The sequence below is a fragment of the Carica papaya genome, chromosome 9 (assembly GCF_054855325.1).
Source record: "Carica papaya isolate Zhongbai chromosome 9, ASM5485532v1, whole genome shotgun sequence".
Classification (NCBI taxonomy): domain Eukaryota; kingdom Viridiplantae; phylum Streptophyta; class Magnoliopsida; order Brassicales; family Caricaceae; genus Carica; species Carica papaya.
The window spans coordinates 32,276,353-32,337,610 of record NC_142317.1 but is presented as its reverse complement, the minus strand read 5'-3'; the positions used below and the strand labels follow the sequence as shown (position 1 = coordinate 32,337,610).

Genomic DNA, 61,258 nt, shown 5'->3' with positions numbered 1-61,258 from the left:
AGAGCTTGTGAAGAGTATTAACGATCCTTAAATACTTGTAAGAGATTTTAATGGTATCGCATCGATTGATCATTAGGTTAAGGGCTCCCAACTTATCAAACATGTTCTTAAATATTCAACTCTGAAATTAACGAGTGTGATTTAATTGATTAGGATTTTAATGGTTCTTGTTTTATTTAGACATAAAGGACTGTTAAAGTTAGACTTATAAAGCCTATTCAATACCCGAAGTCATATATATTTTTCTGATGATAAGATTAAACTAGTTATATGTTACTAAAATAATAGTCTCATTATGGTAATTCTTAGTTCTAAAACCCTAGACTAATGTAAGGCAAACCATTTAGATCTAGAGTGGTTTGAGAAGCCTACCTAAGATTTAAAAGATTTGTCTCATATGTTTAGGAAAACAATGATGAGATAGGAGTAGCTATGTTATGGAATTGAAACATTATTGTGAATATAAGTAAACCTACATCCAGAAATGTATTGATAATATTCAAAAAGTGGTACAATATAAGGAGTCAAATTACCTAAAGAATCTAAAATTCAGGCTTAACAAATATTCTTATTCAAGAAAAGATGTTTTGGTCTCAAAAAGTACACTTTAAGTGTAATACCTGAGCCCAAAATTTAGCTGGAGATCAATTTTGACATTCTAAAATATATTTTAAAAAAAATATTTTTAAATTAATTTATTTTAATTTTTATTGAATTTATAAAAAAATAAGTTAGGGATGAAATCGAAAATAATTTTGAAAAAAATGAATAAAAATTTGGGTTCGGCGAGTATTTTTAAAAGAAAAATTAGAAACTGAGGGCTAGAGTGCAAATAGAAAAAATTGTACCACATAGGACCACTCAGTCAGTAACCTTGACAAACCAGATCACGCCGCGTGGCAAAGCACGCTGATGTCAGTATCATGTGGGATGTCACACGGGCAATCTGCATGCCCCACGATCGAATAGCCCAGCATCGATCGCGCACGCGTGGACGATCCGGATTTGTTTTTCCTTTAAATACGATCGGACGGTCAAGATCAAATCGTGATGGACGACTTTTATTCATTTTCTCCTTAAATGCGATCGAACAATCAAGATCAAATCACGATGGACGGTTTAGATTTATTTCCTCCTTAGGCACGATTGGACATACGAGATCGATCGCGATTGACGGTTTAGATCAAATCGGGATGGGTATAAATATCTCGCATCACACGAGAATCCAAACCCTAGCCGCCAACCCCTGCCAGAGAAGAAAAACTAGACACCGAATAAGGACGCCAACCGCTGATTGTCGCCACACCAAAGCCACCGCTGATCGCCGAAAGAGGTAAAAAGTTTCCTTACCCGCTCGAAATTTGATTCCAAGCACCCCTATGGCCAAATCAGAGCAAAATGAATTGCGAATGAGCCAAAAACTGCAGGCAAAGCTCAGCGGAGCCGCCGCAGCCAAAGTCCCAAAACCCTTCCAATGAACCCTTTCCTGATTTTCGTTTCACGTAATTTTTTCATTAATGTGTTCACCGTCATTTTCTGTGCAGGTTAGCCAAAGAAAGAACCTCAGCCGCGAACGATAACTGGCAGAGCCACCGCACCCGGAGGTCCCCCGCCAGTGAGTTCGATTTTCTGTGGTTTTCCAGCCAACTGGGGCCCCTAACATGTTTTTCTGCAGGGATACGACTAAAATCACCCAAGAATCGGTTAAAATGAACTAGGCCGAGCCGAACCACCGCTGTGGGCGATGGAGTCGATGTCGAAGCACAGCGTCGCCAGCATGCCAGAACCCCAAAATTTGTTAAAAATGAGTTTTGGAACCGATTTTAGATTTCTAGGGCATTTTTAGGTACATGACAAGTGTTTTGGATTATGCATAGATAATTTAGAAAACTTAGTACTCATTAGGAAGCGTAGTAGGCAACGCAACATCCTGGAACATCGATCCAGATAAAGATCCCTCACCATTTTCTCTGTTATGACAAATTGAGGCTTAACAATTAATAATTATGCATTTTTATGAAAAATTAGAGAACCCTAATTACAGGTCACTAGTGGGTTGGAACTGGTTAGTTCACGGTCATTTCGATTTTTTATTTATTTTCTTGTATTGCCTATATTTGTTTACTATTATATTGTGCGTAAGTGAATTGATGATTTTTATAGTCTTTTAGGTTATTTGGTTATTTGTTTCCCCAGTATTATTTGTCGGTATTCCAGCCATTGATTATTTAGTCGTATTAAACTATATTGTTGTTTAAGTGAGCTGTGAATATAAAATGAGATATGGTTATTGTGTGATTGATTGTTATACTGATGAAAACTTGTATGAAAAAGACTTACTGGGTATCCAAAAAAATGCGAACAGGCCCGATACATAGAAAATCCTACCGTGAACATTACCTCAGTCGGATGGGGCTGAAAAATCCATTACCAGTAAGGTTTGGGAGATATGATTCATTCTCATACCAGACGAGGTATCGAGTTGGTGGAATGTTTGATGTCCATTATTAGACGGAGTATGAGGACGATCGGTTAATTATTTAGTTGGATATTTGGTTCAAGAGTATGAGGACATTTTTATAGACCTCCAGGGTTACCGGTAAGCAGGTAAAAATATAAAATGATCGTTTCTTGTTATCTCATATGTGATAATAAAAAGTCTATGAATATGAGTTTTTATATATTATTTTTGAAAAGATTTGTTATAACAATATGGAATAAATGACTTTCTTTATAGTAAATAAATTTACATTAAATTAAAGGTTTCATTAGTTATTTTTCTGATTTTTATCAATTTTTAGTTTTTTGTATCTGTGATTAGTGTGATATTCTTACTGAGCCACTGTAACTCACACTTTCATTAACTATTTCAAAGCAGAGAACTAAGATCTAGATCCTGATCAACAAAAGGGTTGTGAATAGTTCACCACCCGAACTCCCTTTAAGTACTAGTGAAGGTAGTTTTATGACATTTATTTATTCATTTTGCTTTAATTACCATTTGTTTTTTAGAAGGGATATTCTCGTAACTCTATTGGGCATTCTAAATTATTATGTAAGAAATGTAAATCCTAACTCTATTATTTTATTTCCGTATTTAATTTATGACTTTATTTTCATTTAAGTTCCAAACCTTTACAATTAGTATCAGAGTCACATTCCTCAGAAATATTCCTTACACAAAGACATAAGAAACACCAAAAAATGAAATATCATTCAACTATTTTTTGTGAAATGTAGGTACATAAAGATGAAGAGAGGAAGACCCCCACTAAACCGAGTAGCCCAGGAGAGTTTGCTTCGAAAGGATGTTGACAAATTATTTGAGATGCTGGAGAGACTCATCACTGCCCATTAGGCCCGAGAGGAAAGGAGGGAGCTACCTGACCCTCCCCCACTGCCACAGTTTGGGCCATTCTTGTAGCGAGAGGATCCAAAACCACCCCAGTACAACCCTGCTCCTTCACAATACCATCTGGCACCACCTCAGTATAGTATGGTGTCCTCACCGCATCACCCAATACCACTACAGTATAATCCGGTGCCTCCACTGTATTATTCAGTACCACCACAGGGTCATCTGATCCCTCCCAAGCACAATCCAGTCCCTCTTTCACGGGACTTAGTTCCACCCATCATGGACCAAGACTACATTAAAATGTACAAAAGACTAAACTCATCTATATTTGTAGGGGTATCCTCCTTTGAAGAAGCCGAGTACTGGTTAGCTGAGAAGGCTTTCAAGACTCTTGGGGTGGTTCTCGAAAAGAAAGTTGTACTTGTCACCTATATGCTTGTGGTAGAGGCAAATCGCTGGTGGTGGTCGGTAGCTCAAACAGACCACCCTGCTTATTTCAGTCACTTGGGAATAATTTCTGATGGCCTTCAATGCAGAGTACCTCTAAGAGCACCTATGACATCTGAAAGAAATGGAGTTTGCACACCTAGTCTAGGGTGATATGACTATGTCAGAGTATGTCTGAAAGTTTCTAGAGTTGGGCCGGTATTCTCCTGAGAGCATGATGGATGAAAGTAGAAAGATAAATAAGTTCGAGATTAGACAATAACTATATGTGTTCGAGCTCAGTACTTATTCAATTGTTCTGGCCAAGGCACAACTAGTGGATAGGAATCTTTGCCATTTTTTCTCAAGCAGTGGGGAACCCCAGACCCCCAGTTTCACACCACAGACCAATACCTACTACACCGGTTTAGCAGAACAAGAGACCTAGCCCAGTGATTTAGGCTCCTCCCCAGGCTCCAATAACAGACGCAGTAGAACTTGCCAGCACTATGGTAAGAATTATGGGGATTGACTTTGCTATCGCCTCAACAATACTTATTGCATATGTAGGAGTACTCAGCATTATGCGAAAGAGTGCCCCCGGAATCATAACCAGACCAGACCTCCTATTTAGGGCAGAGTTTACAACCTTACTCAGTAGGATGCTGAAGCCAACCTAAATGTAATACATGGTACGTACACTATTTATAATCATCTTGCACATGTTTTGATTGATACTGGTGCCTCACATTCATTTGTCTCACATGCTTTCACAGCAAACTTAAATGTATTACTTGAAAGATTTGATTCTATGTTATTTGTATTTACTCTTAGAAGTAGGACACTATTAGGGGAGGTTATATATAATGCTTGTGTCATAGATATAGCAGATAAAAAAATTGAGTGTGGACCTAATAGAGATTGACACGAAAAATTTTGATGTAATCCTATAAATGAACTGGCTAGCGGCGTATCACGCCACCATAGATTATTTTCACAATAAATTTGTATTTAACCCTCATAATGAATAGTCATCTATAAATTAATAAAAATTTTAAACATTATTCTCTCATAAAAATTTTCCTATTATAAAGTACTTTAACTCGGTTGTTTTCTCTAACTAGGAAAACCTAAAAAAAAAAATTTGCATTCAAGAAATTTCGGTAGTCCGAGACTTTTTGGATGTGTTTCTTGATGAACTACCTGAACTGTCAATGGACAGAGAAGTTGAATTCACCATAGATCTTCAGTCAGACACCCAGCCTATCTCGGTTGCCCTTATCGCATAAGCCGTCTTGAGATGAAAGAGCTGAGGAAACATATCAATAAATTGCAGGATAGTGGGTTCATTCAATATAATATGTCCCATTGAGGTTCTGGAGTCACATTTGTAAGGAAGTGAAATGGGACATTAAGGTTATGTATTGACTACAAGAGATTGAACAGGGTCACAATCAAGAACAAGTGCCCCCTCTCCAAGATCGATGACCTTTTTGATCAGTTGTAAGGTGTCGAGATCTTCTCTAAAATAGATATGCGTTCAAGTTACCATCAGGTAAAGATAAAGGCAGAAGACATTCCCAAAACAGCTTTCTGAACCAGGTACAGATACTATAAGTTCATGGTCATGCCATTTAGACTAACCAACACACTAGTCATCTTTATGGACTTGATGAACAAGGTTTTCAGACAATTCCTATATTAGTTCGTCATTGTATTTATCGATGATATCATAATCTATTCAAAAAGTGGAGAGCAACACGTTTACTATCTGACTCAGGTTTTGCAAGTTCTTAGAGAAAAGAAGTTATATGTAAAGTTGAGTAAATGTGAGTTCTATCTCGAGTAGACTACCTTCCTATGGCACATCATATCAAAGGATGAAGTGTTAGTGAACTTCGAAAAAGTTGAGGCAGTGCTTGATTGAGAGAAATTGACCTCGGTCAAGGAGATTCATAGCTTTCTAGGAACGACAGGTTATTATCGCAGGTTTATAGAAGGATTTTCTAGTCTAACTGCTCCTTTAACCCGACTCACAAAGAAAAACGTTAAGTTTTAGTAGAACGAAAATTGTGAAAGGAGCTTTTCAGAACTAAAGAAGTGGTTGACTACTGCACCTGTGTTGGCCTTGCCGAGTTGGACAGATGGATATATAGTTTATAGTGATACCTCCTACATGGGATTGGGTTGTGTTTTGATGCAGTATAAGAAGATTAAAGCCTATAAGTCTAGACAATTGAAGAGTCATGAGAAAAATTATCCCACCAACGACTTAGAACTTGTCACTATTATTCACGTCTTGAAAACTTGGTGCCACTATTTGTATAGAGATATTTTTCATATCTATACAGACCATAAGAACTTGAAATACATATTCACTCAAAAGGATCTCAACATGCGTCAAAGGCGTTGGATAAAACTCCTCAAGGACTACCATTATAATATTTTATATCACCTAGGTAAAGACAATTTGGTAGTCGACGCACTCAACAGAAAAAGTACAAGTATGTTATCTCACCTAATGGTTTCAGAATGTAGGGTAATAGGGGCCGCACAACAGATACAACTTCAGGATTTGAAGAGAGTTACATGTTTGGCCCACCTGACTGTTCAACTTGAGTTGATCCAAAGAATAAAGAAAGCCCAATCCACCGATTCCACCCTAGCAGCTCTTAGGAAGGATCCAGAACAGGGATTAAATTTAAAATTTCGAGTTTCTGCCGATGGGTTGCTCAGATTTCAGGACAGATTATGTGTTACAGGTGACAATAAACTAAAAAGAGACATCATGACAGAGGCTAGGTTGACATGAACACTTAAAATACAACTTTTCTTATGAAGCTAGGTTGACACCTCACGACTGATAGGGAGACATTGCTCATGTTCTTAAAGTTAATACTTCTTAAACATTGACATCTTAGATATGAGTGATTCTTATTGTTGGGGGATCCCTCACTTGGAGAAACTTAAGTAAACATATTTAGTTCATTAAGTTTGGAATTCATTAGAAAGTTGGTAATGGTCATAATATTAGGTTCTAAAAGATACTTTGGTAGATGATCAACCTTTAATGTGCCTCGTCTAATGCCTAAACCATAATGAAGATCTCGAGTACATTTTAGATTTCTCTTTTCCCTTATGGATTATGAAAGTGAAGAAAAACATTTTCACATGTACTTCCGCATCGGGTGTGCTTAGAGATGTCTTGTATGCAAATCACAAAGAGAGACTGGATCTTAATAAGTTAAAGTAGATCCGTAACAGATGATGGTAAGTTTACAGAAAAAAGATGCTTACAATTATATTAGAGATATAGATACCATCAAACCTCATAACTGTTAAAAATTCATTTGGGCTCTCTCATTTCTTGAGAAGGTGGGGCAATTCATGTAGCTCTTGATGTTTGGAGCCTCTTTATTAATAGAAAAAAAAAACACCACCACCTCACTCATAATGATTGATGTTATTAGTGTTGCATAAGTTATCGGAGTGTCCTATATGTCACCAAAGAAGGTCTAATGTCTAAACATGTATAGAATGATCCGATTGTCCATAGATTTAGTAATTATAATTCTTTTTTTTTCATTTTTTTTTACGGATAGATTAAATAAAACATATATATTGAGATAAATTTTCATGTTATTGCGAGTTGGAAAACAGTCTGTTCAACTATAGAGTCTCTTATAATAAAGAACAAATCCATTCACAATGATGATGAAAGCTTCACTACCCCATCAGCCCCTACCATCATTAACTTTGTAGCTGAATTGTGGAATCTCAATGAAGGAGCACTTGAAAATAAGGAGTTAATGGGTGATAAATAGGGGGAAACATCTAGTCAATTTTAGATGGTTCAAGTTAAAAAGAATTTTAAATTGACTAACTAAAGTCATGTAATGGAGCAAACCGATTGACCAATGTTGCAAAATCAAAATCAAACAAAAAAAAAAATTGAATTTTGTATGAGCTTTTTCCTCAGATGCCTTAAAATCAAATTTTACACACTAATAGTAACAATATAATAATACAATATAAACATATTTGTAATATTTATTTTATATAAATTAACTTAATGTGTTAATTTATATATATACAGACATGTATAATATATAATATCTTATGTATAAAATATGTTAGTGGGTAGTGTCTCACGGCTCCATCATAGAAACACCACCCTTATATCTATATATAATATATTTACATATATGTATATGATATGAATATAAAACATACTCACATTACATATATATTATAACTATATAAAAAAATATAATAAATTACAAAAAGATTAGTTTTAGTCGATTTTATTAGGAGACTGTAAGTGAACTGATTAAGAAATTGTTATTTGGTTCTTAACTGGTTTAACTTGCTATTAAATTTTTTTTATTTTGTTCTTATCATTTCAATACTAATGGTTTAATCGGTTTTGAGTGATAATAAGAACCCAATAAATTATTTAGACGGCCCACCAACACATTGGTTCATGCTCAATAATTAAGTGTTAGTTTATGTCAACCCTAATAATGCTACTGCTAGATATCTCATTCGTTATCGCAATACTAATTCGATGGCTGAATTACATGCCATCTTGGTCCAAATGGGCAATCACTGCTGAAACACTGGTGCTTTATAGAGGCTTAGATTAGCCTTAAAGAAATTAATTAGGAAGCTGATACTTAGAAGTAGGCTCCTTCCTTTCTCAATTCCTCCATCAGGGAGATAGGTTTAGCCCATCTACCATAGATCTTGAGCTTCATATTAGTTAGTTCATTGCATGTAATCGGTATGACATTATTTTTTATATTTTACAGAGAGTTAACATGTAGGTTGATTGTCTTGCATGTTGGGCAAATCTATAATGAACCCCAAAAATTTAAAAGGAATAGATAATAACTTAAGTGCGAAGGTGAAATAAAAGGGTTAAGGTTTACATTCCTTATACAATAACTTAAGAGTACTAAACAGCATTACGAAATTCTCCATTTTGAAAGAAATACACGAAATTAAGAAATAAACGGAAAAGAAAAAATATTTAGCATCTACTCGCAATCTTCTTACAGATCGGGCTCTAGAACCTGGTCATCTTGATCTGAAATGATTAAATAAATGATGAACTATACTAGCCCAGTAAGAATATCACAATATATCACCCACATAAAAGTAAATGTTGGTATAAAATCAAAAATCACTAATAGAGTATTAAATTTAGTAAATTCATTTATCAATCATAAAATTATTTTTCGTTCACTTGCCGTAGTGGGATTTATGAAAATAATCTGTAAGAAAAATAATATCAAACAGACCAATATTTCATGCATAATCGGTCATCATAGTACATATTATAAATTCATATCCATTATCAATAAACCAAATAATAACTACCACTCTTTTCACCAGCCTACTGGTATCCATGGAGGTTCATAGGGATGCCCCCGCTACATGTGAACCATTTTATTTATCATTCTCAATTAAGTGTCGTCCCCATACCCCGTCCGGTATGAGCGCAATTTATCAAACCTCAATACCCCGTCCGATATAAGGGTGAAGTGGACCGTTCTCATACTCCATCCAGTATGAGCGCCAAATTATCAAGTCTCCATACCCCGTCCGGTATGAGACAACGTTCACGGTAGGGTTCCCTATGTACTCGGTCCGTCCACCATCTCGCAGGATATCCAACAAGACTGTTTTTTTATCTAATCATTTAATCACACAATATCTTTACCTTTTAAACTTCATTTTTTTTCGATTCGGCAGTAAACACGTAAAATAAATTATGCATGCGTTTAAGCCATAAAATAAATAAATAAGATATCATCATGCAGATAAATTGTAAAAATAATCAATAACAACAGTAGATAATTTTCGATTCTACCTTCATTAGCAACCTATAATTAATTATGCATGTTTACTAAAATCGCACAAAATACCACATTATTATTTATTTAAACTTTAGTTCTATGATAGAAAATAGGGTGAAGGATCCTTACTTGATTTGGTGTCTGAAATGCTAAACTGTTTACTGCGCCTACGGGTGGACCCTAGGTTCCTTGAATTTTTCTTCGGAACCTGAAACGCTCTAATAGTGCCTACAAATATTCCAAATAAACCTAAAATCAATCCTAGGGCCCACTCGGCCAATTTTAAAAATTCGGCACGACGGCTCTGCCGTGCTCCAGCGACAGGCGACGACGGTTTATCTTAGGTAGGCCATTTTCAGTCGAATTTGACCGATTTTGCATCGATCCCTGCGAAAAAATACGTTAAAGGGCATCGGTTGGCCGAAAAAATATGAAAAACCGAAACTCATAGGCGGCGGGGTTCTCCAGTGTGGCAGCTCCTCCAACTCACGTTGCGGTTGGATGTTTTGCTTCGGTCAACCTGTAAAGAAAAAAACGGTGATCACAGCGGTAGAAAAATTACGCGAAACGAGAATCAGAAAGGGCCTCATCGGAGGCATTTTGTGAAATTTTCTGCGGCGTTGTTGCCAGACTTTGCCGGTATTTTTTGGCCAACTGGCCGGTCTTTTCGTTCCAATTTGGCCATGAGAGCTTAAAATTGAATTTCGTGCAAAAAAAAGTTTTTACCTTTTTTGGTAGTTAGAAAGGGTTCCGGTGCGGCGACAGGTGGTGACAGTCTCTCCCTGGCGGCTGGGTCGTCTTCTCTGGCGAGGGGTTCTGGCAGCTAAGGTTAGGATTTGGTGTAGATGGGGGTTATTTATATCCATCCGCTTTTGATCTGGGCTGTCTATCGCGTTTGATCTGGACCGTCCGATCGCGATTAAATAGGGAGTGAATCTGGACCGTTCATCGCGATCCAATTTGAACCGTCCATCGCGATTCACTCTGGGCCGTTTGATCGCGTTTGAATCTGGTCGTTCGATCGCGTTTGGGAGGGAGCACATCTAGGATGTCCGTGCGAACAGGAACAGATCTCAGTCGTTCGATCGCGGACATGCATATCGCCCATGTGGCCCCCCGCGTGGCCTCCCGCGTCAGCATCTCTGCCATTTGGCGCGTCCTGGTTAGTCAGGACTGCTGACCGGACGTCTAACGTGGCGAAACTTTTTAAAATTACGTTTTAACCTATGTTTTTCTATTTTTCTTTCAAAAATACCATCATAACCCAAATTTTCACCTATTTTCTCCAAAATTATTTTCAATTAAATTCTCCATCAATTGTATTTTATTTTTTACTCTAAATTAAATTAAATAAAATACAATAAAATAAAATAAATTAATAAAAATTATATTTATTAATTATTTAATTAAAATAAAAAATTTGTGGGTGTTACAAAATCACATTCACGAGAGCTATATTAGATTTGACCAATTCCCTAAAGCTCTTATCTTCTACCTCTATTTGGATTATCTCTTATCCATAAGTTGTGTCAGGTTTGAGTCATGTTAATTTTATATCTTATGTAATGCTTATTTTTTTCTCTTACAGTTGAAAAAAAAGTAGTCTCATAAAATTTTAAAAAATTACGTGTTTAGTTTATTGACTTATTTAATTTAACTAATCATTTATCGTATTCTCAAAATATTTTAAAAATTTATAAGCTAAAACAAAGATAAAACAAACAATTTCTAAAAAAAATAATCAAGCGGTAACTAATTTATTTGATTATTATATGACATAAGTTTGAAACTTATTATAACAAAATTTCTTATAATAATTTTGTGTTCAAATTATAAGATCTAAAATAAATAAAAATAGATATACGTTGTAAATGATATATGGGTTGGCCGAATCTTCCAAGGCATCTCCACTTGGATTGACACTACTTAGGCTTAGTTGAACAAGTATTAGTCTCTTTTTTTTTTTGGTTTCCCATTTGTAGAAAAGAAAAAGCATTATAATGGATATATATCACATGACTTGTGTGTATTAAAATCAACTTTTTTTTTTTCAAAATTTTGAAAAAAATAATAAATGATGTAATCATTTGGATCAAGTCTATATTTACATGATTAATTTATTAAAATATGTTATAATATCAAACTAATAACTTTGCTTTAAAATAATAAGCTTCATAGATTATGTAACCTTTAAATTAATCACGACCAACCATTTCAAATTCTTTTTATAATTTAAATATTCATGCCTCGTATTTTTTTTTCCCTTTTCTTTTCTTCCTGATTTGCAGAACTAAAATATAGAATTAGTGTTAACAGTTAATCATAAAAAAATAATTTATTGAGTTAAAATTATAAATTAATAATAATAGAATAAAAAATATTAATATAATAAAAAAAAATTATTTTACTAAATGAGATAAAATTATCATACGATAATTATTATTAGGTACAAATTTAATAAAATTAAAAATAAAATTTTAATTATATTATATTATTTGGTTGGCTACTACAAATTATTATAAATTTCTTAAAAAATTTTGGTTTGATTGTAAATGACAAATTAAGGTTGGAATTGATGAATAATTTAATAATTATTAATCAATTTATTTTAAGGTATTCTTTTTTTTAAAAAAATTATTTTATTATAAGTTCGAGAAAATATAAAACTCAAGTTGAAAGTTCAAGTTCGAAGTATATCATCATAGGATTTATTATATATCTAGTAGCCTCGGCTTTTGCCCTGAAAAGATAAAACGGCGTCGTTACATCCAACTCCTTAAACGGTTACGTAATCACCTTCATTGCTTGACGCAATAAACCGCTAACTTTTATTTATTTATTTTTTAAATAGGCCACCAATTTGAATCCGGATAGACCGCAGACTCTTCACCGTAGGTTTTTCTAGTTGCGACAATCGACGGTCCGGATTTAACAATGTCAATGCCGCCGACACAGAGAATCACGCGCTCAGAACCAAATGAGTGGAATCGCCGTCACCTCACCTGTAAAGTCAAATGTCAAAACATAAAAGAAAAAAACACAGAGCTCAACCAGCCTGTATCGTGTACCGTTAACACCCCGGTACATTTTAGCCAACAACCTCTTAGTATGCGCTGTGTCGCCTTTCCGACACGCGGGCCAGACGCGTGACGCCCACATATTTCTTACTCTTTCACAAATTGTCGTCGCCAACCTCTGAACCTTCACCAACGTTTCTTCTCTTTTCAAACATACCTTCAAAAATCTCTCTCTCTGGATCTTTATATCAGAATCTTAAACTTAGAGGATTTGATACTTAAACTTCGTGATCATATAGATCCTTGCAATAGTTGCATTTGCATTTTATATTACAAAACCCTGCTTAAGTTCCTCAATAAACGGGGTTCAATTGAGGTTTAAGCATTCTTTGATTCCTTTCCGTGTCTAATAATCTTCATTCTCGATTTCTTGTTCGCCGGAGAATAGGAATAGAGAAAATTAACTTCTCAACAGTTTTGTACAGGAGAAAGAATATGTCCATTGTTTGTTGTTTGTAGTTATCAGCTTTGCGGTTAATCAGCTGTAGTTTCTTCAAGTTTTCCACCACTAAAATCGAAAAAATCGGAGTCTTCTTCATTAGGTCGTAACTTTTGGCACGTTTATATTTGAAATGGAAGCAAAAGTGCCGGCGAGGTTTACGCTCGGTAGGCAATCGTCGTTGGCACCGCAGCGTCAGCTGGAGGAGTCCGAGTTGGAGGACGGTGAGGGAATGGATCAAGGGGTGAGATTAATGTATTTGGCCAATGAGGCTGACCTAGAGGGAATCAAGGAACTCCTCGATTCTGGCGTTGATGTTAACTTTCGCGACATAGATAACCGGACGGCGCTCCACGTGGCCGCCTGTCAGGGCTCGAAGAAGGTGGTTCAGCTACTCATTGAAGGAGGGGCCGACGTTGATCCCAAAGATCGCTGGGGCAGCACTGTAATAACCTTTGCTCTCTGTTTATCTGGTTTTCTTTCCATATTGTTGTTTGGACAGTTTTTGGGTGCTTAGTTAACATGTTGAAAGTATAACGATATGCAAAATCCACGTGCAAATCCATTTTCTGGTACCTTGATTTTTGGGATAAGATCTCTATGTTTTGATAAGGGAACGAAAAAGAAATATTACGAACTTAAAATCTTTAATCTTTAGTTGATTAGGTTAATTGCTGGAAGAGGAGTGGAATTTTTTCAAATTCATAAAGATATTTGCTTGGATAGTAATATAAGTGGGAAGTAAAAGAGATGTTGCAGATATATGAATAATGATATTAACTTGAAAGCAGCAATAGGAGATGCAGAGAAAGGCCTTAGAAGAAGGAAGCGAATGGGAAGTTCTATTGCTTATTGTCTGGAAAAATAATACTACTGTTTATTTTCTCATCTTCTTGTTAGTGGTAGACTTTTAAAGCATTCATGGAGTTATGTTGTATAACTATCTAATGTCACCTAAACAGCCGCTTGCAGATGCTATACATTATAAAAACCATGAAGCAATCAAGTTCTTGGAGAAACATGGCGCGAAACCTCTGGTATGATTTAAATTTGGGTTTTATTTCATTATTTGAGTTTGTTGTTTCTATTGAATAATACGGTTGCTTCTGACATTGTCTTCTTTTTTTGCCTTTTTGTTAATGTCCTTCCCATATTATCTTACCTCTTAGGTGGCTCCAATGCATGTCAACCATGCTCGTGAAGTCCCAGAATATGAAATTGATCCTGGTGAACTTGATTTCACTAATAGTGTGGAAATAACTAAGGTAAAATGTTACTTCTTTCCCTCTATTTTGCTGCCTCACTAGAAAAATCCTTAAATTCAACCATCAATTATTAAATGTGTACAGAATATTTAAGTACATATACGAATAAAAATATGTCTAGACCACTGTGTCTATTATTTTTTCTTTGCTGGTAGTGTTTCTGATACCTCATGGAAGTCTTGAAATTTTATTAATGTCTCATCTGATCCAAACCTGATGGTTTTACATTCTGCTTATCTGCATAAAAAGCTGTTAGGAATAGTAAACTATCTTCAGTTAGTTGAGTGATTAAGTGGAAGAGAAGCTCGATAAGACCAATCTGTCATTGTCTGAACATTTGTTTCGACATGTTTTACTTCATTTGTTAAGCTGCCTGCAAACAATCTGAATCAAGTTTGCTTTTGTTTTCCTTTCCTGTTACTGACATTGAACTTAAAGAAGAAAGATTTTCCATTTATCTTAAGTTGCTATATGGTGCATGGCAGTAGAATTTTTTTATACTACATCTGCATTTCCCCATTTATTGTCATTTTTTATTTCTGAGTCAGCTGAATGAAATGTGCACCAGGGAACCTTCCGTATAGCATTGTGGCGGGGAATACAAGTTGCCATTAAAAAGCTTGGAGAGGAAGTAGTTTCTGATGATGATAAAGTGTAGGTTACTTAAGAACCATGCAGTTTTGGGCATATTATACGTTCACAATACTTCATCATCCTTACAAGTGAATGTCCTGTACAGGAGGGCATTCAGAGATGAGCTTGCCTTGCTTCAGAGGATTCGACATCCAAATGTTGTGCAATTTCTTGGTGCTGTAACACAAAGTAGTCCTATGATGATAGTGATGGAATACTTACCAAAGGTTTGCATATGACTTTGTTTAATAATCTGTAGTACTATTTGCATCCTTTTGCTACTTAATGCATTTATAAAATTTTTGTCCCCACTTTCCTGCCTTTCTTTCCTCAACAGAAGAGAAAATTCTGTTTATCTTGGATATTTTCTCTTTAATGCATGTATTATAATTCGTTGGATTGGACAATGGTGCATTTGATCTAGGAGTGATTCATCACCCAAAAACTAACCTTACATGGACAGGATTTCCCTTGAGACAAAGTAGCTTGAACATCTGCCTAGTTACAATTATCTGGATCATTAGGCATGCCACTAGACAATCTCATCATTTTGATCAATTGTAAGGAAATAGGAGTTTGATGTAGCACAATGGGATAGTGTTTAGGGAAACATAAGAAAATTCAATCCAAAAAATAATAGGGCTTGGCAACAACCACAATCACAATGTTGTTAGGCACTCTATCAATGAGTGAATCTCAATATAATTTAGGTTATCAGCTAATAACTATAATACTATAGTTATGTCAACATGCATATAAGATGTCTAAGAAGCTAATATGGTTAGAATACGTAAAGAAGAAAACAACATTGTAAGATTTCCAGTAACCAAATAAGAAATAAAATCCTAATAAGATATATAACTTTATACTAGAAGAAATTTAGTAACTATTATGTAGAGTTCTTGCTTCGTTCTTCTCCTCTCCAAAAAGAAACTGATTCTAACGAGGAATCATGTATATATTCTTCAACTAAATCCATTATGTTTATGAAGTCTTAAAGTAGATACATCATATGACCATTTCCTCTCTGTAGGAATTGTTGAAACCCTCATTAGTAGATGTTACGTATCCTTTGGCCAAAATATCTCCAATAGTGCCTATTGGCAACAATGGAAATGTGGTAGCCTCAAGAACTTGAACATTTGTAAAAACTTATGGGCTAACTATGTTATTGATTAGAATTTTGTAATGTTTAATGGGGTAATTTAGTACTTTTTGGGCCATCAGCATCAATTCTAGAGTTTTTAAGCTCTCCATTATGAAGTTGGGGCCCAACAACTCTCTAAAAATGTTGTTGCTAAAACTTATTAGTAATCTGACTTATAAGCTCCTGAGTGTTTACCAATACAAATAAATTTAAAACACCTTTGGTGAGCTTGTAAGCTCAGACTGATAAAGAAATAAGCTAATTCAAAGACCCTCAAAGCTTCTTTAAGTACTTAATCGATTCCAAAGAAATAAGCCATAGGAAACCTTTTTTTTATAATAAATTATAGCTCTATCCTTTCTGCTTGAGAAGGAAATATATGTTTATATTGTCCTTCTTGTTACAGGGTGACCTACGTGAATTCCTAAAAAGGAAAGGAGCACTAAAAACACTGACTGCTGTGAGATTAGCACTTGATATTGCACGGTATGGAAATTCTTTAAATATTTTGTTGTCATTTATCTAATTTTTTTCTTAATAGAGTTTTTTAGCTTAGAGATAGATATCTTGAGGGGTAATATCCACAACTCAAAAGTTGCACAATTGTATATGAGTTGAGTGACTACTGAAATAATAAATCTAGCCATTAATTTGTATTAGCCAGCTTATAAAGACTATTGGGAATGGGCAGAGAAGCACCAAAGTCAAGGGGATTATTTAATAGCTGCAACTGCTGTCCTATAGTAGGTTTTCTCTGAGCTGGTAGTTAAGGCAGAAAATGAGAGAACCAATGTGCTGTAAAAAGATTGTTTTCTGCTTTGATTGATATACAACACAACAAGATCTTTCAGTTTCATTAGCTTGGCTATAAAGTTAACCTGAATGATTATTTATTCTAGCAGCAAACATGAAAAAAATTAACATTTACCTTGTAACTCTGCAGGGGAATGAGTTATTTGCATGAGATTAAACCAGTGCCGATAGTACACCGTGATCTTGAGCCTTCGTAAGATTTCTTATATGAATTTGTTTTGTCCAACATGGTTATAGACATCTAGGAAATGGCTTCTATTTTTCACCAAGTTGGTGGCTGTCTTTTTAGTTTCCTGAAATTGTGAGCTCTTTCATTTTATTGACATGTATAAATGACAGAAATATACTGAGGGACGATTCAGGACATCTCAAAGTTGCAGACTTTGGAGTTAGCAAGCTGATGACGGTTAAAGAAGACAGGCCTCTAACTTGTCAAGACACTTCTTGTGAGTGTTGCTGCTTATTAATATTATAATTTCATAATCCTTGTTTTGTTCAATAGTTGTCGAAACATTTTCTTCATCCAATATGTGATCATTTTCTTGCATGTATTCACTAATTATTGTTCTGAAATGCTAGTTGAAGGATTCACAGATTGTAAATGTCTTGTTTGTAATTGGCAGGTAGATATGTTGCTCCGGAAGTTCTTGGAAATGAAGAATATGATACAAAAGTTGATGTATTTTCATTTGCTTTAATCCTGCAAGAGGTACATGCTTCTTATTTTCTCCTATTGACATGGAACATCAAATTCTCATGAATGAAACCCAATATCCTTGGATACCGTATGCTATCTAGCATGATAACTTCTTAATTGTCATGGTATGTCTCTGTATGAACGTTAGCTATCTTACTTTAGAGCTAGAGAGGAAAAGGCATATGGGGAGAGGAACAAACATCAAACATATATAGCTAACTAGCATTTAGAGAGAAAGAAATATGGCAAGGTAATATATATGTCTATATATTTCAGGGTGGGGGGGGGAACTCACGTATCCTCCAGGAAATGATATATAGGGAAGACACTAAATTGCCATTTGAGAGAACATGAGTTAAATCCAGTGAAGGTGCACCTGCCATTTGACAGAACACGACTTAAATCCAATAAAGGCGCACTTAAAGAGTTCTGGTTCTTGGGGACACATCTATCTTCATTCTCTGTGTAATGACCAAATTCATAAATTTCTGACTATAATTTCACCTATTCGTTCTTTTAGTGTCTATTGTTCTGCATCTAATGATTGGCATTTGCCCTTTACTTTTTCCTTATAATTGACCGAAAGATAATAAATTTGCTTTTCTCGTCCATTTCCATGAATTACACTCAATATAATGTGATTCAAAGGTGATTTGTATTTTCCTGTATTTATAGATGATTGAAGGATGCCCACCATTTTTAGCAAAGCAAGATACTGAAGTTCCTGATTTATATGCTGCCAGTGGGCGTCCTCCTTTTAAAGCTCCAGCTAAGTGCTATGCACATGGACTTAAAGAGTAAGACTGACAATTTTCTCTAAAGCACATTGCCTTTTGGATTTATTCTTTGATAAGTACCTTAAAATGGTGACTTCATTGCTTTAGCTTTATTAGAAGTACTACTTTTGCCATACTTTGATCGCTTCGTTATCTCTAACCTTAATCTACTGTACAATAGATCTGTTGGCAATTGTTTGTGCTTCACTTTGTTATGGTGTCGTGTCATCTTAGACAGATGCATACACCTTTTGGCACATGCTTTTATTCAGTTTGTGATGGAAAAATTTTGTCCAGATCATCTCATAAGAGTTGCTGATTCTCCTTTCAGGTTGATTGAAGAGTGTTGGCATGAGAAACCAGCTAAGCGACCAACATTCAGGCAGATAATAACAAGACTTGAACACATCCATAACACTATCAGTCATAAGAGACGATGGAAGGTACTTTCCCATCCCCTTGCTCTGTGTGCAAGCATGCACACATTAATGTTTTGTTTGCATGTTCCAAGCATTGGGCGGATCGCATGTATGCTTTGTTTTCTCTTCAGCATATATGATTTCAATAAATAGAAATATGATACCAGCATCTCATTATTTTGAGTCACTTTTATTATTTAACTAAAGAAATCTGGGGATGCTTTAACTGTTTTTAGGGAATTGAGAATCAGTTTCTTCTTTATGTTTCCATGTATCGTTTTCAAGATGCACAACTTGAGAATTGAATAGAGTGTGTAGTTTCCTGTGCCTTGGTTAATTCCCATGCAATGAATACATGGCTGGTAGCCTTGCTAAATTGTCAGATTTATATCTTTGGATTCTCTAATCAATGATTTTAGTGTAGGTTCTGATTGAAAAATAATATTGTAGGTGCTTTGATTGAGGAGAAATCTTTTGTGGTTTCGCTTTGTACCAAATCATTTTGAGTTGTATTTTTTTTAGGGTTGAGACAGCAGCAGTTACTTGAAGTGATTATCTTAGTTAATGAGATTGTTGATCACTTGGATGGTGTTCTCTCTGGTTGTGTTGTAACATTACAGGTTAGGCCGTTGAAGTGCTTTCAGAATCTGGAGGCAATGCTAAAGAAAGATCATTCGAGCAGCAGTCATAGCAGCTCATCTCTATCTACAGACGGCATATGAGTAATATTAATAGTTTGAGTGTGAAAATCAGTAGGATATTTTGTATTCTGTTAATTCTGTAACAATTTCTAGCTTTAATTTTTAAAAGGTACATCACCTCAAGGTGGACTATCCCATGTATATCTTGTATAAATACACATCATTTTGGAACCAATACTTGATGAAGTTTTTCTGGAAATTTACACGGTATCACGCTTACATCAAGATATGCTCCACAACCGATACCAACGTTCTTGCTTTCCTTATCTCTTATCTGCTCAAAAAGTTTGTCATTCCTTTGATGTTTCTAACATTTCTTCACCATAAAACAGGATCCAAAGTCTTTGTTAAATCGTAACAACCAAAGTTCCCGAAAAGGCCAAGAACGTGAAAAAAAATTGCCAAAACAAAACAATTATCGTGATCGTAGATAGTCCAGGATTGTTTGGTTTAGCACCTACTGCAAATCTGGTTATTGCTTCTCTACAACACCAGTTCTACCTTTAGCTTCATTACACAGCAACAAGGGGAATGTCTTTTCTTGTTCTATAGCTTTTTGGTCTTATCCTTTTGCGGACAATGTCCAATGATTCTTATATTGCTTTCAATCTTAGTGAATATTAACGATCATTTGATGCTTTCATTCTTAATGAACAACTAAAATATTTTTGGCTTTTTGAGTTTAGTGCTATATCTTACATGATTGCATAGTTAAGTATTCTCATGGTTCTCGAAAAGTTATACTTGCAGATGGTTCACTCCATCCCATATCTTACATTGGTTTTACTTATGTTTATTTTTTTTAATAACTCTAATGAGTAATGTTCTCGTTGTACATAAGATCAAAACAATTTTATCCGAAATAATAATTATTCTATGAAGTTCACATTGTTTGATTATTGTGTTAAAAATCTAACATGGTGATGCGAAACCTCAAGACCCATGTTTGAACCTTAGAACTTTTTAATCAGTTTACAACAGAATTTAGATCACAATTAAAAAAAATTAAATTTGTTCAATCACTCAAATGGTAGAAGTTAAATAAAACCCAAAAAAGATAAATGATGTCATTTGAACCTAATCCAAACAAGTACAAAAAATAATTGAAATAAGAAATCAAAATTGAAATACAAGTGATAACAATTGTAGTCTAAATCAACACTTTGTGCATAAAGTGGAAAAAAAGCCAAAATACCGTTCACTCAATTCTAAAATATTTGATTACCACTCATGATGTCTACAAAGATTAGTTTCTTTGATATTTATAGTCAAAAAAATTAATGATAAGTTACAACACAATAACTACAATTATAACTTTCACAATAACTACTCTAATTATAGACATGTAATTATTATGTAACTTCTTGTAACTTCAATCTTTTTAACCAACATCATTAATTGTTTGTGACACCATATAACTATGAGCTCATTCTTGTAATAGCACTAAGACAAGACTTAATTCCAAATGAGTTACATTTGACTATATGAGCTTAATTAATTCAAATTAAAATAACACAATCTAAAATATTTAAAACAATTCAACTAATCCAACTCATATACAAAGCTTATTCACCCATTACCAATAAAACTCAAAAAGCCCAAATTATCCCAAATCATTTAAACTCAATTAAAATTACGAATTTAGGCTGTTCAAAAAGCTCATATTTAAACTTTTCACAATTGGTCAACCCATCATACACATGTTTTTGAGTGAAAATTTGGAGCAACTCTTTAAACTTCTTTACATTTGATTTTGTTACAGGTCCGTTGAAACTTTCCAAGTTTGAAATTTTATTTGCGTTCACGTCATTTGAAATTTGCTCCAAATCACCTTTTGATGCTCTTTGAGTATTTTGAATGTTTTTAACCTTATTTGCATTATGGACTCCATTATTTCAATGCGATTGCATGGGTGATCCATACTTCTTCCTTCATAATTTTACTACCTTGCCATTTTCTACCAAAACTTGTGTTAACTCAACTTATTTTGTAATTCTACTATACTAGACTTATAATATCAGCGGTTCAATATTGCAATATCTCTAAACTAGTAATTGTTGATAATAACACATTCTTTTCGATCTATCTTATTAGTCAGTTTTTTCTTATTTCAATTATAATCTAAGAAAAAATATTAGACAAACTTTTCTTATTATTCATGATAAAAGATATTTATATAAATGGAAAGCGTTGGTATAAGTATCTTCTATCAACGAAAATTTTATATTCTTAAATATTCTCTTTTTTTCATTGTTTAAAAAAAAGTTAAAAGCGTGCAAGAGATCAAAAATAATACTCCATTGATTTATTGATATTGAATAAAGCATATTTAACAAAAATATTTAATTTAAATATTAGATAAATAATATTCTACCGTTATCTATATAAGTATCTTCTTTGTTTCTTTACAAAATTGAATTTAAAATCTTATTTACTGGATAAAGCATAAGAAGCAGTAATAACATTGTAGGATAAATTTGCCATCAGCCGGTTCATAGCCTCAGTTGGGTGAAAAGAGTCCCAAAACACATACTCTTCTCTGTTTGAGCATGGAATTTGCCAAGGAATGCATTGTCCAATTTCTGACACTTCGCAACATCCTTTCGCAAATACCGTGAAACCTGATCAAATTCATAATAAAAAATCTTTTCAATTTGAATGTTATGATAGTTAATAACGGATAATTACTTCATATATTTATAAAACGAGTACTCATACCATCAATAGGCGGATCAGGATTGAGAAAAGAAAACTTAGCATCAACAAGATCTCTGTTAAGTTGATCTACGAGTAATTTAAGTCTCTTGTTGAAAAGCTCAGCTGCACTGTTCATTTCATCGACACAAAAAGATCCCTTGGTATCATGGGTAGCGAGCGAAAAAGGAATACAACCTATTTTTCCCAAAGCAAACACAGCCACCTTTCTTGCCCCATAGTTATATAATCTCTGCAATGAAAACCAATTAGACGTTAGGTAATTACTTCACTGACCCACATAGGATAGAATCGGAGGATAAACAAACGAGGTGATTCATTTTATTGAATTAGATATTTTTACAGAATGAAATTTCAATAGGACATTACATTACTTGTGCTCTAGAAAACTTTTATATGCATAAGTTTATAATGAATATAAGTACTCACCCTTAACTGTTGAGAGTATTGATCGACCAGGATGGTTGCATATTGGTCAGGGGTAAAGTGATAACTGGTGGAATAAAGCTTGGGCATGAAGTAGTTGTTGAGGTAGTCATTGTTTCCCATTCCCACTGAATATAAGCACTTGTTTAGATACATGGCTGGACTTAAATTTTGGTTCTTTAGAAGCTCAGTAATCCCATCCACTATGATTTTGTGGTTTTCTAGTTGCCTGTCCAAATCTATATTTGTACCCTACAAAAATAAATATATATAAATCAATAAATCGTAAGTTTCTCGAATAAGAGATTAGTGAGAATAAACCTTAACAATATGATTATAAAGAAATAAACCACATATATAATAACAATCAATATTTTATAAACGATGATTACTAATAAAAAACGATAAAAAAAAATAGTAAATAAATTATTAAAATAATAATAAATTATTATCAAAATACGATAATAAATCATAAAATTATTATTATAAATGATCACGTCGAATGAAATACCTATAGTTTCAAATAAAAAGAGATATCTTAAAATTAATACCAAATGTTTGCCGGTTTCTTCAAGAATTCCGGCTGAACCAGATGCATAGTTAACGCCCGTGAGAATATCTACCGAAGTGTTAAAAGTTGCTGCGAAAGCTGGAATATGGTGTTTGAAACCCAGAAGTTCAGCTGAAAAATCAATTAGGAAGAGATTAATTTTCATTTATCCTGCTCAACGATGATAAGTATATAATAAGGATCCAAATATTCTATTTTGTATTTTTTCTTCTTTCTTTCCAAGTAGAAATTCCAAAAAAAATAATGGCAGAAACCAGTTGCTCCATATGAGAAATATTGCTTAATAATTAGATTCCAAAATTTCAAATATCTGTTTAATTAAAATTTTCTCAAAAATTTAATTAATTTAATTAAAAATTAAAAATTCATTAATTATATGTACAGAGGAACAAGACATAACAGATATAAAACGAGTAAATCATAAAATTTATATCTGCCTCATACCTATTAAAAATTTATAACTTTTTGCCAATATTTGTCTCTACTCCATTTATTATGAATTTTTACCCATTGAATTCGAGCAAGTTAGAGAACTACTTACCCTAATGCCCGTATCTAATATTAATTCTTGTCACAAAAAAAATCGTATCGATTAAAATGATTAAAATATAATAAAAATAAAACCTAAAAAGAACAAAACTTGTCTTAAATAATTTACTAATGTAAGAGAATTTAATAAAATATTCTCTTTATTTTTTACTATTTTTAGATATAAAGTAATAGAACTATTCTTTTGTTATTTACTAAAAAATATATGTATTTAACGTTTTTTTCGTATTTTATAAAAGAATTCATATGTTTATCGCATTAAACGGTATAGTTTGAACGTTTAGTATAACTATTTATATCGAAAAACTTGTAAATGTGTAATAATTAAGAATTAAAAGAAAAAAGAAAGTCTCTAAAGGCACTAAGTTGGTCAAATATGGGACAAGAAAATAAAAATAAAAAGATTCATGTAAATCGAAGTAAAGAATATATATCTATTAGTAAAAGGGATTAAAGAGAAAAAACCAATAATATCGACGATAGTTCGACCGTTAGTGAATCTTCCGATATGACCATCAGAATAATCAATGCCATAAGGAAAGTAATCAACTTTAGCTTTTGTCTCTAAGTTGTTGTTGTTGCCATTATCTGCTAACGAATCTCCGAATATGAAATAACACAAAAGCTGCGCGTCTTGGGCATTATCTAGAATCGATTTACACTCTATATGAATATTGAACAAGCACACCATCACCACCATACCCACCCACATCTTCATCTCCATCTTCAAACAAAAAGAAGAAAATAGGGAGAAAGGAGAAGAAGATGCAGGAAGAGAATAGTGGCGAAGGGCTTTTATTCTGGTATTGCTAATAAAAATTGTTACTTTCAGACGTGTGTGTATGCGTTGTGCGTACATATATATATATACACACACACACAGGCCAAGACCGAATGAATAGAAACCAATCATAAGTACCTAAAAATAAAACAATACGTTAAGTGTACAACTAAGTTGCAAATCATGATATTGACCTATGCCCAACTTTACATGTTCTCCATGTGTACATATAAATATATAGTTATATTTAACTTTCTGTAACTTAGCATGGAGAGACTTTAATAAACTTTTTGCTTTATTATTTCTATTTCTAAATCTTTCTCTCTATTGTAGTTTTTTTTTTTTTTTTTTTGTTGGAGAGTGAAGGCATGCATATTTCAAATAGCTTTCTATTTGCAAATATATATATACACACACACACATATATATATATATATTAAATTTTAAATAGATAATTTGGTATACTAATCATAAGATTATACACCATAAAATGTACTTTATAATAACATTGCACTGTAATATCTAAAGGGGAGATAAGATATAATACTTTCATATAATTCAAGAATGAAAGCGAATACAGCATTTTATATGATAAAATTTAAAATAAAGACAATTTTTTTTTTTATTGTAAATTCTAAGGTGAACATAATATATTCAAATATCTACATTTATATAAAGAGATTTAAGATCAAACAAAATATCTTCCCTGTGACTTAAAGCAAATATAATGTTTTTGAATGTTTGAATTTTAAGTTGAATATAATGCTTTATAATAATCGAATTTAAAGTTAAACACAATATCTTTATATGATAGAATTTAATACGAACGTAACACTCTATTGTGATATAATTTAAGGTGAACACATTTAATAATTTTTCTTAACCATTTTTTGGTTTTATGTGTCTTAATATTTTATTTTCTAATGAATTTTATGTAATAATCTTAATTAATTTTAATATATTTAAAATTAATGTATGAATATAATTTTTAACTTTTTGAATTTTTATTTAATGTAAAAATGAAGAAAAATAAGTAGAGAATAAGATTAAAAATAATTTTTTTTTTTAAAAAAGTGAAAATTTGGGTTCTGGAAGTGTTTTCGAAAGAAAAATAAAAAATTGAGGATCAAAACGTAATTTAAGAAAAATATGCCAAGTAGGACGCCCAGTCAGCAGCATCGACGAATCGCAGTGCGTCGCGTGGCAAGGCACGCTGGCGCGGTGCCATGCCAAAGGTCATACTGGCAATCTGCATGACTGCGATCAGACGGTTTGGATTTGTTCCAGTGCGTGTGGATGGTCTGGATCCATTCTCCCTTTAAACGTAATCGTACGGTCCAGATCAAATCGCGATGAACGGTTCAGATTCACTTCTTATTTAAACGTGATCGGACGGTTCAGATCAAATCGCGATGAACAGTTTAGATTCACTTTCTATTTAAATGCAATCTGACAGTGCAGATCAAACACGATGAACGACCCAGATTAAAAAAAGACGGATATAAATACCATACTTTACACCAAACCCTAACCCTAGCTACCAGACCCCTTCGCCAGAGAAGAAGAACCAATCGTCGGGAAGGGAGCCGACCACCGACTGCCAAAAGAGGTAAAAAATTTTCTATTTATTCGAAATTCGATTTGGAACACCCCTATGACCAAATCAGAGCAAAAGGACCAACAGATGAGCTAAAAACTACGGGTAAAGCCCGACGGCGGCGGCACCGCGAGAAAAAACAAAAAACACCTTCGTGAGGCCTTCTCGATTCCCGTTATGTGCAATTTTTCACAATTGTAATCATCATTCTTTTTTTTACAGGTTGACTGAAGTGAAACACCCAACCGCAAAGGTGAGCTGGCGGAGCCACCGCACCAGAAACTCCGTTGTCAGTAAGCCTATATTTTTTTACTTTATTCGGCCAACTGATATCTCTTAACATGTTTTCTCGCAATGAGGAGTACAAAATGGGCCAAAATTGGCTGAAACTGGCAAAAAACGGCTAGACTGAGGCAAATTGCCGCCATGCTGGAATCTCAAAATTGGCCGAAAAGGGTTTCTAACATCTATTTTGGGTTCTTGGAGTATTTTTAAATACTTAGAGCGTGTTTTAATCCCTTAAAAGAAAATTAAGGGAACCTGAGAACCGCCAGTAGACACAGCCAAAAGTTTAGCATTCGAACACCAATTCGAGTAAGAATCCATCACTTTATTCCCTGTTATGGAATTGAAGTCTAATTATAAATAATACAGTATTTTACGTGATTTAAAAATATCGATAATTAAAGGTTACTAATGGAGTATGAACCGGTTATTTATTACTATTTGTCATGTTTTAATTGATTGATTAGTTTTACAGTTTCAAATGTATGATAATTTACTAGAATTGGTATGATGATCCGTTTGTGTTCTTTGATGCATATATTGTTTGTTTTGCATGGTTCACAGTTAAATTGAAAAATTAAATGTAAACGGAAAATTGCTTGATTAACTGAATGGATGAATGATAGCCTTATTGGATATTTTGGGAGATGGTAGATGAATCGGATACATAGGAAACCCAACCGTGAACGTTTCCTCATATCAGACGGGGTATCAAGGATTTGTATTTTGGCGCTCATACCGGACGGGGTATGGGAACGACCCATTTCACCCTCATACCGGATGGAGTATTGAGAGATGACATCTTTTGGTACTCATACCGGATGGGGTATGGGGACGGTCCGTTTGTTGAAAAAATTGAATAAAAGTTCACGCGTTGTAGGGACATCCCTATAGACCCCCATGGATAAAAGTAGGCTGATAAAAGAGAAAACTATTGTTTCGACTGATTAAATATGATATTATGATATTGTTTATGTTATTGTCTTTATATGTCGGTTTTGTAAATCCTGCTACGGTAAGTATGCGGTAAATAATTTTACTCATGATAAACGAATTTACTTAAATTGAGAGCTCCATTATTTATTTTTATGATTTTCACAAACTTTTATTTCTATGTCGGTGAGTAGTGTGATATTCTTATTAAACTAGTGTAACTCACTCTTTCATTAACTATTTCAGATCAAGATGACTAAGATCCAAAGCCTGATCCACAAGAGGGTTGTAGGTAGGACGTTCAGTTTGTTTACTTTTCATTTATTTCTTTAACTATTAGTTGTTCTTTTAGAAGAGTCATTCCCGTAATCCTATTGGATATCCTGAATTATTGTGTGAGGAATGTAAACTTTAACGCTATTATTTTGCTTCTGTACTTAATTTATAATTTACTTCTTTTGAAGTTTCAGGGTCATTACATTTTATCCTTGATTTTTTTTTAGTAAGTTTCATTTACAAGTGTTTAACCAAAATCTCTTTTTTTTTTTGGTAGACTATAATTTTAAGAAATTAGTTTTAATTTTTTCATTAGTTTCTATTTTCTTTTTTTTTCTTTTTATTACCATTCTTACCTAAGTATTTAACTTTATGCCTGTTGAATCTTTTATTATTTTTAAATACTAAAATTTGATAGCTATAAATGTAAAGTATTTAAGTATAAAACGTACAAGATAAAAAGTTATAACCTACATATATATATATATGTGTATATAAACTAATCAATTAAATGTAATTTGTATGAATTATCTTGTATATTAAACCAAGTACAAGCGCGTGCATTTAGCATTCATTATAGGTACATAAAAGTTAAAATAACAATAAGAAATAAAAAATAAATAAATTTTTTTATCAATTTGATATTTGCTTAAAAGTGCTAAAATTGATAGTTGTAAATATAAAGTATCTAGGAATAAAACGGTATAAGATAAGAAGTTATAATTTATATATTTGTCTATATAAACTAATCAATTAAATGTGACGTGTATGAATTACCTTATGTTTTAAACCAAATATAATTGCGTGCATCTAGTATTTATTATGGTACAGAAAAGTTAAGACAACAATAAAAAATAAAAAATAAAAAAAAAATTTCTATCAATTTGATATTTGCTTAGAAGTGCTAGAAGGCATGTTTCTATTTCCATTTATAGTTAAATTAGCATAGTTTACTAAACAAAATGATCAAAAGAAAATATTGAAACATATTATCTCTATATAAATTGATCAACTAAAAGCAGTTTACATGAATGATCTTTTGTCTTAAATCAAGTACGAGAGTATGCATCTAGCATTTATTATGAGATACAATTAACATATTACAGAGATGTTAAGGCAATAATAACAAATAAAACTTAAACGAAAAACTTCTATCAATTTGATATTTGCTTAGAAGTGCTAGAGGGCATGTTTCTACTTCCATTTATAGTTAAATTAGCATAGTTTACTAAACAAAATGATCAAAAGAAAACATTGAAACATATTATCTTTATATAAACTGATTAACTAAAAGCAGTTTACATGAATGATCTTTTGTCTTAAATCAAGTACGAGAGTATGCATTTAGCACTCATTATGAGATACAATTAACATATTACAGAGATGTTAAGACAACAGTAACAAATAAAACTTAAACGAGAAACTTGTTATAAATTTGATATTTGCTTAGAAGCGTTAGATGGCATATTTTTACTTCCATATATAGTTAAATTAGCATAGTTTACTAAACAAAATGATCAAAAGAAAACATTGAAACATATTATCTCTATATAAACTGATCAACTAAAAGCAGTTTACATGAATTATCTTTTGTCTTAAATCAAGTACCAGAGTATGCATCTAGCATTCATTATGAGATACAATTAACATATTACAGAGACGTTAAGACAACAATAACAAATAAAATTAAACGAAAAACTTCTATCAATTTGATATTTACTTAGAAGTGCTAGAGGACATGTTTCTACTTCCATTTATAGTTAAACTAGCATAGTTTACTAAACAAAATGATCAAAAGAAAACATTGAAATATATTATCTCTATATAAACTGATCAACTAAAAGCAGTTTACATGAATGATCTTTTGTCTTAAATAAAGTACGAGAGTATGCATCTAGCATTCATTATGAGATACAATTAACATATTACAGAGACGTTAAGACAACAATAACAAATAAAATTAAACGAAAAACTTCTATCAATTTGATATTTGCTTAGAAGTGCTAGAGGACATGTTTCTACTTCCATTTATAGTTAAACTAGCATAGTTTACTAAACAAAATGATCAAAAAAAAATATTGAAATATATTATCTCTATATAAATTAATCAACTAAAAGTAGTTTATATGAATGATCTTTTGTCTTAAATCAAGTACGAGAGTATGCATCTGACATTCATTATGAGATACAATTAACATATTACAGAGATGTTAAGGCAATAATAACAAATAAAACTTAAACGAAAAACTTCTATCAATTTGATATTTGCTTAGAAGTGCTAGAGGGCATGTTTCTACTTCCATTTATAGTTAAATTAGCATAGTTTACTAAACAAAATGATCAAAAGAAAACATTGAAATATATTATCTCTATATAAACTGATCAACTAAAAGCAGTTTACATGAATGATCTTTTGTCTTAAATAAAATACGAGAGTATGCATCTAGCATTCATTATGAGATACAATTAACATATTACAGAGACGTTAAGACAACAATAACAAATAAAATTAAACGAAAAACTTCTATCAATTTGATATTTGCTTAGAAGTGCTAGAGGACATGTTTCTACTTCCATTTATAGTTAAACTAGCATAGTTTACTAAACAAAATGATCAAAAGAAAATATTGAAATATATTATCTCTATATAAATTAATCAACTAAAAGCAGTTTATATGAATGATCTTTTATCTTAAATCAAGTACGAGAGTATGCATCTGACATTCATTATGAGATACAATTAACATATTACAGAGATGTTAAAGCAATAATAACAAATAAAACTTAAACGAAAAACTTCTATCAATTTGATATTTGCTTAGAAGTGCTAGAGGGCATGCTTTTACTTTCATTTATAGTTAAATTAACATAGTTTATTAAACAAAATAATTTTAAAAAAATACTAAAACATATTATTTCTATATAAACTGATCAACTAAAAGTAGCTTACATAAATTATCTTTTGTTGTACGAGAGCATGCATTTAGCATTCATTATAAGATATAACTAACATATTACAGAAGCGTTAAGACAACAGTAACAGATAAAATTTGAACGAAAAACTTTTTATAAATTTGATATTTGCTTAAAAGTGCTAGAGAGCATGCATCTATTTCCATTTATAGTTAAACCATTATAGTTTGCTATATAAAATGATTAAAAGTAACTTGTATAGGTTATCTTGTGTATTAAAAAATCAAGTACAAGCATGTCCACTTAAGCATTTATTTTGGGTTACAATTAAATTATTACAGATAAATTAAGACAATAATAACAAATGAACAAGCTCCGACTGATTTGAAATTGTTGAGTGAAGACAATTAATTAATTCATGAATAGGGTATTTGCTTTCTTGTAGACACGTAGTCTGTCATTTATTACTGTTATTATTACTATATTTATTGTTATATAAAGTAAATTTAAAATTATCACTTGTCATTTTTTTTATATTTTTAAATAATTTTATATATAATATAATATATATTAATTTTTATATTATTTATATATAATCATAAAAGTTCTTCTAAAATTATAATATGCACCCTATATAACAATCAAATCTAGTTATTATTACTATAGTTATTGTTATATAAAGTCAAAGAGATATGGCTCAAGTTTAAATAATAAATTCAATAATATTGATATTATAACATCTGAATTATATATTTTTATTTTAAAATCTATATTTTGTAAATTTTGAAATACCACTAGCTAGAAATACGAAAATACTTCACAAATATTTCAATTTATTTAAAAATTTATATGCACTTACTCTTATAATTAATAGACATCCAAATGAAATGAAATTTCACGATTACCTCTCAAATATATTACTATGACATGAACAAAACTATATAGCATAACAAAAACACTCATGACACACTATATGTAATACAACAAGAATACTTTTGATACACAAAATTGATATATCCTAAAGTTGGGCGAGCCTACGAATATCAAAGGGATAAGCATCCGAAGCAGATTGTGCGCTGTATGATCTCCTCCCGATGACAATATTTGCAGCCTCAGTTGGGTGAAAAGCATCCCAAAACACGTATTCTCTTCTGTTCTGGCATGGTGGTTGCCCCGGTAGACAAGTAATTTGTCCGTTGTTTCTCCCAACTCCACAACATCCTGCATTTGTCACTCGAAATCCTAACATTGAACAAAACGAATTTAGTTTAATTATTTGTAATATCTCGCATTCTAGAGTTGTACAATATAAAATATCGGTCGAAATTATAGAAAAATAAACTTAAATTACCGTAAGCTGAAGGATTATTGATTAGGTCCTGTGAGATGCCATAAGCATTGATGTAAACGGCTTTTGCATCATTGAAATTGTTATTGAATTCATTAACCAGAGATCTCAGTTTGTTGTTGAAAATTTGGTTTGCTGAGTTGATTCTTTGCACACATGTTCTTCCATCAGGGCTATTTTGAGCCAACTCGTTTGGGCTGCAACCTATTGCTCCCACTCCAATTAACGCCAACTTTCTAGCTCCGTCGTTGTACAAATTCTGTTCCATCACTAAAGAAATTTAATTGTCGCAAAATATTTTTTTTACTCAAAAACGTAATAAACTAATTAAAACTAAACTCAACTTAGTAATCATAATCTAAATTAGCTATATATATGAACACCGAAACATTTAGAATTTGGGTAAGATTTAGGCTTATTGAGGTTTGGAATGTAAGAGTGATTATATTGATAATCACTAGAAATTTTCTACAGTGATCCTAAGATTCATCTCTTTGTTGAAGTGAACATAATTTCACTATGTTTTTATGTCTGAGTTTTTCTTTTTTTTAATTTTCTAACTATTCAATCAATTTACTTATACCTGTCTACTCGAAAAAAAAATTATTTATACCCGTATAATACCGAATAAGGACTAATTTAACTCAAAATTTTGAGTTAAAAAAATAAAAGGACCTGAATTTGCTGGCTGTATCTTTGGATAAGATCATCAGCATACTGTTCTGGGGTGAATTGATTGCCAGTGTTGTAGAAAGTAGGCATGAAATAGTTATTGAGATAATCATTGCTGCCTAGTCCAATCGAGTAAATGCATTTGCTTAAATAATTTGCTGCTGAATTCTCATCTCCAAGCAACTGCACCACTTGTGATACTGTTCTTCTGTAATTATTTACTTGCCCTGCAAATGGAATCCTATCTCCCTGCAAACCAAACATTAATCAATTACTTTCTCCCATCTATATATGTTTTTGTGTACATATAATAATCTGTATCTGATCCGATGACTAGTTCTAGTCACGCCGTATAGATGATCCAAGTTTGAATCATATCTTCAGAATTTATCTTAAAATAAAAAAGTACATATATATATATATATGAAGATTTGATTTACCAGTTGTCTTCCTGTTTCCTCTCTAATTCCAGCAGCTGCTGATGCATAGTTTACTCCTCTAAGTATGTCTTGACCTCTTGCAGCGGAAAATGGAGGAATGTAATCATCAAACCCTAGAAGTTCAGCTTTAACAACAAAAGATTAAACCCATGTTAGATTTATTAACAAGAAAAAGTTTTTTTGTCCTAATAATGAAGTTAATAAAAATGTAAACCCTTTAGAATTGTGCAAACCATATTCTAAAATAAAGTTTCACAAATACATACAAATATATTGATGGGCATAATTTGAATTATCTACTGTAATTAATGTATATGCATGACTTCAACATTTTGTTTTGGAAAGAAGAATCATAAAAATGGATGTGATCCAACTAACCAATAACATCAACAGTTGTTCTCCCATTAGAAAATCTTCCTGTCGGTCCATCAGGAAAATCGATACCATAAGGCGGATAATCAGCTCGAGCAAGAGATCCAAGTTCGTTATTGTTACCATTATCGACCAATGAGTCACCGAATATGAAGTAACAAGGTACTTGCGGCTCTCCTCTTACTCTTTCGAGATTTTGAAACTTCAAAATTATTGTCATTACCATCACCATTGTATACAATAGTTGCCCCATTGCTACTGTCGGTAAGCAAGACTTGAAACTAAAAGAAAAGAATTAAAGCAAATGGGAATGAATGAGGAGAAGTTCTGAAGAGTAGGAGTATATATACACACATATATATATATGCATATGTATATAAGCAGACAAGGAAAAGAAGACATTGTTTATTAAGCTTTTACAGTTGAGAAGGGTTAGTTAGATGCATTAATTTCACGCGGACATAATGTGAGAGAGAGACTTTGCGCCACAGCCCGCCCGACTGCCTTATTTTCTTTCTTCTATAATTGAAATATATATATATATATACATATACTGGTGATTTGGGTTGACTTATACTTTATTTTTGTTTTAAAATATATATTTACTTGAATAACAATTATTAATTATTTAGTTCCATATGTTTATATATATATATATATAAGTAATAAAGAAAAACATATAAAGAAGCTTTAAAATTATAATTTTTGTTTTTTTCATGAACCCTAAAAAAAGTGAAGAAAAAAATTGAAACCCACAAATTCATTTCATCCATTCATGTCACTGTTACTTATTAAAGTAAGGAAAGATGAAATTATATCATCCAAGCTGTATATATATGTTTGGTTGTAATCATTTTAAAATTGCATGGCTTACTTGAAATCGTATATATAAATATATGTGAACTTGTGAAATTAAAAATTGGAATTTTTATTAATTAGTTGTGCAGATTGGGACATTGCTAATTTGAAGCTGTGGTGGCATTTAGCTATATATATATATATAATATATATATGAGCTGAAGATTTAAGAGTAGTTGTGTTAATTAATAATATGATTTTTTTAAAAAAATTTGGTTTCTGATTTCTCCATTGCTGCAATTTAAGTGTTTAATATACCTCTGTGTGTGTGTGTATATATATATTAAGGAGAGATAAAATTATTGACAAGGAAACAAACCCTTCAAAGGAAAACATTTTTACTGAAAATCAAGAGAAAGAAAGATTGTAAGAAAGAAAGCCATTGATGAATATGAGGAGGAGGAATATAAATAAAAAAAATCTTTTAAAAAAACCAGAAAGAAATTTGTTAAAGTCAAATCACTAATTCATATATAATATTAAATACTTAATAATTGAGTACTTAATGCTCTTACTATTTCTTACTTTATCTTTTTGTCTATATATATATATATATGTGTGTGTGTGTGTTTGTATTGTATTTGATCTCAAATCAAAGAGGAAAAAAATAAAATTTTTAAAAATTCATAGAGTTTTTTTATGGTAGTTGTGCGACTCCCAAGTGTAAATAGTCTACTCCTTTCATTTCTTATTAATTAGTTATTGAAAAACTTGTACTTATAAATAGAATTATTATATCGATGTGCTAGTTTGATATCAATTAGAATAAGCTCCGACAATTATCTTATGTAACGATTCTAAAATTTTTATATCTCTAATAGCCTTAACGTACTTCATTATTTAGAAAAGAATGGTGATAAACTTAAAGTCTTGTTGAAAGATGGATGATGTGTGAATCTAGCTTATACCTTATGCTTAATAAATTACGGTCTTCTCATTTCTTAATTGTTGCCACAATAAAATAAGAAATTCAACTATCTATTATAGAAAATGTCATTACTTATAATGTAAAGAGTTTGTTAAAAAAATAATTGATACCAACCGATATTGCAAATGAATATTTTTTGAAAAACATATTGATGACCATTGAGAAAAGATCCAAATCTTTAAACAATTATGTAAAAGAATTCAAATCATTGTGATAATCTTACAACCATCGTGAACTAGTTACGGATCTTAATAAATTTTTTTAAGAATGATGTTATGACTTTTAAAGTATTTAAAATCTATGATCGTACAAAACTTATCATTCATGATCAGTTTATATGTCTCACAATAAAAAATGTTCGATCCTACAAGATTAGTCATGTTAAACTTCGATTTATATGAATATCTAAGTAAAAAAAATAAGTGGTTGATCATTTGAATAGTTTAAATAATCATTTTCTAATCACTCATATGGTACCTAATCATTTAAAATCTTGAATTTTTATAACTATATCAAGATATATTAAATTTTACATAAATAGAGATATTCGCTATATAGTTACAATTGCATACTTTGTTATAATAACAGTAACAAAAAACGTTTGGTCAAAATTTATTTTTATAATCATCTGTATTGTAGTTGTTATTGATTTTTATAACGATGGACATTATGGTTGTTGTTTCTTAAATGCATCACATGAGAATTTTTGTTTTCTTTTAGCGGAACCCATTAAAGACGAGAGTTTATTAGGGTATAATACGATCTTCAAGATAAAAATACTTTTACCTTTTCGAGAAGTTAATTAATTTCATTTTATATTTCTTAAATAAGTCTCCAAGTATAGAAAATACACTTAATTTGCATCAAGAGGAGCGCCTAAGTATGGAATGGGAAGACTCTTAGTCTTGTACCTATATGTTATAAGTAATTCATTAACTTTTGCAAATTCACCAACTCCAATCCAAGAGCTCTTTTGAAAATTTGATATTCCATATATAGGCCAATTCTTTGTAAGTAGTTTTTAAAAATATTTGTATATATAAACCAAATAAAAGGACTTGCTTTTTTGGGTTGACAAAGAGAGTTAAGACCAATTCTTAAAGCATTAAATACAAGAGAGCTCGTCGGTCATTTGCCACAACATCATAAAGATTATATAAGAATGCTTATTGATAAACTATATACATATATATATATATATATAAAAGATGATTTAATGGCAAATAAATTTAGCATAAAGCTACTTATAGCTTCAATATATATATATATATATATATATATAGAGTCAAGAGTTGGGCAATGCATGACCCATTAAGCAAATTACCAATGTATACAATGTGGTCCTATAAAACCTTTCCATATTCATTATACATTACCTTTATCTGCTGATATAATTTAGTGCAGTACAGCAAGTGTGTTGACAAGGTTAAATTTGATTTGGGATGTTGACAAAAATCAAGGATCTGAAAATTGAAGTAAACCCATTTGAAACTATAAATCAACACAACTACCAAAAAGATTGAAATGTTATTTCTTCATATTAATTAAAATTTATTAAGGTAGGTGACAAAATTTAATGAGAGAGAGAGAGAGAGAGAGAGAGAGAGAGAGACAAAGTCATAGCAAGTAACATGGGTGAGTATAATGATCCTTAGCGTGGTTGAGACTATATACATATATATATATATATATGTGTGTGTGTGTAATGTGTGTGTGTAATGTGTGTATGTAATGTGTGTAATTAATTGTTCACACATCTAACACGTTCTTGCCGGCAAGTCACCAATTGATTTCGCTACTCTTTTGAAATATGACATTTTCCACAACAAGAATTGTCGGTTTTAAATCGGATTATACGTTGTTGTATGTACGTCTTTATTAAAATTTTAATTATATTATTATTTATGTACAAGTGATACATTCGTATTAATATGATTAATTCAAGCAATTAATGTAATATTTTTCAAAAATTTCGAAAAGAACAATTATTCTTTTCCAAATGAGATCTTATCGGAGGGTTAGTAAGATCTTAATATTATTATAAGAAATATCAAATTTAGCAAGAGATTTATAGTTGAATATACGAAGAATGAGCGAAAACAAGAAGAATGATAGAGAAAAAATAAAGAGAGAGAGAATAATTATCGAAGATTGAAAAAAATAAAATAAAATTAAGGAATTTTTCATTAATGGGAGTAAAAGAGTATTTATGTAGAGAGGAAAAAAAAAAGTAACTTATAATTAATTATACAACTAACCCCACATTTACAGCTAATTACACAACTAATTACATTGAATTCACAATTAATCATAAACTAACTAAATTTTGGAATTTGTATACAATTTATTTACAAACTAATAATTATTTTGACTAGAAAATGATAAAAAAATCCCATTTAAAATAATAAAACTTTGATTTTTATGTGGAATTTCATATAAAATTAGTACAATAAATCTTAATTTTTTTGAAAATTTCAAAATGTAGAATTTCCGTATTAAGCTAATTTCTATCATATTTTAATTATATTTTTTCTTTATACTAATTGAAATAAATAAATATAAATTTATAAATAAATTTTAAACTTGTGTAGCACATAACCTTAATCTTTGTAGATAATCTGAATTTTGCCTTATTTGTGTTATGATTAATTTAATTAATACAAAATAAATTGTATCAGTGATTAATCTATTTATATAAAATGCAGATTTGATCTTTTTTTTTAAATTATTTATAATTTAAAAATAATAATTTATTCATCTTTAGCATTTAATAATATTTTTTAAAAAATATTTTTCTCTTCTTTCTCCCCCTGCTCGTGCGTACGAGGCAAGAAGAAATTTAGAAATCTTTCTAAACGACGTCGTTTTTGAGGAGACTAATTAACAGTGCCGAATGGGCTGGATTTAAAGGGGAGAGAAGAAGAGAAGATGGACCGGATCGGGCTGTTTTTTATTTTCTTTCGGGTCAATTGAAAATGAGTGGTGGCTTAAGGTTTCTTGGATTTAAATTAGATTTTTCTAAAATATAGGGTTTGGGTATTTTTGGGTTTTAGATTTTGAACTTAAAAAAGGGTCTAATTTTTTAAAAGAAATGGGAGTTTAATATAGGCTTGGGGCTAAAATGAGAAAATTGAAGGGTTTGGGTAAAGGACGAAATAAGTCACCAAAATCATAATAGTAGTAATTCGAAGTTATTATAGCATCTACTTCAAAGAAAATTCTTGTCTTCCATGCATTATCCTAAATATGATGAATGAGACAAAATTGAATAGTGTTGTGCTTCTTCCATATGGATCCATGATATAATCAATTAGTATGAAAATTACGAAATCTTAAAAGCTTGTGGGACCTATCCAGTTATCATCACTATGATCAAAATTTTATGCAAAAACACTTCCCCTTGAGCCAAAAGCCTTACAACCCTTAACTTTCAAAGTTGATTCAGGAAATTACTTGTTCTGACTAGACCATAAATTGGGAGCAATGACTCTATGGTAGATGATGTTAGGAAGATCAATGAGTATTTGAAACTCTATATTAGGACAATTTTCAATTTTGGATTGTAATGTTTATGGACCACTCTATACCTAATATTGCTCTTAGCATTATTAAGTGTTCTATATTTTTTGTGTGATTTGGATGCATCGTGTTTGATAAAGACTTGTCCTACTCACATGGTATTATATAATCTTCGATATACTTAGTTTGATTAAAATTTTTTTTAGATATTTTAACTTGCTATGATATTTTATCTTTCTTCTTTTATTTCTTCAACTTTTTGACACATGACAAAAATGAGAGAATAGTAGTTTTGGTAATACAAACATTATTTGTTTATTACATTATGATATATGAACATTGCGATGTCTTTGCATGGTGATGTTACTATTGACTTCATATTTATTTTATTCTTTAGATTATTTTATTATTTTTTGTAACCAAAATGACTATTTAGTTATCATAAATATCACAGAATCACTTATTCTTAAAATCTACAAAATATAGTAAATGTTGTATATTGTTGTTTTCTTTATCTGGAAAATAAGCATAAAGTAAAAGGTAGATGAGTAATCATCCCTAATTTTTATTGGGACATTAAGAAATGGCAAGTCTTAGTTCTCTTGAAAAACAAATCTTCTTTACTGTATAAAATTTTCTTTTTAAAGCAACTATGATTAAGTTTCATCATCCATAAAAGGAAGAGATTGTTGAAATATATGCACTTATTTCAATAATAAAAATACCTAATTTATGCTAGTATGAATACATACATAAGTTGAAGCTTGACTCATTTAGAAAATCAAGTAGTTAACTAAGTTGGTTATTAGTGAAACTCTCAAACGATTGGCTTGAGAAGATGACATAACATTAGTGGAGACTGTACCTCTATAAAAGGAGTTTATACTTTCTCTTTCCTTAACTCTTTTCTGACACTTATTATATTTATGTTACATTAATTTTATTATTGTTGGATTTATTTTGAAGTTCCTTAAAGTCTTATGTTCACGTTAAAGCATTATTGTTGAATAGTTATATTAACTTGAAAATTATAAAAGAATGCAATGACCTGACTCACTCTCCCTCTTGAGTTACTTCAGACATTTGAGACAACAATATGAATTAAGGTTTACAAATATTAATTAATGTATGAAACGTTATTATTATAATTCCAACCGTCTATTTGGAGATTGAATCTAAAGTTTGATTTTCTTGTAGATTAGATTATAGAATTTTTCGCTAATTTCAGATAATTATCTTTTTTTTTTTACTAGATAAAAGAAAATCCTAATATCTATATGCAAAAGTTGGCATGCAAATATTCTAAACCTAAAAAATATCATTAAATTTTTACTTGTTATAGAATATTTTATTTGAGTTTTTTTTTTTTTTCCATAAATATATTTGGTTTGTGTTATTTATTAACAACTTTGACATTGTTAATTTAATATTATTTTTGTTTTAAATAGAAATTTATTTAAAAAACTTTTTTTATACGTATTATAACATATATTTGGTCTCTGTTTACGTTGAGTTGTTGAAATAGAGATTTTGTTTTTGGATCATAAATTTATTATATAGATTTTGTTTTTTGAGAATTTTTATTACAACAGAGAACAGCCAGAGCTAAAACCCTTCCCCCCCGCCTCCCATTGTCAAAACAGTTAAACCCTTCCTCTGGTTTTCTCGCTCCTTTCCTGGGGGGGGGAGGTGTCCCCTGTACTCCTCATTTGAGCTTGACGTCGATCAAATCCAGTTCATAACCATTCTCTTCTACTGATCTATCATGGAGGAAAACAGATAGAAGCAGACACAAGAGGGAGAAGGAGAAGAAGAAGAAGAAGAAGAAGAAGAAGAAGAAGAAGAAGAAGAAGAAGAAGCAGAAGAGGAGGAAGCGAGGGTAGGGAAATCGCAAGAGGAGAAATTAGAACGATTCCCAGGTATTTCACCTTTTGCGTTCATGCTTTCGATTAAATTCAATATTTTCTATATATCAGTGACGACAACTAGTAGCCTATTAAGATAATCGAGTGAACCTAGGGCACAGTTCGAAGGGAAAAAACTGGAATCGGAATACGTAAAAGATATTGGAAATGAAAAGTTACGCCTCCCTAAAAGAACCTTTCCCTCAAGGCTCGAAACTTTGGAACCTCAGCTGAAAATCACTTTTGGTTCTCCCATTTAGAGTCGCTGGGGAGTGATCCTTCCGCTAGACTAACAGCTGAACCATGAAGCAGATATAATACTTTAGGAAAGGCCGATAGGCAATTGAGGATTACAAGTGCGGCTACAACTTTGGTTAAACATTTTTTTCTTCTTGGTTATTTCAACCTAATCTGGCTACTGATTTAGGTGTTTTCTTCTCTCGTCTGGTTATTTCATTATTAATGTTGTTTTCAGTAGAAATCTTAGATTTCACTTTATGGATTAAATTCCTACGGTGTTAATGATGGATACAGTCAGGAAAATTACTGTTGTAGATAGATATCATAAGGGCTTTTATCCTTAAATGCATAAATATTCTGTTTCATCTCTTCATTCCCATTGTGATGTATGCCTGGGATATAGTAATGTGTTGAATAATGTAGAATAGTCCTTTTCTTTTTTCTTTTGGGCAGGACAGTTTATTCTTCTTTTGCCCATTTATCGTTTATCTTGTTGTGTTTGGTAAGATTTAGGTCATGTTTGATATTATTCATTTTTCTACTTTTTGGGACAGTACCGTTTGTGTTTTCTTGATTTTATTTTAGGGGCACGTGATGGATATTTCGGAAGATGTGGGCTATCTATGGTTGTCACAAGGATTCCTGGAGGTTATCATATGTTATTTAGTGAACTATATGATTACAGATAAAAAAAAAAGCTCTTTTGGATGGACTTCTGAAATGGTGTGTGATCTTCTAAAGATTAAGTGAGCATAGTGGGTTTGTGCTAACTAGGGAGATATTCAGTTAATAACTGAAGTTGTGTTGTTAAATATGTCCTCTTTTTATGATACATGTAAAATCAAGGCAAAAGGGTTGGGTAATTTATCTCGGTCACCTTAAATTCAATTCTCTTTGCTCTCTTGAAAATCCTGGATCAGGAATTTGTGGATTTTTTAAGAAATTATATGGAAGTGATTGTGAGATTATTTGGAAGGAAATTTATGGTGAATGGAATGATGTGTTAATAACTAACAGTATGTTATTAAATATATCCTCTTTTAAGATATATATGAAATTAAATAAAAAGGATTTAGTAATTTCTCCTGGTAACATTAAATTGATTTCTGTTTGATCTCTTGAACATCCTAGATTGGATGAAATTGCTGGTGTTCTGAGAGATCCTAGGGAGGTAGTCCGAGATTGGTTTTAAAGGAAAATTCAGGTGGATGAATCAATTCAAGCTGAATTACTAGCTTTAAGGGAAGCAGCTACGTTCTTAGCCAAGATGCATCAGATTGAATCAAATCATATTGTGATGGAGTGTAACCTACTTTGGTGATCTTATGGATGAAAAACCAAGCATTTGGCCTAAAGATTGAGGATAATTTCTCGCACTTTCGTATTCTAATTGATTGTCATATTGTTAGGGACAAGTTATTTTACTATTACCCCAGCAAATCGGGAGGTTTAACTGACTCACCTGTTATCTTGTAAGTAATATATTTGCTTTGCTGTTTAAAGAACTATAAAGATTTTTATTGTTTTAAACAATTTCATACATGGACATTTCTGCTAATTACCAAATAATATAAGTTATTTCTTTTTTATTTTATATATTTAAGTTATTATATGTGGATTGTCTTGCATGGCACTGCAGCAGTGACGTTAGCTATAAAAGTGCAAAATCTAAAAGATTATCTACTGTATTACGTAAGTCTAGGCTGATAAAAACTTGAAAAGAGTCAAATGTGCTGTTATTGTTGAAGCGGTAGGTTTTCTCGTTCAATTTTGCAGTTTGTTACGATGCCTGCTGCTGAACTTATGGTACCCAAGAGGCTGAAGATCAAATTTGGCAACCGGAGAATTAAAGAGATCAATATTGTTAATTCTGAATGTGATAAATCTGTTACTACAAATTCTGTCTCTAAAGTGCGTCCTTCTTCTGATGGCAATAAGAAGTCTGTGGTTCAATCTTCTGGTAGCAAGAAGCTGTCTTCTGTCGACATTTCAAATGACCAATTCTTTGTGCAAGGTGTGAACAAGCGTAGATCTCAAGAATTAACTGAGGATCAACTGAAAAAGAGGCAGAAGATGGATCGCAGTTCTACACAGCAGTGTTCCCATCTTCTTCAAATTCTGATGAGGCATCGGTTTGGCTGGATTTTTAATCAACCTGTAGATCCTGTTAAATTGAAGATTCCTGATTATTTTTCTGTAATTTCTAAGCCAATGGATCTTGGAACAATTAAGTCAAATTTGGATAACAATATTTACCTTGGACTGGAGGCATTTGCAGCTGACGTCAGACTCACATTTTCGAATGCCATGATTTACAATCCCCCATCAACTGATGTTCATCAAATGGCAAAGGAGCTCCTAGAGCTTTTTGAGTTGAGATGGAAATCTGTAGAGGAGAAAGGAATTGGACGAAACAGTGGTCTGAGAAAAATTGATGAGACAAGAGAGAGCAATCCTAAAACACCTCAATTGTGCAGGAGTTCCGTGCTGAAGAGGCCAAAACGAGGTGAAAAGGCTGTGAGGAATTCTGAGGCATCTACAGTGGTATCACAGGTATTTTTCACTATATGTGCTCGGCAGCATTTGAATTTTATTCATAACAAAAGAATTTAGCACCTTTATTGTCTATGCCTATGAAGGCATGGGAATTACATTCGCGGTGTGTTTTGGATTACTAATCATGTTATATTTTTGGAGTTTGCATGGTTCTCTACTTTCTCTGACTTATAGATGCTCTTTGTTCATAGGTTGAGGGGCTTCCTAAAGCAGCTCAGAACCCTGCAACCAAGTTGTTTGGTCAGAGTTTACTTAAAGGTAGATCTAGTGACTATGTTTTCTGTTTTATAGTTCTTCGTAGAAGCTAATTCGCAAAATGCTGTAATAGGTGATAATAAGGGTGCCTGGCATGCATGTGGCTTTGCCTATGTGAAGGCACCATTGAGCCTAGTCTCCTGTTTTGTGGTTCAACTTATGTCCACAAGTGATGAGTTGTTACTTTCTAAATCATACACCCTTAAAGCGGGGACGTTCCACAGTCTCCCTCCCCCCACCCAACTTCTGGGTTCGGGTACTTAAAGTGACCCATTTCATTTTTTTCCTAGGTTCAGATATCACTTTGGATAAATCCCATGAAGATCAGCCCTGTGGTGTTGAAGCTTCAGAACAGGTAGATACAGTTTCTTTTCATGTTATATATCTCAGTTGACTCAATACTAATGTGTAAGTCATTTTTTCTATTTGAATACTACATTATCAGGCAAGAAGCTTTCCAGCAACACAAAGGAGCATGTCGGATTCACATTCTGATGGTGAGAACTTGTTCTCATTTGAAGCATCTAATTTTCCACCATGTTGCAAGTTCTGAGTATTGGCATGGTGTGTGAGATATATATCAATGCAGGGACAGTGACTTCTGTTGATGATGCAAATGTGTGTTCTGTTTCTCAGCCCACAGTTCCCCTGGCTGATGCTGCTTCTGGAGAAGGTAGTCTATCTACTATTGATGCTTGAATTGGTTCTAAATGCTTGCATCTTAACTTGTTTTTACCAGGCCAAGAACAAAAAGCATTCATAGGTTTTGACCTTGGTGTTTTCTTGTATATTATATAGGATTGACAATCCAAATGTTTGATGTTCAAATGTCACCAAAAAAATCTCTCCGAGCAGTACTGCTAAAGAGTCGCTTCGCGGACACTATCTTGAAAGCAAAACAGAAAACACTCCTTGGCCATGTGAGTTTTTCTTATTACTAATTGCTGGAAAGCAAATAGTTTGAATGCTGCATGGGCATTTTTAGGTCTTTGTCTGTTCATATGCTTGCTTAGAAAGTACTCTAATTTACTCTATACAGAGGAATAGAGCTGATCAAGCAAAGATGCAGGAGGAGAAAGAAAAACTGGAGAAGAGGCACCAGGAAGGTGATTCACGCGCTTAAATACCACTAGTTCGCGCCCAATGATTGGGACATCATATTTCTTTTAGGTTTCTCGATCTTCTGCCAAATTTTCATATTTTTCTTGGCAACCTTCTAAAACTTCTAGTCCTTTAGAAGTAAGTTCCTATCATGATAATCTTTGTGGAAGGATACATTTAAGCTAGGATGTTTTATTACTTCTATGTTGGCAAAAATCCACTTTGTATTTGATTATTCTATTCTGTTTTTTTTTTTTTTACAGAGAAAGCTAGAATTGAAGCCGAAATCCGAGCTGCTTCAGCTGCCTCACAGATTGAGTTGAGGAGGCAACGGGAAAGAGATAGAGAAACTGCTCGAATTGCACTGCAGAAGGTTTGCATTTGACTCGCTGTCTTTGTTTTTGTTAATGCAAGTTAGAAAGAGTACTATTGACATGATGGTGTCGTATTTTCAGATGGGGAAGACTGTTGAGTTTGAAGATAATCTGAAGGTTCTAAAAGAACTCGAGTCACTGTCTAAGTGTTCCTTGTATTACCCAATGCGAGGGCGTAAAAATGGTAGTTCCAAGCATCCACTGGAGCAGTTGGGTTTGTTTTTGAAGGATGATTAGTTTTTTAAGCGAGGATGAAGAGACAATTTTGAACGGCAATATGGAGGATGGAGTTATTTTTGTATCAAAGTCTCATTTTCTCTTGAGAAGTTAAAAGAAATAGTAATATCATTGTAAATAAACATTTTTTGTTGAGGTAATAAGAATAATTTTTCTTATTATTTTATTTCAAAAAAAAATAATTCTTTTTTTTTTTTTTTATTATAGTCCATATAAGCTTTCAAATTTCCAAAAACACCAACTGCTGTGATGCTGATGAAAACTTGTATGCTGCTTTAATTTTTTTTATGGAAGGGTACCGGCAGCTTGCTGACAGTGGAGATGTTTCGGCAGCTGAGCAACAGTAACAAAGATGATTATCTAAGACACAGCTTTTAACTAGAGGATCTAAACCAGTTCATCCAGTCTGATCTGGATTGAGACGAGTACAATCCAATCATCGCTCTAATTTATGTTTGAAGCGATGAATACCCTCCTTCTATCATTCATTATCAGACATGGATCTCTAAACTTCAAATGAAATGCTGTTAACAGTATATACATATACATGTGTTGCCACCAAAAAGAATGGCAAGGAAATGAGTTTTCATGGTAATTTTTTGTGATAGGAAAGAAAAGAAGTCCCACATATATATGAAAATACAAAGATGAATGCTTGCTTAGTCCTCAAATTACAAGAATACGGCCCATCACAGATCAATTGTTCATGCAGCAAGAGAAGCCACAATTCCCAAATAGCTCGAGTTAAGTCAGCTCTTAAGGAAAAAAGAAATAGGTAAGACTAAAACAAATGTAGAAATATAATCACAAACAAGCAATATGAAAGTGAACAGTAACCCTTAATAGTGTCACAGAGAACTGAATATTCAGTCGCGTTACAACTCAAAATGGAATAGATGCATATGCAGCAGTTTCTGCTTAAATATTCATCAATCAAGAGTCAGAATCTCCGTGGCCGTCTTACAGGCTTCTTGTTACTTGGTACATAAGCAAATTGACTTAGATCCACTTCAACAGATGTCCTTCAATGAGTAACGAAAACAGTCATAGATAAATGATGGTCGTATTGGTAAAAGTTGGACATGAAAATCCGCAATATAATAGCTAATTTACCTGTTAGGACAAGTGTTCCGTACATCTTTCAAAGGGGCTCGAAGACCACTTGCTCGAGAACCAGTCGAAGAGCATCTAAATGATGATATCACGGAAACAAATCTTTCTATTGATTTCTCTGCTATTTCAGAATATTGGCTTAAATGTGAGATGTCTGCTCCAAACTTTCCTTCTCTTTTCATCTCTAGATGTGTTTCCTCATGGTTAGGATCACAATATCCTACAGGTAAAGAACAAATACAATATATTAAGTGTCTATATTCTCGTTATTAGCAAGAACAAGAGCATTATCAACATAACAGCAACAAAAATACGACCACCTCACTTAATCAACTTTTGACCAAATTTGGAAGGTTTTATGATATACAAAAATTTGTAGAATAATGCTCAATTTACTTGATGCATATTCTGTTCTCATGACATTTTAATGTAAATTTCCAATGATAAAATACATATTAACAAGATTATGTATCAAACGGATGAATCCACAAAAAGAAAAAAAGAGTATGTTAAGCAATCTCATTCGATACAAGAAAACTTCTTATAATTATGTTCAGCCAATAAAGTTGCAAAAATCATATAGACGTCCTTTTTTATCAGACAGGAAATTAAAGTTGTTCAGAACTCCAATGAGCCAAAATATGATATGCTACCTTAACTTCCATAACAACACTTAATTCCGTGGATCTAGCAATTGAAGCATATGTAAGTATAATACGGACATCACAAGGATCAAAAGCCACCATCACATAGAAAGATATAACTTATATTAGAAGAAACAGACACATAGAAGATACAACTTATATATTAGAAGGAACAGATGATAGTAAAGATGGAAAAGTATTCGTGAAACAACGAGCACCAACTTAGTCATAGATATCCTATAAATCAGCAAATAAATATTGTCCAAGTTAAATAAATCAGCCACTTGCTAGATATACCCAAAAAAAAAGTTCATGTATACCATTATCTTGAAGAGATGCATCACCTCGCATGTGCTTGGGATTCGAGTTTTCCTAAAATAGTAAAAAATTGAAAGACGTAAATACTAGTGAAAGAAAAGCCCAAAACAGTATTAAAAATGGATGAAAAAAATACCCACAGTTTGAATGAAATCAACTGGGGAAGTCTTCCTTTTTCCAGGTGCATTCTCCAGACAGCTGCTCCTGGGAGCAGCATTATGAAGAATAAAATTCTTAGGGCCACCAATTGAAGCATCATTGTCGATAAACATCTTTTCTTGTTTATCATCTTGATGATTCTCGCTTACTTGCTTATTCTGAAAATATTTACTCCTCACTATAACCTTCTTGGTCTCCGTTCTTGTTTTTCCCTCGACTGTATCTCCGATGTTTTTATAATCATGTCCTCTATCTGTTGCAATACAAGGTTTGTACATTGAACTCCCATATTCTAGCAGCAAAGTTGGTTTTGGACCAATTTTCTTAGATTCTACATCTTTTCCGTTGATTGGGAATTCTGCATATTCTGGAACTTCTGCAACAGATTCATTTTTGACCTATACAAAAGATATATAAAGAATAAGAACTAATGAACTAATAACTAAGGCCATTTGTCATTGCTCCAATTCACATAACTCACAAAGTTGTTAGCAAGGGAGTTATCGCCTGAATCTTCAAAGACAGGCAAGGATGCCAATGAATCATTTGCTCTGGAAGAAGCAGCCTCCACACTTATCTGTTCACCTGGACTATCTGACATGGTGTCTGTTGGACTGTCATGCTTGGGTGATGCACGAGGGGCCCTGAATTTTCTCTTTGCCTCAAGAGATGCAAAGCCTATAGGCGTTAAAGACAACTGGATTACAAAGGTCGTAAAACACCAGAAGAACTAAGAGAACAGTGATCAGATAGGAGTACTTATTAGATTTACAATCTAATACTTGAACCGAAATACTTGCACAAAAAAATTCAAGACTCTTCATTAGATTTACAATCTTCTGCCACGACTGAAATATAAAGAAATCCTTGCCAAGTTTCTTACTAAAAACTGATATTGTATCCATAACTCATCCCAGTAAAGCCATAAAACTGAGAAATTTTTTTGAAAAGTAAGAAAAATAATAGTCATCCCCAGTTTTCCAAATGCATGTATATTTGTGTGAAAATGCAGGATTGGGGGGGAAGAGAAAAAGAACACAAGAACTTGAAATGTTCCTATGTGGAACAGATGCTTCCTAATTGTGTTTCCTTCTCCTGCTAAAGCATTTAATAAAGAATAGGCAATTGCTGAATTTTCGCTACCAATAGGAAGGAAATAAGTTTTATTAGATGAAGAATGCTTATTTAAGAAATAATCAGAATAAATCAATTTGTAAGAAACAGTGAGATTGATGGATACAGAAATATTTGGTCAAGAGATTCTTCTGCACAGGCAAATCTAGGTTTTTCCTTTGACTTTCAGTTTTGAAACTTTTGAGAAGGGAATTACTATGCTGCACCAGTTGAGAAGTAACATTATCAACCTGCTAGTTCGAAGAAAAAAGCCATCATTTAAGCACCAGTTGTAACATGAAAAATGTAATTAGTTGCAGGCTAAAATGAAAACGGATAAAGAGAATGCCTAAGCAAAATGTAACTTGATTTACAAACCATATTCCTAAAAGTTAAAAATAATTTCTTCATGAATCTCAAATCATTACTATCAAAGATCATAAGTAGATTGTAGAGTTAGTGTTGTCCATCTCATTATATGTAGGCTTTTGTACTATTAGCATCCTAACAAATAACATGTTCTCTATTTAATGCAACATCTTGTAATCAATATTTTTCAGTGTAAGTAGGTTAACTACACCTTTTGACTCTTGTTGATACTAGTAACTCACAAAAAAGAGATGCATCAAGAATCCTCATCGAGTGTGTTTAACAGACATAAAAAGGGAAAAGACAGGATGCACCTGAAGTGGTCTTTGTGTAAATGGATCAAGATCACCAGTTGCTATAGCTTTAGCAATATGCTGTGGCATTAATGTATTCCAGGTCAAGGTATGATCCAATTTATGATAGTGAGGCACGATAAAACTAAGTATATAGTGAGACTAACCACAAGAACTTATATTAAAGTAGGATATGGGCCTAAAAAGTCCAGATCATCACCAAGGTTGTCACATATGTCAGACAAATGTACAATATCTTCAACCACTGGGTCATACACACGTTGATGCTGGAATGTCAATATTGCCTTTTTGAATGATTCTTCATAAAGAGGAGGAACTGAAATAGTGCTGTATCTCAAGTGTTTAATCACCTAAAGAGAAACAATGATTGCTTGGTATTGGTACATGGAACAAGAACTAGTAATATAGAGAAAAGATGTCCATGAACTGCATACTTAATAAAATTCACCTTGTCATAACTTTTCAACTTTTTCATAAGTGCATGAGCTCTTTTTAGCCCCATTCCCGGTAATGATTGCAAATAGTCACACCCACTCAAAATGCACATCTCAAGAAGCATCTGCTCAGTGAATCCAGCAAAAGACAGTTCCTTGTTCTTATTTAGCATAGAATATTTAAACTCTACACCTTGCCCAAACTTGTCCATCTTAAAGATTATCTGAGTAGAGAAAATTGTAGCATCCCAATTTATTAATCAGGTTAAGAATATAAATTGGTGGAGAATAATCATTTCTCTGGAAGTATTGGGGCAACAGCCGAAAGTAGTGTGAAGTGTGTATCAGTAATACTAGGTAACTCACTCTTGGACAGCCAAACGGTATAAGATCAGAGTCCTCAGTGATAACAGCATCAGCCTGCTTACTGACTGCCAAGAAGGTCATTTGGGCATCAGCCTCATAAGGAGCCACAATGTAACAAACATTCTCCTGCTTCAAAACCTTCCAAATGCAAGAATTTAAGCATTGGGGAAGATCACATCATAATGGATTAAGGAAACATCAACTGTTTGGAGGTAATATATATAAACTAAAATCTAGATTATCTTACCTGGATCAGTTCATTGGCAATATAAGGTGTAATATCAACAGCCTTTTGGTAGCATTCATAAGCAGCAGCAGAATTTCCATTTGACTCATGCTCAATTGCACGTGCAAGACTTTCCTTTCTTGCCCTGTATTTATAGGTATACACCCAATAAAAAGCTCTGAGGACAAGAATCTACAAGCAGATGAGTTGTCTAATAAGCCACGTTGATATGGCATGGGAAAAAATGCAGAAGGCCCACTCCTGAAGGGGCCCTGTTTGATGAGGAAGGGGAAGAAGGAAGAATTTCAATTTTGTGTCGGAAAATGTAACCAGATAGACATTTTAATAGGAATGACCTATGTGCATGGAAGCCACAGCAGCAGGAAGAAGCACTGGATCCTTCTCAAGTATTCTGATTTGATATGTTTGGGAGCAATTGGCTAGAAGTTGGTTAGGGCTTGGGTAGGAAACAGGATTAGGAGTTTGGTTAGGAATTTTCACCAATGATAGTAGTTGGATGAATCTTAGGAAGGAGAAAGTATATTGCGCAATAGGGGTAATGAAGTATGAATTTTGTTGAATAATATGAACCTTATATGTACAGGTTTCTATGAACAAGAAAAGAAAAGAGACTCAATAACAAAAAGAATGGTTGGTATATTACTAATATACCTTACCCTGCTTAATGTATAAATACACTTCCTAACACTCCCTCTCAAGCTGGTAAGGACATATTATTCATTCCGAACTTGGCAATAATAGTTTAAAACCCAAGATTACGCAACCCTTGGTCAATGCATCCGGAAGTTGCAAAGTTGTGGGCATGTAAAGTGTACATATTAATCCACTATCAAATTTTTCTTTGATAAAGTGCATTTGTCAAGTGGTTAATGCAACTGCAAACACTCTCTCAGTAATGTATCAAGCAAGAATTCATACTACCTTGCTCGCTTGTTCTCTTGTTCAACCTTCATTGGTAGAAGACCTCCGTCAAAGACTAGAATGGGTTTAACACCATAATGACGCAGCAAATTTACTCTGTGCATGCAATATTCAACGTGCCTACAAGATCAGAGAATAAAACATTCTATATAAGAGTATATCCAAATCACAAAGAGCACAAACAAATATTTCCTCCTAACCTACTCCAATTTGCTTTAACTCCCACTATACCTCCCCCCTTTCTCTGCCCAAATGGTATAGATCCACTCAATACAGCATCAGTTGACCTAGCAACTCAGTGAAATTATCTATCGATAAATGAACCACTACAAGAGAATGAAAAAAGAGACAGTAGATGATGTATAAAGTTGCAGGGAACAAAAAGCAATTCAGTTAAAGAATTTTTTAGAATTTCCACTCTTTCGACTGTGTATCTCGAGAACCTTGTAGAGACTAACAATTCCACACTTCAGTGATCAGATTTAATTTTCTCAACTCAGTACATCATTTCACACAACCTAAAGGGAGCATGTTGTTCATTCAAGTGATGAATTAGAAACTCCTCTAGACATATATCAAATCATAATATTCTAGGAAAAGCACACGGAAGACATTAAACCCCAAAATTCGAGAAAAGGCAATTGTCCCCTTCCCATAAGATACTGTTGTACACAGAAGAGTTGTACTGCAATTTGGCAACATACCATAACCCAAAAGGAAATAGTGATTTGCTTGGGTCAGTTGTCCAACCAATAAATCAAAAACTTTGCAATGATAGAAGGTAAGAAATCCCAATTTAAACGGAAAAAAATTAACATTTGTCACACTTCACAGTCATATATAATATACACACTTCTAAATACAAATAGAAAAAGAAAGGTAAGTTTCAAGATTCTGGCACTTAAAAAAAAAGAAGAAATTGAGAATCAATGTCAGCAATACGAGAATACCCAATATCCCAAATAGATTAAAGGTTGAAATTTTCAACTATATTGTACCATTAAAAAGAAAATGTATACATTTGGGGAATCAAGCGTCGATAAATACATATGGTCATCAGATGAAATTTACCCATTTCCTCAATTCCATAGAATATTTTAAATCTTGAAATGTAGTATTCAATGTTATATATGAAAGCAGTGGAGGAGACAGAGACCTGGAGGTGGGTAATCCTTTACAGAGATCTCTGCTGCAAGACAAGGCACCTTTGTGGAGCCAAGAGTAGGTATCAACAGCGACACAACAATCCTTAAGGTCCTTGATATGGACTGGTAACATTATCGATTTCAGTAGAGGCAGAAGACCTTGAATCCCCATTCTCAGCTCGTGTTCCTCTCTTAGGAAAACCTATTCCTGAAAAGCCGATACCATGGCAGAACTGGAATATATGGTTTGCATTACAATGGCAGAGACCAAATGCCCTAAATCTAATGGTGGGGTTATGGGGGGAGAGAAAAAAAAGAAGCCCATTATTGATCAAACTTTTGGCGGGAAAAGTTCACATATTTGTTTGTTGATGGTGGAGACTACATGAAGTGTGGAAGTAAATTGTTTTTTTTTTTTAAATTCATATTCTTTTATTTTGGTTCAATTTCGATTTTTAATTATATCAAATAATATATTTTAAAAGGTTAAAAGAATAAATAATATATTTTAAATGTTAAAGAAAACCTCAATTGATTAGTTTTATAAATATGAATATTTATAAATTAAGTCTGTTTATTTTTTATTAACTGCTTAATATTTCATTTTAACTCCTATTCATAATATAAATTTCGGATTTGCTCATTGTGTTAAGTTTTTTTATTTACTATTCATTTAATTATAAAGTGAGTTTTTTTATTATTGTTCATATATTTTGTACATATTAATTAATAAAAAGTAATCAGACAAATAGATCTCTTCATCGTAAAAACAAATATTAGATATAAAAAAAGTCGGGTCACTGTTTAAAAATTTAAAATTTTAAAAAACTCAATTCATCTCCCCTGCTGGGTTGTCCTAAGATTTAAGCCGAGAATTATTTTATTTGTCATTATTAGTATTTTTTTCACCTTGTTATTATTTCAGTGTGATAAGATTAATGTATAATAGAAGTCAACTCACTTAAACTTTTTCTGTAATATTCTTAATTAATTTTAATATATTTAAAATTAATGTATAAATATAATTTTTAAATTTTTATTTAATGTAAAAATGAAAAAAAAAATAGGTGGATGATGAAAATGAAAACAATTTTTAAAAAAATGTGAAAATTTAGATTTTGGAGGTATTTTGAAAGAAAAATTAAAAATTGGAGATTAAAACGTAATTTAAAAAAATTGTATCACGTAGAACACCCAGTCAGTAGCTCCGACGAATTGGACCGCGCCGCGTGGCAAGACAAACTAATGCGGTGCCACGCGGGAAGCCATGCTGGCGATCCGCCTGCTCGCGATCGGACGGTCTAAATTTGTTCATGCGCACATGGACGGTCCGGATCTGTTTTTTCTTAAACGCGATCGGATGGTACAGATCAAATCGCGATGAATGATTCAGATCAACTTTCTATTTAAATGCAATCGGACGGTCCATATTAAATTACGATGAACAATCTAGATCCACTTTCTATTTAAATGCGATTGGACGGCTCATATCAAATTGCGATGAATGGTTTAGATTCACTTCCCATTTAAACGCGATCGGACGGTCCAGATCAGATGCGATGGATCGCCTAGATTAAAAAGAGACGGATATAAATAACTCTCTTCATACCAAATTCTAACCCCTAGCCGCCAGACCCTCTGCCGGAAAAGAAGAACCAGTCGTCGGGAAGGGAGTCAACTGCTGCCTACCGCCGCGTCTGAGCCATTTTCGACCACCAAAAGAGGTAAATTTTTCTTCATTCACTCGAAATTCAATTTTGAACATCTCATGGCCAAATTGGAGCAAAAGGACTAGCGGATGAGTTGAAAATCGCAGGTATAGTCCAACGGCGCCATCGCAGGAAAAAATAAAAATAGCATACGATAAGCCCCTTCCTGATTCCCGTTTCGTATAATTTTTCTATCATTGTAATCACCATTCCTTTTTCTATAAGTTGACGGAAGCAAAACACCCAATCGCCAAGGTGAGTCGGTGGAGTCACCACACCGAAAAACCTTGCCGCTAGTAATCTTCAATTTTTTGACTTTTTTCGGCCAACCGAAGTTTCTTAACGTGTTTTATCGTAGGGATAGGTACAAAACTGGACGAAAACGGTCAAGTCGAGATAAACTACCATCGCGGGCGACAGTGCCTTCGTTGGAGCACGACAGAGCTGACGTGCCAGAATTTCAGAATTGGCTAGAAAGGGTTTCTAACACTGATTTTGGGTCTTTTGGGGTATTTTTTGGTACTTAAAGCGTGTTTTAATCCCCGAAAAAAAAAATTAAGGGAACCTTGGGACTGCTAGTAGGCGCAGTTGAAAGTTTAATATTTTGGACATTAATTTGAGTAAGAATTCCTCAACTTATTCCCTATTATGAAATTAAAGTCTAATTATAAATAATATGATATTTTGTGTAATTTAGAAATATTGATAATTAAAGATTACTAATGAAGCCGGAATCGGTTATTTGTTACTGCTTATCATGTTTAACTAATTGATTGATTTCACAGTTTCGAATGAATGATAATATACTGGAATTGGTATGGTAATTCGATTGTGTTTTCTTGATGCATGTATTATTTGTTTTATGTGATTTGCAGTTAATTGGGAAATTAGAAATTAAAGATAAAGGAAAAATTGTTTGATTAAGTGAATGGATGAATGGTAGCCTTACTGAATATCCTGAGAGATGGTGGACAGACCGGATATGTAGGGAATCCTACCGTGAACGTTGCCTCATACCGGACAGGGTATCAAGGATTGGTATTTGGCCCTCATACTAGACGGAGTATGGGGACAGCCCATTTAACCCTCATACCGGACGGGGTATTGAGGGATGGTATTTCTTGACGTTCATATCAAACGAAATATGGGGACGGTCTATTAGTTGAAAATGTTGAAAAAGGATTCACGCGTAGTGGGGACATCCCTATGGACCCTCATAGATACCAATAGGCTGATAAATGAGAAAGTTGTTGTTCCGACTGATTGAATATGAAATTATGATATTGTTTATGTTATTGATTCTATATGTCAGTTTTAGAAATCTCGCTACGGTAAACATATGGTAAATGATTTTATTTATGATAAATGAATTTTACTTAAATTAAGAGTTCCATTAGTTATTTTTATGATTTCTACCAACTTTCATTTCTGTGTCGGTGAGCAACGTGATATTCTTACTAGACTAGTGTAGCTCACTCTTTTATTAACCATTTCAGATCAAGATGATCAAAATCTAAAACCCGATCCACAATAGGGTTTCGAGTAGAACGTTTAGTTTGTTTACTTTTCATTTATTTTTTTGATTATTAGTTGTTCTTTTAGAATGGTCATTTTTGTAACCCTATTGGGTATCCCGAATTATTTCGTAAGGAATGTAAACCCTAATTTATTATTTCGTTTCCGCATTCAATTCATAATTTATTTACTTTCAAGTTCACGAATCGTTACAGTTAGTATCAGAGCTACATTTCTTGGAACCATTCCTTACACAAAATCTTTAGGAAACACCAAAAACCATAAATTATCACTCAACTATTCCTTGTGAAATGTAGGTACAAATAGATGAGGAGAGAAAAACTCCCACTAAAACGAGCAGCCCGAGAGGAAAGAAGGGAGCTATCTGACCCTCCCTCGCTGTCGCAGGTTGAGCCACCCCTGCAGGGAGAGGATCCTGAGCCATCCTGGTACGACCCTGCTTCTCCACAGTACCATCCAGCACCACCACAATATGATCCGGTACCCTAACCACAGTATCACCCGGCACCACCACAGTATAGCTCGGTGCCCCAACCGCATCACTCAGCACCACCACAGTACAATCCGGTGCCTCCACTGTATCATACCATAGGGTCATCCAGTCCATCCTCAGCACAATCAAATCCCTCTTCCATGGACCTAGTTCCTCCCATGATGGACTCAGACTACATTGAAAGGTATACAAGACTAAACTCATCTACTTTTGTAGGGGTATCCTCCTTTAAAGAGGCTGAGTACTGGTTGGCTGAGACAGAGAAGACCTTCACAGCTCTTGGGGTGATCCTCAAACAGATAGTCATATTTGCCATCTACATGCTGGTGAGAGAGGCAGGCCGCTGGTGGCAACTCAAACAGGTTACCCTGCCTGTTCCAGTCACTTGAAAACAATTCTTGACAGCCTTTAATGCAGAGTACCTTCCAGAATATCTCCGACATTTGAAGAAAATGGAGTTTGCACACCTGGTCCAGAGTGACATGACTATATCAGAATATACTCGAAAGTTCGTCGAGCTGGGCCGGTATTCCCCTGAGAGCATGAAGGATGAAGGTAGGAAGACAAAAAAATTCAAGTGGGGTCTCCGTCCTGAGATTAGACAGCAGCTTTATATGTTCAAGCTCAGTACTTACTCGACTATTATGGCCCAAGCACAGGTAGTGGAGAGAAACCTTTACATTTTTCCTCCAGTAGTAGGGAACCTTAGGCCCTCGGCTTCACACCGCAGACTAGCACCTACTGCACCTGCTCAATAGAACAAGAGACCTAGGCCGATGACTCAGGCTCCCCATTAGATTCCAACAACAGGACATGGTAAGACTTACTAGTACTGTGACAGAGATCATGGGGATCGACCCTACTATTGCCTCAACAATACTTGTCGTATGTGTGGGAGTGCGCAACATTATGCGAGGGAGTACCTAAGGAACCAGAACCAGACCAAACATCCTATCTAGGGTAGGGCTTACAACCTCACTCAGTAAGATGCAAAAGTTAACCCATACGTGATACAAGGTACATACACTATCTGTAATCATATTGCACATATTTTGATTGATATTGGTGCCTCACATTCATTTGTTTCACATTTTTTTGTATCAAACTTAAATGTATTACCTGAAAGACTTGATTCTGTATTGTTTGTGTCTACTCCTATGAGTATGATACTACTAGGGAAGGTTATATACAGAGCCTGTGTCATAGATATAGCAAATAAAAAATTGAGTGTAAACCTAATAGAGATTGACATGGGGTACTTTGATGTAATCCTATGAATGAACTGCCTAGTGGCGTATCACACCACTGTAGATTATTTTCTTAAGAAGCTTGTATTTAACCCTTCTAATGAGGAGTCATTTACAAATTAATAAAATTCTTTAATATTTGTTCCCTCATGATAAATTTTCCTATTATCAAGTATTTTAACCCGACTGTTTTCTCTAACTAGGTAAATCCGAGAAATAAATTTGTATTCAAGAGATTCCAGTAGTCCGAGACTTCCTAGATGTGCTCCCGGATGAACTACATGAACTGCCAGTGGACAAAGAAGTTGAATTCACCATAGACCTTTAGCCAGGCACCCAGCCTATTTTAGTTGCTCCTTACCGCATGAGTCGTGTTGAGATTGAGGAGTTGAGAAAATATATCAATGAATTGCAGGATAGTGGATTCATCCGACATAATGTGTTTCTTTTGGGTGTTGGAGTCACATTTGCAAGAAAAGAAGATGGGACGTTGAGGTTATGTATGGACTACAGAGGTCTGAACAGGTCACGATCAAGAACAAGTACCCGCTCCCCAAGATTGATGACCTTTTTGATCAGTTGCAGGGTGCTCAGGTCTTCTCCAAGATAGACCTGCATTCAGGCTACCATCAGGTAAAAATCAAGGCAGAAGACATTCCCAAAACAATTTTTCAAACCAGATATGGACATTATGAGTTCCTGGTTATGCTATTTACACTAACCAATGCACTAGTCGTCTTCATGGATTTGATGAATAAGTTTTTCAGATAATTTCTGAATTAGTTCGTCATTGTATTCATCGATGATATCTTGGTCTATTAAAAAAAAACATACTTACCATCTGACTCAGGTTTTGCAGGTTCTTAGAGAAAAGAAGTTGTATGCAAAGTTGAGTAAGTGTGGGTTCTGGCTCGACCAGACTATCTTTCTATGGCACATCATATTAAAAGATGGAGTATCAATGAACTCCAAAAAAGTTGAAGCAGTGCTCAGCTGAGAAAAATTAACCTCGGTCAAGAACATTCGTAGCTTTCTGGGGATGACAGGTTATTACCGCAGGTTTGTGGAAGGGTTTTCTAGCCTAACTGCTCCTCTGACTCGGGTCACATATAAGAACATCAAATTTGAGTGGAATGAGGACTGTGAAAGGAGTTTTTCAGAACTAAAGAAACGGTTGACTACTGTACCTGTGTTGGCCTTATCGTGCGGGTCAGGTGGATATACAGTTTATAGTGATACCTCCTACCTAGAGTTGGGTTGTGTTCTGATGCAGTATGGGAAGGTCATAGCCTATGGATCTAGACAATTGAAAAGTAATGAGAAAAACTACCTCACCCATGACTTCGAACTTACTGTGATTATCCATGCCTTAAAGACTTAGTGTCATTACTTGTATAGGGAAACCTTTTATATCTATACCAACCATAAGAGCTTGAAATACATATTCACTCAAAATGATCTCAACATGCGTCAGAGAAGATGGATAGAACTCCTCAAGAACTATGATTGCAACATCTTATATTACCCGAGTAAGGGCAACATGGTAGCTGATGCACTCAGTAAAAAAAGTGCAGGTATATTAGCTCATTTGATAGTTTCAGAATGTAGGGTAATAGGGGCTGCACAACAGGTACGACCTAAGGACCTGAAGAGAGTCACATGTTTGACACACCTGACTGTTCAACCCGCATTGATACAGAAAATAAAGGAAGCTCAGTCTGCTGATTCCACCTTAGCAGCCCTCAAGAAAGATGCAGAATAGGGAGTTAATTCAGAATTTTGAGTATCTGTTGATGGGTTACTTAGATTTCAGGACAATGTGTGTGTTTCAAGTAATAATGAGTTGAAAAAAGACATCATGACAGATGTCCATCGCTCAAAGTTTTCCATACATTCCAAAATTACTAAGATGTATCAAAGTATGCAACCCCAATTTTAGTGGAACGGAATGAAAAGAGATGTGGTAGACTTTGTTTCTAAGTGTTTGGTATGTCAGCAAGTCAAGGTAGAGCATCAATACTCAAGCGGACTACTTCAGCCATTACCAATTTTGGAGTGGAAGTGAGAACATATCGCAATAGATTTCGTGACAGGATTGCCTAGAATACGCTCGAGACATGATGACATTTGAGTAATTATTGACCGGCTCACCAAGTCTTTCGAATTCTTAGCCATCAGGATGACCGATCTCTTAGACAAGCTAGTAAGAATGTATATCCGGGAGATAGTCAGGTTACATGGAGTGCTAGTGACAGTAGTGTCCGATAGGGACCTCAGGTTCACTTCTCAATTCTAGTCTAGTTTTCAGCAAGTCATGTGAACAAAACTGTTCCTTAGTACCGCATTCCACCCCAAACTGATGGACAATCAGAAAGGACAATCCGCACACTAAAAGATATACTCCAACCTTATTTTCTTGACTTCAGGGGCCACTGAGATGATCATTTACCTCTAATAGAGTTCACCTACAATAACAGCTACCAAACAAGTATTGGCATGGCTTCGTACGAGGCGTTGTATGACCATCCATGCAGATCGCCGATTTATTGGGAAGAAGTGAGTGATAAAAAATTTTGCGGTTTAGATCTTGTAGATGAGACTACAACCAAAATAGTTAAGATCAGGAAGAACATTCAGACAGTTTAGGACAGGTAGAAGAGTTATGCAGATACCCGGATGAGGGATTTAGAATTTGAGAAAGGTAATCGAGTGTTCTTTAAGGTCATTCATTTCAAAGGAATTAGTAGGTATGGCAAGAAGGAAAAACTAAATCCTTAGTTTATTGGACTATTTGAAATCTTAGATAGAATTGGCACCGTCGCCTACAGACTGGCACTGCCTCCAGAACTATTCAAGGTCCATAATATATTCCATGTGTTCATGTTACGCAAGTACAACCTGAACGCCTCTCATGTCCTGGCCCACGAGCCACTTTTGCTCTAGGAGAATCTATCCTACAAGGAGATATCGATGGGTATTGTGGACCGAAAGAGCAGAGTACTCTGCAACCGAAAAATTTCTTTCGTTAAGATCCTATGGCAAAATCACACATAGGGAGAGGTCACATGAGAGCTAGAAGCAGACTTCGAAGGCTAGTATCCCCAACTGTTTGATTGAATGGGAGAGAGACAAATTTGAGGGACAAAATTTCTTTTAAGGGGGTGAGAGTTGTAATACCCTTAATTAATTTTAATATATTTAAAATTAAAGTATAAATATAATTTTTAAATTTTTATTTAATGTAAAAATGAAGAAAAATAAGTGGAGGATGAAATTAAAATTTTTTTTGAGAAAAATGGATGAAAATTTGGGTTCTGCGGGTGTTTTTGAAAGAAAAATTAGAAAATGGAGGTCAAAATATAATTTAAAAAACTGTGCCACGTAGGACACCCAGTCAGCAGTTCTGACGAATTGGAGCGCACCGCGTGGCAAGGCACGCTGACGTAGTGTCGCACAGGAGGCCACGTTGGCGATTCGCGTGCCAGCGATCGGATGGTCCAGATTTGTTCCTGCGCACACAGACGGTCTGGATCCGTTCTTCCTTTAAACGCGATCTGACGACCCATATTAAATCGCGATGAATGGTCTAAATTCATTTTCTATTTAAACGCGATCGGACGATGAATATCAATTTGCGATGAACGGTCCAGATTTACTTCCTATTTAAA

The 61,258-nt window shown here is 33.4% G+C and overlaps 5 protein-coding genes across 9 annotated transcripts; 2 read left to right on the top strand and 3 right to left on the bottom strand.

Moving 5' to 3' along the window:
• Positions 1 to 12,813: 12,813 nt before the first annotated feature.
• LOC110823067 (Integrin-linked protein kinase family) lies at positions 12,814 to 19,811 on the top strand. Its single transcript, XM_088211212.1, has 12 exons — positions 12,814 to 13,606; positions 14,124 to 14,198; positions 14,331 to 14,426; positions 14,995 to 15,080; positions 15,166 to 15,286; positions 16,613 to 16,692; positions 17,150 to 17,212; positions 17,359 to 17,465; positions 17,643 to 17,728; positions 18,392 to 18,513; positions 18,824 to 18,935; positions 19,532 to 19,811. Exons 1-12 carry the CDS (start codon positions 13,295 to 13,297, stop codon positions 19,631 to 19,633), a joined length of 1,362 nt encoding a protein of 453 aa, XP_088067338.1. The 5' UTR covers positions 12,814 to 13,294; the 3' UTR covers positions 19,634 to 19,811.
• A 2,084-nt stretch (positions 19,812 to 21,895) lies between these two features.
• Positions 21,896 to 24,879, bottom strand: LOC110825082 (GDSL esterase/lipase At1g29670-like). The gene is made up of 5 exons (XM_088211089.1): positions 24,339 to 24,879; positions 23,305 to 23,435; positions 22,757 to 23,005; positions 22,331 to 22,559; positions 21,896 to 22,233 (listed from the first exon to the last, which is right to left on the bottom strand). Exons 1-5 carry the CDS (start codon positions 24,784 to 24,786, stop codon positions 22,040 to 22,042), a joined length of 1,251 nt encoding a protein of 416 aa, XP_088067215.1. The 5' UTR covers positions 24,787 to 24,879; the 3' UTR covers positions 21,896 to 22,039.
• A 6,595-nt stretch (positions 24,880 to 31,474) lies between these two features.
• Positions 31,475 to 33,837, bottom strand: LOC110819747 (GDSL esterase/lipase At5g45670-like). Its single transcript, XM_022049059.2, has 5 exons — positions 33,497 to 33,837; positions 33,119 to 33,243; positions 32,682 to 32,927; positions 32,010 to 32,265; positions 31,475 to 31,900 (listed from the first exon to the last, which is right to left on the bottom strand). Exons 1-5 carry the CDS (start codon positions 33,741 to 33,743, stop codon positions 31,677 to 31,679), a joined length of 1,098 nt encoding a protein of 365 aa, XP_021904751.1. The 5' UTR covers positions 33,744 to 33,837; the 3' UTR covers positions 31,475 to 31,676.
• Positions 33,838 to 40,358: 6,521 nt separating this feature from the next.
• Positions 40,359 to 45,623, top strand: LOC110819712 (transcription factor GTE12). Of its 4 annotated transcripts, none has more exons than XM_022049011.2 (10): positions 40,361 to 40,714; positions 42,716 to 43,492; positions 43,687 to 43,753; positions 44,041 to 44,105; positions 44,196 to 44,247; positions 44,340 to 44,423; positions 44,549 to 44,670; positions 44,820 to 44,856; positions 45,115 to 45,224; positions 45,307 to 45,623. In XM_022049011.2, exons 2-10 carry the CDS (start codon positions 42,725 to 42,727, stop codon positions 45,460 to 45,462), a joined length of 1,461 nt encoding a protein of 486 aa, XP_021904703.1. In that variant the 5' UTR covers positions 40,361 to 40,714; positions 42,716 to 42,724; the 3' UTR covers positions 45,463 to 45,623. The 4 variants fall into 4 exon arrangements, with proteins under 4 accessions (XP_088067232.1, XP_088067231.1, XP_021904703.1 ...); XM_022049006.2 differs by having other exon boundaries at positions 40,362 to 40,714; positions 44,790 to 44,856; XM_088211106.1 differs by lacking the exon at positions 45,307 to 45,623 and having other exon boundaries at positions 40,359 to 40,714; positions 44,820 to 44,920; positions 45,115 to 45,189.
• Positions 45,624 to 46,096: 473 nt separating this feature from the next.
• LOC110819701 (5'-3' exonuclease family protein) lies at positions 46,097 to 52,958 on the bottom strand. Of its 2 annotated transcripts, none has more exons than XM_088211104.1 (13): positions 52,617 to 52,958; positions 51,461 to 51,580; positions 50,540 to 50,663; positions 50,293 to 50,430; positions 49,941 to 50,150; positions 49,668 to 49,842; positions 49,493 to 49,566; positions 48,937 to 49,060; positions 48,178 to 48,374; positions 47,678 to 48,094; positions 47,564 to 47,591; positions 46,576 to 46,795; positions 46,097 to 46,484 (listed from the first exon to the last, which is right to left on the bottom strand). In XM_088211104.1, the coding sequence occupies exons 1-13, from the start codon at positions 52,775 to 52,777 to the stop codon at positions 46,403 to 46,405; spliced, it is 2,070 nt and encodes a 689-aa protein (XP_088067230.1). In that variant the 5' UTR covers positions 52,778 to 52,958; the 3' UTR covers positions 46,097 to 46,402. The 2 variants fall into 2 exon arrangements, with proteins under 2 accessions (XP_088067230.1, XP_088067229.1); XM_088211103.1 differs by having other exon boundaries at positions 47,540 to 47,591; positions 52,617 to 52,956.
• Between the last annotated feature and the right edge of the window lie 8,300 nt (positions 52,959 to 61,258).

Bases quoted from the DNA above. Each gene is read 5' to 3' on its own strand.
- LOC110823067 (XM_088211212.1), top strand. From the start codon at position 13,295: ATGGAAGCAAAAGTGCCGGCGAGGTTTACGCTCGGTAGGCAATCGTCG. The intron at 14,199-14,330 runs GTATGATTTAAA...CTTACCTCTTAG, and splicing joins AACATGGCGCGAAACCTCTG to GTGGCTCCAATGCATGTCAA. The intron at 18,514-18,823 runs GTAAGACTGACA...TTCTCCTTTCAG, and splicing joins TATGCACATGGACTTAAAGA to GTTGATTGAAGAGTGTTGGC.
- LOC110825082 (XM_088211089.1), bottom strand. From the start codon at position 24,786: ATGATTGGTTTCTATTCATTCGGTCTTGGCCTGTGTGTGTGTGTATAT. The intron at 23,436-24,338 runs GTTTTTTCTCTT...TTGATTTTTCAG, and splicing joins AACTATCGTCGATATTATTG to CTGAACTTCTGGGTTTCAAA. The intron at 23,006-23,304 runs GTATTAATTTTA...TTATTTTTGTAG, and splicing joins AAGAAACCGGCAAACATTTG to GGTACAAATATAGATTTGGA.
- LOC110819747 (XM_022049059.2), bottom strand. From the start codon at position 33,743: ATGGGGCAACTATTGTATACAATGGTGATGGTAATGACAATAATTTTG. The intron at 32,928-33,118 runs GTAAATCAAATC...TTTGGTTTGCAG, and splicing joins AGGAAACAGGAAGACAACTG to GGAGATAGGATTCCATTTGC. The intron at 32,266-32,681 runs GTCCTTTTATTT...GTGATGGAACAG, and splicing joins GATACAGCCAGCAAATTCAG to AATTTGTACAACGACGGAGC.
- LOC110819712 (XM_022049006.2), top strand. From the start codon at position 42,725: ATGCCTGCTGCTGAACTTATGGTACCCAAGAGGCTGAAGATCAAATTT. The intron at 43,754-44,040 runs GTAGATCTAGTG...TTTTTTTCCTAG, and splicing joins TGGTCAGAGTTTACTTAAAG to GTTCAGATATCACTTTGGAT. The intron at 45,225-45,306 runs GTTTGCATTTGA...TCGTATTTTCAG, and splicing joins CTCGAATTGCACTGCAGAAG to ATGGGGAAGACTGTTGAGTT.
- LOC110819701 (XM_088211103.1), bottom strand. From the start codon at position 52,777: ATGGGGATTCAAGGTCTTCTGCCTCTACTGAAATCGATAATGTTACCA. The intron at 50,151-50,292 runs GTGAGTTACCTA...TTCTCTACTCAG, and splicing joins TACCGTTTGGCTGTCCAAGA to ATAATCTTTAAGATGGACAA. The intron at 48,375-48,936 runs GTATCCATCAAT...TAACGCCTATAG, and splicing joins TCTCTTGACCAAATATTTCT to GCTTTGCATCTCTTGAGGCA.